Source organism: Phaseolus vulgaris, chromosome 1 (genome assembly GCF_000499845.2).
Source record: "Phaseolus vulgaris cultivar G19833 chromosome 1, P. vulgaris v2.0, whole genome shotgun sequence".
NCBI lineage: Eukaryota > Viridiplantae > Streptophyta > Magnoliopsida > Fabales > Fabaceae > Phaseolus > Phaseolus vulgaris.
Window position 1 is genome coordinate 11,695,987 of NC_023759.2, and position 72,089 is coordinate 11,768,075.

Below are 72,089 nucleotides of genomic sequence, written 5' to 3' on the forward strand. Positions count from 1 at the left end.
AATTAATAAAAAAAAACTAAAAATTGATCAAACAATTATTTTTTAATACTTTTGATTTACTTTTTTTTTATCAACCGAACCATTTGGTTAGGATTTTGGATTGAAAATAAAAAAATTGAACCACTTATATATTTAGAGTTAATTAGCCACTAACAAACATATATAATATCTACTAAAATTATTTTAAGATTTGATTGTATTTTACTTATAATATATTTATATTTACAAAAACATAATAACAAATTTATATTATAATTTTTAACTATAAGATATTATAATTTATTTATCAATATGAGAAAAAGCTAAATTATAAATATAATAATAAAAAAAAGTATGTCTTTTATTTGTTAATGTTTATTATGAAACATTTAACAATTTAAAAAATATATTTTAAATTTCTTGTTAAATTTTATATTAATAGAATCGTAAAAATCAATTCAAATTTATTCAGAAAACATACTTTAGTTTATTCAAATTCTATACTAAATTAAATTTGTACCAGTCCAAAGTCAAGTTTAACTTAATGTATTCACAAACACTATTACTAATCAAATTTAACTTTCTACCCAAATTTAATTTAATTTAATTGGATTACAGAAGTAATTCACGTAGTTTCTCATTTTTTTTATTCCAATTAAATTTGGAGTGTATTTTATTTTAGTTTATAATAATTTAAATCCATTGCTATAAATATTTATAATTTCTTATTATTAAAATTTTACTTAACCAATTTGATCATTATTATACATCTTATTTTCATTCAATTAACCATAGATAACATACGAAATTTCATACAATTAAATTACCCAACTATTCTTTCTTCTACTCGATTAATTTCATTCATAAATTATTTTTATTTATTAATTATAAAATATATTATATTTTTTAAGATAATACATCTTTTAATTATTTACTTTAATATTTGAAGTTATTAAACTAAAGTATTTATAAATCAAACATAGTGTCTACGAAAACAAAATTAAAAGCATAGAAAAATGTAGGTGGTGCCCAGTGCCAGCGAACGTGTGTAGAGCTTATTACTCTTCAACTCCCTTCATGGCTGCAAAATTTCCTCTTTCCGTCCCAATGACTTCTCCGCACGCGGTTATTATCGGGGAAAATGCGCTACATTTTCGGTTGCTTTGCTTTCTCCTCTGAAATTTCTCAGTAACAAAGAACCTCTTGAGGCCAATCTATGTAAGATTTCCTCTTATTCCTTTGTCTTCTGATTCATGAAATCAATTTTATATATATCCTTTTTCCTTCTCCCCTTTCAAGATCAAAGGAAGAAAACGTCGAAAATGCTGTGAGTTATATTAAGCACCGCAAGTTGAGTGTTAATTGATAATTCTCTGTGAGTTTTAGGAAAGTAAAATAAAAAGAAAAATTTGAGAAAAATAATCTTTTTGATTAAGTTAAAAGAAAATTCTTCTAAAATTACTTGAGAATTATAGGAATTGCATACGATAAATTAAAAATTAGATTTTTATTTTTATTTTTTACTATTACTGGTTGAAAAAAAATTGGTCGCAATGTATTATGCTTACTTGCTTGGTTGGGTATCTTAGTTTCTTTGTTCCCGTTCTTACAGTTTCAACAGATTTAGAGATTATTTGATTTATGCATCTAATTTGTACAGTGCCATCAGTGAGGAAGAAACTCTTTGCTTATAAACAATGTGGAACATTCGGTCATTAACGGGAGGTGATGAAGAGCAGGGAGAGAGTTTGTTGGGTGAGGATTCAGGTGGCCTCTGCTCCCTCTCAACAACACAGGTACTGTCAAAACTTTTTACGTTAATCTTGCTCTTTCAAATTTATCTAACAGTAACGGCTCTATGTTATATAATTTTTGGTTGTTGACTAAGCAGAGAATTTATGGATTTGCCGCATGTTTTGTTGCTGGTGTGGCCTGCATGTTACTGGTGAGCGACATTTGTGTCCCCTTTCTTATGTATTTATAATACGATTGTGACATACTTGTGATCTTGTGTTTAATTTAGATTTTGACTTGTAGAAGTTTAGAACAGAAAATGAACCTGAATGAATCCCTTGTAAATTAGTAATAAAATAGTTAGATTAGTGGCAAATATTTAGTTGAACGGAATGAAGTTCTTTTGTCTACATATTTTGGCCATTGGTGTTGCATTGTAGGAAGTTGATGGTGTTTCTTAGGAACCAGTTATGTCCCGTGCTTCACCCTGACAGCAAATGACTAAGTCTAAGATCAGATTTCTTCTGTAAGCATAAGAGTAGTTTTATACTTTTATTTTCCTGTTGCATTTTTCTCCATATTTTGACGTTCTCAGTTTCTCATCTTGGGTCCACAAAAAGATACCATATCTTGCAAGATTCAAGAGGGCTGGACCTTGCTATGTAGTGGGAAACCATAATCGGGCATTATCAATTGGGTGGATAAGGTACTACTAGCAGAATTTGTTGCATGAAATGGCTGAAATGCATTTGTGGAAAGATTTGAGTATCTTTGTCATTGTTAAAATTTCAGAAAGGGTGGAAAAGCGATAAATATCAATGATAATTAGATGTAGTGTTAATATAAAAAGGCTAACCTAAGGCTCTTATCTATACTAATAATCTGGGTATACATCTAGAGCAAGCCCAGTCCAGTAACACTCCAATCGTAACCAAGATTCCTAACAAACAACTAAAAATTGAGCAACTTCTCTGATCATGTAGATGATTAGCTATGATTCACTCCAACCTATTTTTTGGCATATGTTAAGGCTATATTCTTATTTTTGTTTTCTTTCTTCAGGTTGTTTTATATTATTTCTGTGTATGCATCATGCATGACTTTCATCATGTTTCCCTTTTCGGTTTTAGTTTTTCACTTATTGAGCATATGAATACTTACTGCCTATAATTATTTTTTATTTCTAAGTTTACTTAGACCCAAAAAGAAAGGGATGAGTCTAAAAAGTGCTTTTTGTTCTTTCAAAAATTAAGTTTCAAGAAGGCCATTTAGATCTAGCCGGTTTCTCGGTTTTCCTTTGTCTTCCTTTATCTGTAGTTATTGGGCGTTCTTTGTTCCCGTTAACTCTTCTGACTGATTCTTCAATTGGTCTTCTGTTCATATTTCAAACCATCACAGGCAAGATTCTATAAGCTTTTCCTCAATAGGTGTTACTTCTTACCTTTTCTTTGATACATTTATTAAACACTTAGCTTGTGCTCTTTTGGTGCTTTACAGCCCAAGTTTTTGGTAAAACTTTTCTTTAGTTACTTTTTATTTAAGTATTGATTTTTTAAAAACTAACATTTTTAAACACATCATTTTGACAACTATTCTAGGTTCAGGTTCCTTACATTTTTAGACAGTGATAAACGAGAAAAGAAATTAGACTTGGATTGACTGTAACTGTGCGTTTGAAATAGAACACAGGTCAGGAGGTTTAGTGAATAAGTCTGTCAAATGCTTACTAGTGTAAACGAAGCTTGTAATAATATTTCTATGTTTAATTTTCTCGTGTAATGACAATCAACTTTAATGTGCTTGGTCCTCTTATAGAAGAGAGTGACGTAATATGCAAAGTTGCTTGGTTGTCACATATGAGTCAACTGGGATGCTTTATCAAATTTGAGGTCCTTGAGGAGTTGCTTTAGCAATTTGAGTTTGCACACAAACAAAGCCATGATCCTATATTCTGCTACAGTACTTGATTTCGCCACAACCTTTTGCAGGATCTAGTATCAGATCATAATCTTGAAGGGGTTCAGAGTCATTAAGACGATGTCTTTCATATGCAGAACTATGTTTAAATCATTACACAAGTCTAAATCATTCAGTAGAAAGGCATAAAAGATAGTGATAAAGATGTAAAGATAAACATTTCTAAATATGATGGAAAGAAGTACTGATTTTTAAAGATAATAACATTTCTAGATATTCTCATTCAACACACATTTGGATCATAACAAACATAACCTTTTTGAGAATTAGAAAACCAAGAAAACGAACTTAACGTACTGAGCACCAAGTTTATGACATTCATGAGTAGGAAGTGTGACGCACAAGATTATATTGTCTATTAGTTTAATTTTAATAATTTTGAAATAATTAACTAACTAAATAATACTTCATTAATATTTTTCTAAGGAACCAATTGAATTTAAATAGAAGTTGTATAAAATTTTATTCAATTTTAAAACACATATCATCACTTATATAAATTTAAAGCAAATATGAATTAGTGATTGATAAAAACTTTAATTTTTTTTTATAAAATTTCAGGAAATAATTATTTATCATAAGACTTGAATAATTTCAAGTTTTAAAAAGAAGCCATATTATTCAACTGTAAATGACAAGTCTGAGAGAGATAAAGTTCATGAGTCAAGAAAACATTCATAGATATATGTAGATAGGTATAAATTGTGTCATATTTACATAATTAACAAAAGGAATATAATTTACATAACGGAAAAAATTGTTTATGTACATACAGGTTATTTCTTATTAAAAATAATTATGACAGCATATGGGACATTAACACCCAGCTGTCCATGTATTAGATGTTATCAAAGCCTATGAAGTTGCACTTGGGTTGAGTTTGGCTAAATCCAACTTCAAGAATCTCTATATATTGCATGGTTCATATTTAATTCTTGCAATCTTTAAAACTGTTTCTAAGACTATTGAAAAAAGTTCTGCTTTAATTCTATTAAGAGATAATTTCAATCTTCTCCGGTCACTTACCTATTATTTAAAACTCACGCAACTTTCTTTTCTTTTTTCTTGAATTCTAAGTAACTTGGCTCACATAAATGTTCTCTGGAAAATTTTTGAATATCATATACTGTGTAACATATAATACATGGTCTATTGTGTTATATTGATATTTTGTTGTCTATTAATTCTGAAATTTTAGAAACCTCAAGTAAATTGTCTTGTTAACTTAAACATACTTTGTTTATTTACACTTTTCTTTGTACTATGCAGTCAATGATTGTTTTTGTGAAACCCATGAAGTTTGCGGTGTTGTTCACCTTTGGCAACCTGTTAGCAGTTGGAAGGTAGATCTAATTTGCTCCTTGTTGATATGTAAGATTTAAAAGTAACTTCTCCCAAACTAAGTCCGAAGCCAACATAAATTTTGAGTTTATAGAACGAATTACTAGAATTGTGTGTTAGGAGCACACATAATTCTCTATTTATAAAGAATAAAATGATATTATAAAAACAAAATCTGACACCACCTCTTCAAACCAAAATCTCAAGATAATAAGTTTGTGAGTCTTTTTTATTTATATGTTTCCCTACTTGTTCACTTTTACACACTGTGAGACTTCAATTCATACTTAAACTTCAACAATCTCCCCTTCAAGTATGAGTTCCTTCTATATTAGTACCATTGACTTTGATACCACTTGTTGGTCAATCCTAAGAAGAGAAACTCTGAAGAGATCTTCACCAATGGGCCACGAGGTAACCCTGCAAGAGAACTTGACCCATCTTAAATCCAAAACTAAGACAATAGGTTTGTAGGCTTTTTTACATGTTGCTCAACTTGCTAATTTTTACACAATATGAAACACCAATTCACACTTCAACTTTAACACAATCCTGGTGTCACTTTAATCTTCAGATAAAAGTCTGCTACTTGGTGCATTCTTGATATAACTAATGATATGCATGACAACATCTCAATGACTATCACAAAGGGCATTGAGGAATTCATTTACCACATTGGCTGCAAAGGTAATGTCTATGATGTTCAAGCTTGACATTGGACTCCATTGGAGTGTTACTTAGACAATATTCAAGCATACTGCTAGAAATGGATTGACAGTGGTTTGCGATGATGCTTATGTGAAGAGGGCACACAACAAGGAAAAAGAAAAATAGAGGGAAGGGAGAGAGAACCTAAGCTTTCATACCATATGGAAAAGATTTAAAAGAAATTGTGTTATAAGCGTGAACATGATTCTTTATTTATAAGAATTTGAATTATATAATTAAAGAAAATTAAAGAAATATAAAATGTAATCCCTAATATATACAATATCATGGGGGAATGAATTCTCTTAATTCGAGGACAAAGATACCTCCTGAGTAAAGGATATATAGAGAATCAAAATTTATATTGTATTTATTTTTTAATATGTGTTATTATGCAATATGCAAGGTTGACTCACTTTTATTTGTCTTTTAATTTACTGGATTTAGTTCAATAAACTTTCTAAGTTCGGTTTGTGTCTAAACAGTACAGGTTTTCTTCTTGGACCTGCACAGCAATTGGGAATGATGTTTGACCCTGTTCGGGTTTTTGCTACAGCCATATACCTTGGATGCGTGGTTATAGCACTTATCTGTGCTCTTTGGGTAATCCCTACTCCTTTGATCGCGACAAGCTCCATATAGCAAGTACCTATTGTTTGAAATACCAATTACTTGCATTTTTTAATGCTCTCTTGAGTTACTAATCTTAAAAAGTGATATTAGTGAGAACATTTGAATAATAATCTTTTCCACCTTCTTTTACTTACCTACTCTGATAAGGCGCGCTAACATATTCTCGTTACACCATGAATCTTGTTCCTGTAATCAAGCTATCTGAATTTGTTCATCAAATTTGTGGCCTGTCGCTGCCTTTCTTAGAATCTGTTACGATGAATTTTCTCTATAAGAGAAGACAAAGAAAATAAGTTAAAACTAAATTGTGTGTAAGCTAATTTGTAAAATCTTTGTCGTTTTACTTCTCTAAAATTAGATTTTTAACTTGTACATAAACTAGTTTTAATTTATAAAAAAACTTATTTCACATTTTTATGTTTTTTTTCTAAAGTTTTGACGATGAAAATACCCAAACATGCCCTTAGTTGAATGGAAAACTGATTAATTTTTCATGTTTGTAGATTCATAGCAAAGTGCTGACCATAGTTGCTGTTATAGTTGAGATTGGTGCCCTGATCTGGTGAGTTTGCTTTTTCAACAGCGCTGTTTCTTGATGTAAATTTGTGACATGAAGAGTGAAAACCATTTCTCGGACAAAGGAAACCTTTAAGTAGCTTCCGATTATACCAAGAACGAGAACAACAATAGAGAATATGATAGAGAATTGAGAAAAGGAAACAAAATGAATATATTATTCATATCCCAGATAATAGTTTAATACTCTATTTATAGAGTACTAAAGACTACAAATGATAGAAATATATGATAGAATCTGCTAACTAAATCCCAATTAAAGAGATATATGATAGAAACTGCTAACTAAATCTCAACTAAAAGATAAATGATAAATGATAAAAACTACTAATTAAATCTCAACTAATTAAATCCCAATATCTACCAATTAAATCTTAACTACCCAACAATAATATTAATCAAATCCCATAACTTTAGTATATAACAACTCCTTTCCATAACATGTTTGCTTTGTACTTTTATGTAGATCTTTAATAATTCCACGTTGTTACAGGTATAGCCTCAGTTATATACCTTTTGCTCGAAGAATGGTTTCTGAGTTGATGATCAGATTATGTGATACAGAACTTTGAAAATCAAATAAAATCAAGCAAATCAAGGATGCTCGCTTTATGATTGACATGAAAGTGATGTGTTGTTGATTGTTAAGTTTTTGAATGCACAATCCTTTGAGGGAAGAAAATAAATGTATTGATTTTCTTGTAAAACTTCGGCTGGATTTCGGAGCCTGGTTTGTGGTTTGCATAGGCTTCTAACAAACATGCAAGGTTGCTGCTTGCTGATGTTACGAGGCAGCAATTTACCAAAAAGATTATTCAAGGATCAAATCTTCATTCAAAATCTAATTAGTTTCAAATATTTCTTGTCAAAACAAATGTTTTAAAGAATTAAAAACAGAGTTATCAGCAGCTCTCATCTTGTTTTTATCCGTTGTACACTTTACTTTTTGCCTTACATCACCTTCCACCAATCATTTTAACAATCTTGTTTAATTGCTTTTAAATTAAGAACTAAATAGTTCTCGAACATAGAAATTAAACACATCTCCTTCCAATTTTGTTTTATAATAAGCACAATTTGTATGTAGTATATGATTATAAGTGAACCAAAATAAAAATTAAAAAAAAAATCAATTTGTGTGTTCTTATCGATGCTGAATTGGAAGTGTCTGAGGTGGATTGAGAGAGACTTTGGGAAAATTGAGTTTTGGTCAAGTTAATTCTTGTTCAGAATGGTTGCTTAACTTTGTTAATGAAGAAGTGGAGATCGACTTAGAGAAGATTCTTCGTCACTTCAGTAAGTAAAGGCTAGATAAATATATCAAAGTATTGAGTGAGTAAGAATGAGATTTAGTGAGTATTCCTTGGAAAATAAAACTATATTAGTAGGATTTTGAATTTTTGTTAATATCCAAATACAAGTCGTTATTAGGTTATTTAGTCTTTTGTAACAAAAATCAATGTTCGAGTCAATCTGAGTTATTCATATTTGTAGTTGGTTTTTCCCAACTCTCATAAGCGGGTAATATAATCTTCTTAAATTTCAGTACTAGCTCGACATCCAATTTAAAAGATGATCTAGTTTTAATTTGAAGTAATTTAACTCATATGTCATTTTTCACCCATTTATGTTCAGAAACATAATTTTAGGTCTTCTTTTCACATCTAGTTTGTGGTCGAACTTTGTGACCACTCATAGAGTTGAGCTTAGTCTATTTTCTTTGTTATAACTTATTTGAAGTGGTACGAATCCTTATAATCATTAATGAGGGATTTTTATACTTAATGATGAATTTTAATGGTTTCGAGGTGTTATGTCACTTAAATGGTTGACGTTTAACTTAACTTGTCATGTTGTCCTAGGATGCGACGTTGCGTAGTCATGATGTTTCACTCTTAAAAAAGGCAAAGCATTTTTAAACGCTTTGTCTACCCTTCATTTTTAAGTATAAAAAAGCCTTTACTCCACTTATGCTTTCTTCATTGATGCTTTTAGTTAATGCGGGCATTTCATCTCTTTGCACTTCGTTCACTCATTTCCTCTAGGTATACTTCTAATGGCTTCTTCCTCTTCATTTTTTGATTCCTTTAATGGAGACAAAGGTTGTTCCCATTGGAGATGAAACTTCTTTGAGTCGTACTGACCCATTCTCGGTTGAAGGGGATTCAATGGAGGAAGTTTCTTCTCCACCCCCTAATACCATCGTTGCGGTTGTTTCTGTTGCGTTGGAGGGGAATAAAGTTATCGTTGTCCCAATGAGAAAATGTAAAGCTTCTTCCCGAGAGGCACCTGAAACATTAGGGTCAAATTTGGAAAAAAAGAAAAGGAAATATATGTTTTCTCAAATCACCGATCCCAAGTACTTCTAGGTACTTTGGGAAGTTGCCGCATATCCCTATGTGCTCACCTTGAGATAATCAATCAAGGAATTTGTATCCTCTTTTAGCGTATGTTTTGACTCAATGGCCGAGTTCATCTTGGCGGAAGCTTGTAATGACTTGGACAAAGTTTATATGAAACTCTTGCCAAACCACAAGGACTTTACCTTTGTGTATGAGTTCTTCTTCAAAGAACTCGACGTTTTATTTTCGTTATTCTCTTTCAAGAACAAAACGCTTACTACCATGAATATGGCTCTTAGCCAAATTCACTCAAATAGTTAGGCCTTTCTAAAAGTCTTTCAAGTATTGAGCCATTACCTTCATATAAGTCTGATTATAATCAAATTTATGTATTTTTATCAACTAAAACACGATTTTGAGATCAGTTGAATTTCATTGAACGAAGCTCAACATGGTCCTCTTTTTACCATGTATACTTCTTCTTTCAAAAATTTCAAAATCAAGGTTTTAAAGTTGAAATACTTTCCTTAATACCCTAAAAATGCCTTTTCTTTTACTCAAATTATACACTTAAATTTCATTTGTATTGGCAAAGGTTGGATAAATTTAAATTCAGGATTGAGTACCTCCTTTTGGTCGAGGAAAAATTATACACATAAGTCATAAAAAATCTCCTTCATCCTATTAACAGTAAATGTCTCCTTAGCATGCCCTTCGTGGAGAACTCTATTTTCTTTTTTTTTTTGGAAAAAGATTGCTTTCTTGCATTTTGTTGAATGTCACGTTAAATTGATTTCTAATTCCATCTTTGTTTTGTGCATATATCACGAGTAAGAATTTTGATTACAAGAAACTGTGTGCCAAGACCAAAGCTCCCCCACTACTTTCAAAATCCATAAAAAAAAGTGATACGAGAGAAAGATTCAAGATTTCATTAGTTGTTGTCCCAAATGTTCATCCTAAGAAAGTTTAACTTTAATTAAATGTGCAAAAATAATGTATTTTGTTAAAAAAAATGTTATTTTCCTCTAAAAATAAAACAAAATTTTATAAAATATTTGTTTTAAAATCAAGAAAATATTTATGAGATTATTTATTTGGACTGACAAGAATTAACATTGAACCTATATATTTTCATTCACAATGGAAAATTATAATTTATGTAATTCTTTGTTGTAAAAATGTTGTTAGTTGATATTTTTAATTGTTTTAAAGAGAAATTTTGTATTGAAAATTTTAACTGTCAAGTAGTTCGAGACTTAACAAGATAATTAATAATTTTTAAAATTATTACATAAAAAAAATTAATTATGAAATAAATGTGAGATTGAATATAATAATTAATAATTCTATAGAATTTTATTTTATTATCAAGTGAGTTAAGACTCAACATAATAATTAATAAATTTTAAAGCTTTATAAATAAAAGTTTTAATCATCAAGCATGATACTCATCATAATAATTAATAATTTTCAGAACTTTAAAAAAAATAAATTAACTATGAAGTGATTCTGAAACTCGATATAACAATTAACAATTTTCGAAATATTTTTTATATATAAAAATTTAGGATTATTTTTATTATGTGGACTGTCTAAACAACCTATTACATGAGAGGTAGAAAGCGGGTACACATGCACAAATCATTGATTGTTATGCATAGTTTCTTTTGAATCTCATACTCTTTAAAATATCAAAAATATCTTTTTTATTTTATTGATATAATTCAGAAAAAACTCTAGATCAGCATCGAGAAGATTTTTGGATTCGAAAATATTTTCCAATTCTATAATTTGGAATGGTTTCTTTATAAAAAATACATCATGAATTAAAGAATTGAAAAAGGTATTTTTAATTTTGAAAACTTCTTCTGAATTTTACAATCCAAAATACTTCCTTTTTAATTTTACAATCTAAAATATGTAAATTTGGAAAAATGCATTCCAGATTAAGAGAAAAATATAATTCAAAATATATATTTTTTTTTTAAAATATTTCAGATTATAGAATCCAAAAAGTATTTTCAAAAATACTTTCTAGATTTTAAATAGCAACAATACATTTTAAATTCTTTAATTTAAAATACAATTTTTAAAAATAAGATGATTTTTTCGCCGTTTGAGGAGAAACTACTGAGGTGAGAAAGAATCAACCCAAAAGGTTACACAAATGGACTCAGAAGTTGGCACGTAAAATGCACTATAGGGAAAAAATTGGTTTATCTGATCCAACTCCAAATGTAGTTTGATATGAACAATGATAATTGTTATATCATCCGTTTTGTTCTCAAGCTCCAACCATATCAACCTTTTTCTCTCTTTGAATTCTTTCATGTTCTGCACTCAATTCATTTAGTGTATGAAGATTGATCAGCGTTTTAAATATGTTCATTATTTTGAGTCATTCTTTATGTACTGGACAAATTGACTAATACTTCATCTTTCTTTGCTTTATTTTTAATTTTTTTTTTGCATAATTTTTCTTTTTTTTTTCTTCTTGTGTAGTTGTGGTTTGAATGTTTTGACATGCTTCTGGCTGATATTTGTACATATTATTCTTAATTTGCATGTCTTCTTATCTATGAATTCTATTATATTGTGACACTTATCAACTATTTCCAACTATGTAATATTAGTGTACTTTTGTGTTTTTTTTTTAAATTTTAATCGGTGTCATATAATTTTGACTCATTTTGATTTTGAAATCCATTACATGTTGTCTCAAGTCATGTGGATCCAAATTTATCTTCAATTTCATGTAGTACTTTTTTTTTTTACATTTTATTTTCTTGCTTTAATTGAGTCTCTTAGCATGCATTGATGTGTGCTGAAATTTGTGCACCTTTGAGTGTTTTTAAATAATGAATTTGAGTTCTATATTTGTTAATAAATCAATGACAAATTCTTATAGTTGGAATCTATATTAGCCAAATCTGAAAAGCCATATGCATCAAATTCAAACAACTTAGCTCAAATTGTATTCGCCCAACGCTCTGGGTCTGATTTTTGGATTTGTTATTTTTTGGTCCAGTTCTGTATTGACTTGAAATGAGTGGCAATTTACTCCTTGTGATCTTAATTTTAGAGGATTAAAATTTCAAAATCGGATCCTTTTTGGATAAAAAATATAAATTAGCTAAGTCACATTTCACAATTCCTTAGTTTGAAATCTACATTAGTTCCTTTCTTTAGGTTTCCAAAACTTGTGTGCCTACTTTGTTGCGTGTTTTAATTCTAGTTTGTCAAATTCTTCTAAACTTTTTGTGTATTGTCAATTTATAATCCATTTGTGTTGTCAAATTTCAAATTAAGCTTTTGATAGCCAAGGTGAGGAAGAGATAACTAAGGTTGAATTCCCTAAGGAGAGCAAGCAAGTGGACGACTTGGAAAGGAGAGACAAACACTTGGAAGATTAGAATAGGAAAATTTAATTGTAATTTCTGTTGTATTTCTGAGTTGTAAAAGTACTAAACTCTTAATTAGTGGATTAATCATTCGTGTAGATGGGGAGTGTGTCTCAAAGGTCCAAAGGTGCCAATGACCCTCATCTAGTTTAAATTTTTTGCAAGCTTAATTTCTAGTGTGTTTTTGAAGTTTCTTTTATTTTTTTTAGGAAACATCCTACTTGTGTTTAAAGCAATTTTTCTTTAGAAAGAAATTTGTGAAGTGCACTTGAATAGGATTTGGCTAGGAAAGGCTTGGTACTTAAGTCATCCATAGTGATTCACCTCTCTTTCCTAGGAACCTACCTTATGTGCTAAGCTTAGCTTCTTTCTTAAGAAAATTCTTGTAACACAATTTCTTAAAGATGTTTAAGCATATTTCTTTTAATAAAAGGAAAAATAAATTTTTGAAAGAACGAGATGCCAAACTTGCCATTCTTGAGAAGAAATTTAGAATCTTACAACTTAGAGAAAAAATAAAAGAGCTTGTAAAAATATGAAGAAAATTTATAACAGGAGAAAAAAAGAATATACAAGAAGAGAGACATAATTTAGAGAAAATTACAAGCTAAAAAGAAAGAACAATGTCAATCTAAAGAAGATTCACATGAGGAAATTCAAACTATAGAGAAAGAAATAATAGAACCACCTAAGAACCTAGTAAAAGAAAGAGAAAAGAAAAAGAGAGAAAAGAAATTTTGAACTCCTCTTCTTTAAATAAATCTTGTGCTGAGTTGCCAAAAAAAAACAAGAAATTTCAAGAAAAATGGCAACCTCATAAGATAGAAAAATAAAAATAAATAAAAATGCTTATGAAGACGTGTACTTATGTCAGAAGTATATGGCTTTTAGAAGCCAAAAGTTTCTTAGTTATTCCTTGAAGAACAGTTTCTTAGTTATTCCTTGAAGAACTTTGTTCTGCTTGAAAAATTTTGTAAATATACCAATTGATCTGTTTGGTGTTTATTTTATATGGGTATTTGATCCTGGAGGATAAACATAAACTCCATGCAATAATAAGGTTGTTGTCTAAAACCAAACTTGTAGATATGAGGATAGATCCTCTTAAGTGGGAGAGGATGATGGAAACCGTCCAACCACAAACAAACCTAAAATAAAGAGGAGGAAGACCTAGAGTCTGTGTATGGACTTACTTGCAAATATGAGCCTAATTGGGCTTTTATTTATCTTTGTAGGCCTAATCAAGAGGAAAAATTTAGGATGAATGAATGTACACATCATATTAAAGAAGACCTCTAAGTCATCAAAACATTAACTAGAGTTTTGGTAAGAAGAACACAAAAATACTATGTTTCGACTTAATTCAAAAGAGACTAATCAACATTATTTTTGGGTCAAACTTTAGCTTAAATAATTATATAAAGTAGTTTCGGATTTTGTGGGTCATGTATTGGTCCTAGTAGCATAAAATAATTGAGCCAAGTAGTGTAGTTTTGGGCCTTGTATTTCGGTCAAAAGTAGAACAAGGTAGCATGAGTTATCTAGGGTTACATTTGAGCTTCCTTAAGCTCAATGTAAACCCTAGAATATCCAAGAGGAAGCAAGAGGCACACCAAGGAGCTAGCTACACACACAAGACACATTTAACATGTGCTACACATGGGAGAAAGCATGGAGAGTGTGACTAGCCACATGCACACTCTCATGGGCTCTTCTAGATCTAGGGTTTATTTTGAATTTGAATTATTTTAAATTTAGCTCCCTTTTTGGCTTACCCTAGTTGATGGCGAACCATCCTCACCTCTCAAGCCATCATATGCTCAGTTTGTACAAATTGTAAAAAGTATATTAGACTTTTATTTAGGCCATGTATTTCTAGGCCATTTCTAAAATAGGTTGAAAATAACTCAAAGGAACTATATAAACCTTCACTTGGCACTCAAGCAAAGGTTTCAAGAGCACCTTCTTGAACTTGGATGATCACTTGCAAGGTTTAACCTTCATCATAGTTAAATTAGCTTAACCAAGTTGAAGGTAACCTAAGGGACACACCATTGCCTTCTTAAGAGCCTATAAATAAGTGGCTCATGCATTGTAAACTCATATTTGGATGTTAATGAATTGTGTTTCTAAATTTTCAGCATATTTCTCTTCCAAACTCTTTTTTCTAGATGCTCTTAAAGCCTAGTGAAACTTCAAGGAAGTTGACCTAACCTCTTACTTGAAACTTGCACCAAACAATATGCTTATTATCATATTTTCCACTTCCAATTTAAGTGCAATTCTTCATCAATTCTTTCTCTTCCTTCAATCATCTTCCAACCATAAGCAAGAAAACATTTCATCACCAACATTATAAATAAGTGTGCTAGCTTATTGTAAAATCAGATTATGAAACTTAGTGTTATGCTGCCAATTTACTCGGCCAAACACTTGTCTTACTCTCTCTAGGGTAAACATCTTCTAATCTCATTCTTCCACCTTCTAAAGTGAGTTGGCCTATCCTCTCACTATCCATAGTTCATCACTTCCACTTCAAGTCACTGTGAGCTCTTATAAAGCTTTCAATTGTTTTCGCTACAACATCTCCATGACTCTTACATCTCCATCCAACAAAATTTTGCACAACATATAAGGCTTAATGTTATCACTTTCGTCCATACCCTTTATTGACATAAATATTTCTTCATCCATTGCTCAAATTTACACAACATAAACAAAATATTGCTATCCTATGCTCATAATAAAGACTTTTATAGTTATTATACCTATAGGACACCCCACCCCTTTGTTTATGATGCTTAAAAAAGGGGAGAACTCTTAGAAAAAATTTATTACGAAGAGAAGAAAAATGGTAAAGCAAGGAGAACCCATGCTGAGAAAAATATGAAGACATCATGAAACAATATCCATATAAGGGGGAGACACTAAGAAGAAGAAATGAAAGTTTTCCAAGAGAAGCTTTCAAGAATTGAAAAGAAGAAGACCCAAATAATGAGTCTTGAAGAATGAACAAGACGCATAAGCTAAGGTGGAGCAACCCACAAGCTTCAACCAATGATCAAGTACTGAACTAATATCATATTAGATGTTCCTCAATAGAAATTAAAGACCAATCAGACCAATCCTTCTTGGCACAATTTGTTCATCTAATGTTGTAATATGCTCATGTTCACATGTATTATTTTAACGACCATTAAAATTGGAAGATTGTTAAAGCAAAAAGTACAACATCTTCATTGTTTTGATTATGTGTTTAAACATAACAAGTTGAGAGCTTGAAATACATGAAACAATTGTGTTTGATAGAAGTTGATCGGATCATCAATAAATATGCTACGTCTGATAGAAGATGAGCATTATGCTAAGTTTCACTTCATCTGATAAGTTAAATGAAGATCATTCAGACGATAAAGTACAAATTAAGACTTTAAAATTAGATACATGAAGAATATTCCAAAGCTTGAGTCTAAAGGAAAATAAAATGTCTTCTATTTTTATCCCAAGAAGATTCACACCAAACAACAACATTCAAAACCTCCTGGATAGGAGTTAAAGTTGCAATGAACACCAACTTCTCTGACATAACTATTTCCAACTCTAACTTAGTTGATATCTTGTACGGTGTGCAAATTTATCTATTATTTGATGTAAACGGATATGCTATCAAGACATATAAGTATTGGCATGAATTAATGCTACATGCCATGAATTTAATGTTTCTCAACAAAAGATCTCATCAGGCGATAACAGAAGAAGAAATGAGATTTCAAATCTATTCAACAACCAAAAAAGGAAATGCAACAACTACATTTTTCAAGCCTTTGAAGAGAAAAACAAGTGAGTCATAATTTTGCAAGTTGGTGGACATTGCAACTTTAACTCAAATCGCAAGAGATATTTGAATAAAGCTTATACTTGGCAAAAATATCTTTGGTGATAGATGGTAAAGACATTATCTGCATCACAGACTTAAGCTTAAAAAATATCATGATCATCATCTATCTTCTACCAGACGGAGTGAGTAGTATGCTTAGTGCTTTTATTATTTCTCACACAAAACACTTGCATGATCTGATCTTTTCGTTTAGCACTTATCAAATGCAACTTCATGCTTTTTTGGTTTAAGAACTTAGTAATACTTTAACAAAAGACTTCACAACATTCTATCATTTGTCACATGAAACACTTGTATCTTACATGATCTATTGTTTCTATATTATTACCGTCTTACAGACGAAGTGCAATCAGATTTTACATTTAGTTGTTTTAAACCACTAATTAAAACCTTGTAATATTGGACTTTTTCCTAACATAACTGTTTTTTAAACAAATAATTGATTAAAAGTGTTTGTCTCAATTTTAACTAATGTCTTCGAATCATGATAAATAAAACTTTTCACTCACTCTTTCAAGAGAATAATCACTAATTGAAAAGAGCATTTTTAAGTAATAAACCGAGAATTTTATATACTCATTTTGAGTCATCAAAATTTTAAGAAAATCAACTATTTGATAAAGGTTGTGTTGTTGTTCCCTTGAGTGTTATCTTTGTTGGGTTGTTCCAATGGTGTTTTGTAATTTTTGTCCTTGTTGGAGTGTTTCCAATATTTTATTTGAGATTGTCTTTCTGGAGTGTTTCTGGTGTTTGTTGTTAGTTGTTATTGCAAGAGTTGATAAGGAAAATATCTTCTTGGGTGATTAAAGAGTGGATAAGGCTATGATCCTCTTGATGTGGTTCAAATATGGATAGGGCATAAGATCCTCTTTAATATCCATAGTTGATTGAAGTCGATAGTCTCTTGGTGTTTGTAATTGTTGTGTTGCTTTGTACAAATTGATTGATAGTGGAACCAATTTTTCAAAGGTTGAAAAATTGAAAATTGGGTGTAGGATTCGTTTAATCTGAACGAGTATAAACTTGTGGTATGATCTATTACGAAGTGGACTTTAAGCCTAACTCAACCCCATAAAACCGGCTCATAGGGTTGAGGTTTGCACCCACTTATATACAATGAAAGGCTCTAATCTCTAGTCGATGTGGGATCTCCAACACACTCCCCTCACGCCGAGACTACCAACTCGTGCGTGGGACTATATATTATGGGTGGTCCGATAGCGGCCCGATAGCGGGTGGCACGATAGGCCCAACAAATACTCGCTAGAATAGGCTCGAAATGGCTCTGATACCATATTACGAAGTGGACTTTAAGCCTAACTCAACCCCATAAAACCGGCTCATAGGGTTGAGGTTTGCACCCACTCATATACAATGAAAGGCTCTAATCTCTAGTCGATGTGGGATCTCCAACATGATCTTTCTCTTGCTTTATCATTCTCTTTGTATTGTTATCTAATTCTTGTATCAATTAGATTCTCAAAATAATTGCATTATTTAAAAAAAAAACTTAAAGAGTAAATATCTTTTGTCCTACAACCCATTCTTGTATCAAACTTGCTTCCACAAATAATTACATTCAATTTTTCTACCTTAAATAAGTTTTAAAAGAATTCCAAGAAAGAAAACTTTTGTGAAAAATATTTTCAAACCAATTCAACCTCACTCCCCTCTTTGTTTACCTTAGTCATTCCCTTTTTCTAACAATGGGGCACAAAACCGGTTTTTGAAAGATACTTAGACAAAGATCCTTATTTTCTGGTATGGCTTTGCAAAGTCAAAGTTTTTGAGAAAGTTCTGATATCAACATACCTCCATTGTTTTGTGGTAAAAATTATCCTTTTTAAAAAACAAGAAATCAAATATTCTTAGAATCAATTGGTAAATGAATGTGGTATGATGTGATGAATGCTCCATACATTCATCATATGTACCATTAAAAATATGCAAGTTGAGAAATTTTTTATTATGCATGATATAAATATCAATGCATAGTTTATTATTTATTTATAAAATAAATTACATTGATTATTTCCCAGATTTCAATTTTTTTAATATTCATTATAACTTATTTATTACAGGGAACACATTTTAATGTTTTCAAACAATTAAAAAGGTTAATATAATATATAACTGATGTAAATATAATATTTATTTTAAACTATTAAAGAAGATTTATAAAAAAAAATAAAAAAAATGATACATTTGTATAAGTATTTTGATTACATTTAATTATAAAAGAATATAAAAATGTTTACCTATAAGCATAACAGTTCCAAATAATATATATATATGTGTGTGTTTTTCTCTTTTTCTAGACTTGGTAGTTAAAAAGTTTGAAGCAGGTTTTGGAAAAGAAAATGAAGGTAGAGGATCTTTCAAGGGTAATTGAAGGTGCAGGTTCACTTCTGGATGATGATGGCAAGCCCAAAAGAACAGGTTTCTTTCTCAATCCAAAATTTTTTTGTTGCAGTTTTCTTGATCTTCATTAAGGAAAAGTAGAAACATGTTTTTGCTGTTCCTTGTCCAAATTATCAAAATCTGATTATTGTCTCAGAAATTGTTGTTGGCTTCAGCTTTTCCTTTTAAAGCTCTTTTAATTTTGAAAAAAGTAATATCATTGTACATACTAAAAATTAAGATTAAGAGTTCATTCTCCTTGCTTTAGATTTTGCTAAATTGGTTCACAATTAGAGACTTTCAAAGTTATTCTACTTTGAATAATCACATTTTTTATTGTAGAAAAACTACCCAAATAACTAATAATTATTCTGATAATATCATAAAAGTTCATTTTTTAAGACTTCAACAAAAGTTTTAATAATAATTTTTTATTTGAATAATTATTATAACATCTAGGTTTTTAGTTTTTATAATCATAAAAAGGTGATACACGGGCTTTTTCAATCTTTGTTTCTACTTTTATTATTATAATAAGACTAATCTTCTGTAAAATAAATTAGAAACATTCTTGGTAAGAAAAAGAAAAATTAATTTAAAATAAGACTTTTTTACGATTAAAAAATTCTTTTAAAAATTAAGTCAAAACCAAATTAAGTCTATATTCAAAGCCATGTCAATTGAAAAAAGTAGAGTTAACGTTGTAGTAAATAATAAGTCTGTTTCGTTTTTATAATATTTATTTTAAAAAATTATATTATCATAATATTTATTGATAAAATAAACTGTTTTACACTAATAATATTACATCTAACTTAAACGTTACCTATAGTTTTATGATTTTTAGTTTTTATAGAAAATTTAAATATTATTTTATATCTTTAAAATGTCAAATGTTTTACTTTATTGTCAACGCTCTCATGAAATATTAAAAAAATAAGGAATATGACCAGATGTAACATTATTAAATTTTTTTATATAATATATTAAATATTTCAATTAATTAAGACATTTACAATAATTTTTTTCTCATAAATATAATTTAAAAAGGTTAACCCAAAATATGTTTTTGTAGTTTAATAAAACCTTACACATTATTCCTCTATCCTAAAAATGAACAATGGTTTCAACTATATATCATTAAAAAACTTTTTTTACTCTGTCATCATTACTTTTTTTATTTTGAAATTTCATATGAAATAATGTTAAAGATCAGTTATTTTGTAAAGTAATAAATTATTTTACAACATAGGAAATATTAAATTATTACTTCCTTGGTTACTTTAAAATTATCGCTTTACTAATAATTTATTTTTAAAATTTTAAGATTACATAATTTTTTAATTATACTCTTATTATTTTTATCATGGAATAAAAATTGTTTAAACATTAAACAGGAAGACTGAAAAAAATAAAAAAAAATTAAATATTTTTCTTCATATTTACTCAACAGGTGAAAGTAAGTAAATTAGGCTCTAACTCCTGCAATTATAATTTGAAATTATATTAATGACATTTAATTCACATTAAATATACAAAAAATCCTTTTTTTCACATCTTACTACAATAAATTAACCTAAATGAGTTTTTTTTTTTATTATCTTTGACTATTGAAACTTTGAGTCTTAGTTTTGAAAGTTTGACTTTGAATTAGTGTGTGGTGCAGGAGAATCAGTGTCACTAATAAAGGTTCTTAAAAACCTCATTTGTGATTAAATATTTTTATTCTATCCATCTTCATTTACAGACAGAGATGATTTATCTGTGATTTTGGAAAGCACCTCTTTAATAAAATAAATAAATAAATTTCTGCTTACTTTTTTATGTTTTCATTTAATATGTTCATTTTAAAAATAAAAAAATTTCTGTTTATTTTTAATAAGCAAATCCTATGCATTTTTTAATTAAGTGATTACTTTTAAAATTACTTATTTCAAAAACACTTTTTTTTAAAATGAACTATTTCCAAGCACTTTTTTTAAAATAAGTGTATTTAAATTACAAAACATTGATGATTTAATTAATAAAGTTGACTAATTTTAATTAATAACATCATATCTTTATATTTTATTTTAAAATATATTTAATAATTAAATCATTTATGAGATCACTATATTTAAAAATATTTATAGTAATTTAAGAGATAATTTCTTCAACTAATAAATATGGCTTATATTGTTAATAGCTTTATACTCAACTCCTACAAAAAGACAAATGAATGTTTAATAATATACTTCATAATAAATTAAAGATACAAAACAAAATTTGTAATTGATGTATTTGAAAGTAGTATTGTTCATACAAGGGTAAGACAAAATCGTAAAATAATTACATGATTTCTTTGTTGATAAGTAATGTTTGAAAGTTTTCTGTCTTCTATGATAGCTTTAGTCTTTTATGATAATTCTCGTTCTCCTATAACAATTTCTTATTTCGATCAGTCCAAGAGTTGTGGTGTGCCTACTCAAGTCAATATTTAGGAATCATAATTAATGCATTGAAAATGAACAATAGTAGTATAGTAATAAATACCTTGAAGTACTCTATTTGTATTGTTTTTAGTGAACATTTATCTACATGTGCCTTTGGGAATGGTCTATATTATTCTTAATATTGGTCTAATTGTTGCTTACACATTATGATTAGTTTAAACGTTTATTATAATTTAATTGATTACATAATTATTGTATATTGATATATTGAGACCTTCTTAACATTGCTAGTATATCTTAGTTAGATTGAATCCTCTCGATTCCATGAATCTGTTCAACATGTCGTCAATTTAGACATTCTCAATTTATGAGTTTGTACTATACGTTGATCTGAACCTTCTTGGTTTATGAGGTTATACATTACATGACCCTCTTATGCTTGACTATATTATGATAAGTCAAAAAGAAAATTTTATTTATATGTTCAGATGTTATCACATATGTGTGGTAGATTGGTTCCTTGAGCTTGAGTAAGTAATTGTTACAAAAAGTCTAGAGTGTTCTAGGAGTGCCTTAGAAGACGTGTACATATAATGCGCTTGATTATGTATTGGGACCACCTTTCTTGAGTATTTGTTTGAGAGTTGTTCATTTTGAGGTGTTTTGTGAGGTCTCAATCCTTTGTTAGAGGTAAATGTTGTCTTCATTTTCTTCTAATAACGGTTTATCTAGTCTTGAGTGAGGTCTCAACGCTTCCCCTTGGTTTAATTTGAGGTTTTGCATTCGAAGCACAAAGACTACTCTATTCTCATATTTCTTGGGTCCTCGAGTACTATGTTTGCCAACTACCTTTTTTATTTGATGATCTGTCAACATCCAATGTCTATACGTCATTTTCCTTGTTCACTCCTTAAAGCTTATTAATAAAGTCAACAAGACATTAAGACTTAATCGATCCTCTCAACTATTTGATGGAACTCTAAGAACTCTATTGGTCATGGAATCATGCTTCCGACCAATTTTGGTTCATGAGAACCTTAGATATAGGAAATCAATTTTGACAAGAATTTGGTGACTTTGAACTTACGATTTCAACCATCTTATTAAGTTAACAAGAGATAAGGAAACTTTCTCTTGCAATTGGTACTTATCTTGTTGTCCTATAACACTCAGCTGATGCGATTGATAGATTTTTGTTCCTTTACCAAATCTTAGATTTAAGTTAAGCTAATAGCTTCATCCAATATCAAAATGTACAAAAGGATTGATTTTTCAAGGGATTGGCTTACTTAGAATATATGGTGAAGAAATGAAGGTTTTGAGATTTGAGAAAGTTTTGTCACACTCATCTCCTCACTTGAAGGTTTCAATTTTTCTCATAAATTATAATATTGGTTTTGTTTTATCAACCAATTTAGGAAGAAAATGAGAAGCGAAAAGGACCTTCCAACAAGCCTTTGGACTTTCTTGATGTTTTTTTAATTTCTCAAGGCCAAAATGTTCTTATAAGTGTTATAATTAGAAGAGTGAAAAGCTAGGAAGAGTCAATCAATTGAAAATTCTGTTCAACCAAAAAAAATTTGTTTTATGTTTGATTCCAGAAAATCAACTAGTTGTTTTCACGAAACAACCGATTGTTTATACCAACAAAATGAAAAACAATGTTAAAACAGTGTATGAGTGTAGGGATAGAGAGAATCACACAAGATGTTTATACTAGTTCACTCTTAACCAAGAGCTACATCCAGTCCTCATCTAACCATTGAGAATTCTCTATGTAATCAAACCTAGATTACAAAACACACACCAAAAGTGATGATCTTGAACCCCTCAAGAACACACACCACTCTTTGGCACCACATAGTTTCCAAAACACACCTTTCTTGAAATTGCCTTACACTCCAATACAAAAATACAATATTTGAAGAAGAAGAAGAGGAATAGAATACACCTAGGTAAATCAAAGCTTAAGTTTCAGAAGTACAAACCTCAATCCTATTCCACACACTTGAGATGATCCAAAGCTTTTGAAATCTTGAAAACGTCTTTCATGAATCTCTCTTTCTTATTTAATGCAAAGGAGCATAAAACAACCTTTATATGACCTTAATCAAGTGGTCAAAGCAGGTAAATAAAAAACAATTTTTTTTTAAAATCATTTAAAACATATTAAAACCTCTTAACATAATTATGTTAAGGTTTTCACAAGAACAACTAATTGAATTATCGAAACAACCGGTTGATTCTGTTTGACAGGAAAGCCAAAATAAAGCTAAGTTTTTCCAAAACCATTTTAAAAACCTCTAAATGTCAAACAACAGGTTGATTCGACATTTCAACAGGTTGAAATTTCACACCCTTTTAGAAAACTCATCTTTTCAAGAAGGTAAAGATTCAATTGAGTTTGGATCATCTTAAGGAGTGAATTAACAAGTTTCAAACAACTAAACAAAACACACACACACATCAACAGGGTCTTCAAGCTTTCCACTTGAATTTGGAGACATCAAAGCATCTTGTTCAACAATAAGGTTAAGAAGACTCTTGTAAAACCATGCGATCTCTTTGTTGATTAGTCTTAAGGTGCCTAGAAGTCTTTGGTCTTCAATAACAATTCTCGATCTTTTATGATAGTTGTTCTTAGTCTTAATTGATCCAAGATGGGTGAGGTGCTTATAAAGACATTTTGACGCCTAAGTTAGTACTAAGGGAACATAATCAGTATGTAGTAGTATTAATGATAAATATCTTCTAGTAGTTTTTTTTATACTATTCTTAATGGGGATTAGCCCATTAGTCATTTTTAATCTTGATTTAGTTGTTATTTAAATATAATAATTAGTTCTAGGTGATTATTATAATTTAATTAATTATGTAAGCATTATATATGGTCATGTCGGGACCCTCTCGACCTTACTGGGACTAAACTGAAATCTCTCTATTTTATTAATATTAACTTAAACTTTCTTGATTTATGCAATACATTATCTTAATTTTTCTTAATCAATTAAATTGTATATTCATAAATAATAAATTATTTTATCCTTCTCCACACATACACCACTCTTTCTCTCTATATAAAATAAAAAAATATAAATTATATTTAAGAGCTGAGAGGGAAGGGGAGGTATTTGTGTGTGAGATAATAGTTTATTATTTACGGTAGCATTTTATAAATAATATATATATATATATATATAATACTAATTAATAAAACTTTAAATTTATATAATATTAATAATTTTAGAATAAATAAGAATTTATTTATAACAAATTTAATTATAAACAAAATGAACCGTGCATGATAAATAAAAAGGGGTTGAGAATTTAATCACAAAAAAATCATTAAATAAAAATTAATTTTAAAAATAAAAAATAATTAGTTTTTATATTAATTAAATTAGATACTATTTTATATACTAAAAAAATTATTAGTATCTAAATTAGTTTTTATTATTAATAAATAATTTTTAAATTGGTATCTAATTAACTATCAATTATTTAGATTTTAAAGTTGATAGTAGTGAACCTTTAAACACAACAATTTAGATTTATTTTATTAGAGATTACTACAAGTGACTTAACTTTATTACAAATTAAATACCATTACATCTTACCTCAAATATAAAAAATTAAATACCATTACATCTTACCTCAAATATAAAAAAAATATTAATTTCAAACTGATTAAAAATATTAGATAAATTTATTTTTCATGTTTTTTATTTCATAAAGTAAAAAAAAAAAAATTTTTGAAATTATCAGTCTATTTATTATAGATGATGTTAAAAGTTAAAGATAATAATATTTTTAAATAGTGAAATAAAATTAAGGTATGGAATTTTTTATATTTAAATTTACTAAACATTATATTTTGTTTGTTTACACTTGATTTAGAGTATAACAACTACTGATGGATACGGAAAATAGGCAAACTATTTTTGGTTATGTGACAATTAAAGACATAAATTTGATTAATTCAAAGTTTCATAGATGTTAAGTATTCATACAAACTTTTTCAAGAAAGAATTAGAGCTTAATTAAATTAAGGATGACCTAACCTCAAGAACCTCAATAATACAATCAAATTGTCTATTGTTTTGTCTAAACCTGCTATTGTGCAATATAAATATGTGATTGTTCAAACTAAAAAAGCGAATGACGTAAAAAAAAACATAATTTTGTGGTAGAGGTACATGTACTTGTTCGTAATGTAGGGATGGTGGAAGTTGAGGGAGATGTTATTGATTTTGATACTCTTGTGAAAGTTGTTGTTGGTCAAGAGGATTGAGTTAGACTTAAATTCCACTTCTTAATATGATATCAGAGTCATTTAGAACCTATCATAGCAAGACTTTGTTGGGCTTATCAGGCCACCCGTTATCAGGCCGCTATTGAATCACCCATAAATATATAATCTCGCGCACGAGTTGACAGATTGGAGATGCCACATCGACTAGAGATAATGTCATTTAATAGTATATAAGTGGGTGCAAACCTCATCTTATAAGCTGATTTTATAAGGTTGAATTAGGGTTAAAATTCACTTCTTAAAATATTGGTCAAAAGTTTAAGATATCTATTGAAGATATAAGGGTTGATTCAGGATCTAAGGATGATATTTTTTTTATATGTCCTCTTTGAAGAATGTCCATGAATCTAATGATTTGCTGCAGAAAGAAGGACTCCTTATCTCCTGAAAATTCTAGTCTTTTAGAAGGATTCTATCATCTCAAATTTGCAACTAATTTAACAAGTTCTAAATTAGTTGATGTCAAATGGGCTACTAAATGTGTTTCTCAAGATTTAGTGTTGCAAAATTATTTTGAATCTATTTCAAATGATGAACAAGAGGATTAAGAGTCATATTCGGCCATCTTGACAGCGAATATAGTTGAATCTATCTCAACTAGTATTTCCTTAGAGCTTAATTTGGTCTCTAAAGTTATGGGCTAAAAAGATGGATAAAAATGAATCATTAAGTGAATATGGGAAACTAGTTCAAACCTCCAAGAAATCGGGACGTCTTCCTAAAGTTAGAGTGAAAGCCAATAAGATGAACTCAAAATCAAGTCAACCCAAGAAAAAGTAATGGTAGTAACGTACATCAATATTATAGAATTTTATTACCGCTGCTAAATGCAAATGAGGATCAATCTGATTGAATTTCTTGGATTCAATAGTTTCTCTTTGTTGTTTTTATGGAAGTTACGTTTAGAGAATGTTCTTTTGTTTCCTTTTTTTCTTTATTTAATTTATTTTCACTTTTTTGTTTAAACTCTTTATGTAGTTGCTTAAGTTATTATTGAGAGTTATTTTTTGTTTTTTTTTTTTGCATGGAATGTAGTCTTCCATGTTTTTGTTTTCTTTTTTGATTTTATATTGTTTTTCATATGATTACAGTTATTGCCTAACACGAGTTCTATGACAAAGAAAATTAAGAATAACTTAGTCTAACCTTATCATGAATATTTTCTTAAGGTTATGTTCTTCTTTCACTTAACACTAATTTCATACGGATCTTTTAAGGTTAAAAATAACTAGATATTGTGCAATACAAACACAGAACCACTGATTGTAGTTAATTTATTTTTTATATGTTAAATTGTTAAATATTAATATGAATGAATGGTTAAGATTTTGTTCTATTACCTGTAAGGTTGATGAGATTTGAAGGTGTGTTTCCAGATTGATTTGTAAATATTTTTTAAACCTTAGCTTTATGTAAGCTCCAATAAAGAATAAATTAGGATTCCCTTACACATTGCTAATATGGTTATTAAGGAAATGACGTAACTAAGTGTGTTTAGAATACCTATATGAATTTTAAATATGATAATAGCAATGGTTCAAGAATTATAGGTTTGAAATAACTCTATTCTAAGAAATAACTCTGTTAAAATAGGGATCAGAGAAGAAAGCTTTAAATAAAAAGACAAAGAAGAAAGCTTATTTTTTGTTAACCTTTCTTTTGTATCTATTAGGTATGAAAATACATTGTGTTATTTCAAGATTTTATGTATATGGTTGTTATTGCATATAGTGACACTTTAAGTTTGATTGAGAATAAGCAGGGACAACATGGACAGCAAGTGCACATATATTAACAGCAGTGATTGGTGCTGGAGTGCTATCTATAGCTTGGGCCATGGCTCAATTGGGATGGATTATGGGCATATTCTCAATCTTGGTCTTTGCAATTGTCAACCTCTTTACTTCATGTCTTCTAGCAGATTGTTATAGATCACCAGATCCTGTCACTGGCAAGAGGAATCATGTTTACATGGATGCTGTGAGAAACATCTTAGGAGGTTTGTCTACCTTGTAATTGTCATATCTCATCATAATTAATTTCCAAACCTCAATTCTAATTGCAATTTATTTGTCAAACAATTAGGTAGTAAAATACCTATGATATGTGCAATCATGCAGTACAGCAACCTTCTTGGAGCAGGGATTGGTTACACAATAACTACAGCCATAAGTATGATGTAAGTTCTCTGTTTTTTTCAGGTTACTTTAGTGGCTTGTAGAATAAAACAGTAGTAAATAAAACAGTAGAATGCTAGAAAACAGTAGAATGCATAATATGTTAAAAGTTAAAGGAGTAGTAAATAACATTGATTTAAATAAAAAGTGTCATTTTGTTTTAATTTTTGTCTCTCAATAGCTATTTTGACCTCAACTCACTTAAATCAAAATCTAGTAATGTGACTATTTGAAGTGTGTTATAAAATCTATTGAGAGGGTTGTGAATGAAAAAACCTCACTTTTCAAGATAGCAAATGTGAAAAAGGGGTGAAAAAACCATTGCATTTATAGAAATTAAAAACACAAGTTGTTATATTTTACCAAAGTCTGGAAAGCACAATAGACCTGTCTATAATTACTTTGATAGAAGTAATACATGTCCGTAAGTAAAAAAGTAACGAAGATTAATGAGAGAAGATCATGTGGTTGAAGATACTTTACTTCATACTGGTGAAAGTGCCTTTGGACTCAAGAATTACAAAAAAAGAAAATACAACAAAGACAACCACAAAAACATGTGTTTTTCTTTCTTGTCCCTATTATAAGAAAAATAATCATCAACACTTGTGTTGGTAGAAGATAAATCCAAAATGTCAAAAATGTGGTCAATTGGGTTGGGACCATGTAGAAAAGATATGCTACTCCCAACATTTTCATGAAGATGCCAAGATTGTAGAGGATCAATCGGAAGATGAACTACTTCTTGCAACATCATGTATTATAACCAACAATTTTATAAAAAAAGGTTGGTTTATAGATAGTGGTTGTACATACCACATGACTCATGATCAGAAACTTTTCAAAGAGATCAACAAATTAGATGTTTCTAAAGTAAAAATTGGGAGTGGAGAATAAATTGTTGTGAAAGGCAAGTGTCAAATTAGATAAATGTTACAAGGCTTCCTTTGAAAATAGACATTATGTGATTAAAGATGCAAGTAACTTAGAAGTATTCGAAGTTCATATGAAAGACAAAATATTTGCTTTGGATTTGATGATAAATGATTTGGCTACAAAATAAAAAAGATATAAATGAATTATCAAAATTAATAGAAGATAGATGTTTGATAAAGAAGCTTGAAGTCCAAGAGGAGAAAGTAGATGAAGAATCGCGTTCTAACATCCATCAAAGGTCAAATGTCACTACCATAGAATCAATACTACCATAGAATCAATAATAGACAAAGAAAATGGGGTTGATAAAAGAAGAAATATAATGAAGAATATCAAATTAAAGGAATATGTGATCCTATGGAAGAAAGAGAAAGACAAGAACTACAAGAAAAAAAAGAAGGAAGAAATCAAGCACTAAAAGAAGAAAAAAAATTTAAAATTCAAATAAATAAATATTTAAAATTCAAATAAATAAATATTTAAAATTCAAATAAATAAATATTAAGACAAGGAGAAATGTTAAGATATTTGCTTAATATATTTTATTTAAACTAGTTTTTAGGAATTTGTTCTATTTTTTTACAATATCTTTTACACAAGATAAAAATACATTTATTTATTATTAAAATGTAAGATATTAAGATTAAAACATTATAGATATTTAATATTATGTTTGTTGGAGATCCCACATCGATTAGAGATTAAAGCCTTTCATAGTATATAAGTGGGTGCAAATCTCAACCTCACGAGTCGGTTTTATGGGGTTGAGTTATACTTAAAATCCACTTCGTAATAATGTTAATTTAACTCTAGGTATAAAGTACATAAATAAAATAAAAGAACAAATCCCTCCATATAACACATCTCTTATATTTTCAAAATCCCAATATGAATTAGATGTTTTAGTTCCCCAATCTTTACCAAGGATACAATTATAGCAAGAAAAAAGCCAAAATACTAGATAAAAAAGAAGTGAGTTTGTTAAAACATATTAAATTGAAAGAGAAGATCAGAATATAAAGATCATTATAAAGAGAAATATGAGGGACTGAAACCACAACATACCAGAAATTAGGTATGGAGTGTTGAGCATTTGGAAGATGATGTATGTTTAGTAGGTCTTGAGTTGAATATAGATGAAATGGTAATACCATGGTTGATTTGTGAGTTTAATTATTGGTGCATATATTTCAGGACAATACGAAAAATCATCTGTTTCCACAAGAATGGAATTGGAGGATCGTGTCGGTTTTTGAGTAATCCATACATGATTGGTTTTGGAATTGTAGAAATATTTTTGTCTCAAATCCCACACTTTCACAAGCTGTCTTGGCTCTCTATCATAGCCGCACTCACGTCTTTTGGTTATGCATTGATTGGTTCTGGACTCTCTCTTGCTTTGGTTTTCACAGGTTACTTTCCCTCCTTCTTATTCACTTTTTCTCATCTTTTTTATTCTCATTCATTTACTCAATTTCAAGCTTTGTCATATAGAATGCTATAATTCAAAACTAGACTATTCAATCTCATGTATGACGAGTTACATTCGAATGGAAGAAAGAATACACTTTTATCATGTACCATCCTCCATAACCACTGAAAAACAGGTTTTGTTTAAATAAATATAATTACAATTTTAGCTTCATTAGCTTATGGAACGAGGCCATTTATTATTGTTATTTTTTTTATTGATTATGGTTATAATAATAATAAAAATATTATCATTATTATTCTTATTGATCAATTGTAAACTTGACATGGGAAAACAAAAAATTGGACAATATCAAGAAAGTCGCATAAAAAAATTACAAAAAATTGTTAAAATAATATTTGTAGAATAAATCACCTCATTTGAGACATTGTTTTAAAATTTGGAATTCATGATTTTGATCTTACAAGGTGTCTACGAGGATAAATGGATGATGTGTATTTTTTTTTTTTTACTTTGATTTCTAAACAATATGTGACTATTGAGTGTATTAGAGCAAGCCTCATAGTCAAGGTCTAAGGTTTGAACTATTTTTTTCATTCAATTGAACGTTAAGGGGAAGAAAATTCGTCTTTGAAACCAAATTTTCAATTCTCACATACGACACTAATGGTTTGACCTCAATCATGCTATCTTAACATACTTGAAATCATTTGTCTGTGGGAATGGAAAAAGTGGTTCTAAAGATGAACGTTCCTTCCTCCATAAACTTCGATTTGAAGGCTTGTTCTGGTACGCATAATGTACAACATCACTTAGGAGTCGATGTCAAGTATAATTTAAATACACACTCATCTCTTAACTCTTTAAAGTGTTTTTTAAGAATAAAATTATGATGAATCTCTGAGTATATAATACCTTAAATGTAATGATTGATCTAACGATATTATCTCAACATATTTAATATAAAAAATATATAATTAATTGTATCTCTTATTTTATTATTATTATTTAACTTTTTTAAATATGTAATCTCAACCATTTTGTTGTTCTTTATTATTCGTCAAACATTTTCCATGGTTTCACTCTTAACACACATATACCACACTTGTTGTAAGAATTTTAAGGTGATAGATAAATTAAAAAAAATCTTATATAAGTTGTTTATGGTAAATAGTAGTATAAATATCGACATATTTTGTTTTTAAGTAAAATAAGTAAAAAATACTATGATAACTTTAATTATATTAGTTTATTTAAATTTTATTGGAGATTAATATAATTGAGTATGTGTTTGATCTTTACTAATTCTCACATATGTTTATTAAAAAAATCAAGTGATAAAATGTTACTTCAAGATTAATTGCATATAAGGATGGAAAATGATTATAAACTAGTAGTTTTAACTTTTGTGAACGTATTAAAATTGATCTTTGAAAATTTCTATAGGGTAGAAATTTGTATTGTTGGCATTTTTGGCAAAGTTCTTAATGGCTTGCCTTAGTTGTTAAATTCTGCATTATTATTTTGTTTTGCAATGGTGTATGAGGATTAACATGTGGGTAAACATGGATTGAAGCAGGGAAAGGAAAGAGTACCTCTTTAATGTGGGGCAGCAAGACACAAAGTCCAACATCCAACTTATTGAATATTCTCATTGCACTTGGAAACCTTGCAGTTGCTAATAGTTATTCTCAAATTCTTATAGATATTCAGGTATGGTTACCCTACAAATATTGTCCCCACTATAAACTCATGTCTTCTAAGTTCAATATACATGGGTTTATCTAAACTAAAAATTAATTCAAATATACAAATTTTAATTTATTTGAAGGACTAACTTCAAACCATCATACATTTTTGGGGGTTAAATAGGTCGTTTTATTAGGTTGAAGAGAAGGCAACAAACACCTTCTAGAAACAATATTTCATAGTTTTTTTCCTTCTTGCATTACACTTGAAAATGATTGATACTGATCTAGACATGAAAAACAGGATTCTTTGAAATCATCACCACCTGAAAATAAAGTGATGAAGAAGGCAAATAAGATAGGTATATCCACAATGACAATTTTGTTCCTGATATGTGGATGTTCTGGTTATGCTGCATTTGGTTCAGACACCCCTGGCAACATCCTTCTCAGCTCTGGGTTTAAAGAGCCTTTTTGGCTAATTCTCTTAGCCAATGTCTTCATTGTTGTGCACCTGGTTGGAGCATACCAGGTTTGATATATCCCTATTCAAAATATTTTGTTGATGAAGTTCATAGTGTGTTTGGAAATCTATTTGTCTGAGATGGGGGGTTCTTTTCCAATGCATAAACATACATGAATGAGTATTGAAATGGGTTGAACATGATTTGATCTTTCTTGTTTGTTATTGATTCTTTCTCTTTATCAATTTCAATTCCTTGTTTCAATGTACTGATCTTGAATGAATAATTCTGGCAGGTTGTTATCCAACCCATTTTTACTGTAGTAGAAACATGTGCTAGCGAAAGGTGGGCAAGGTCAAGTTTTGTTAATAGGGAATACCCTATGAGCATTGGGAAAGTGAAGTTGAGGCTTAACTTCTTTAGGGTAGTTTGGAGGAGCATACTTGTGGTGGTATTGACTGTTATGGCCATGGCAATGCCCTTTTTCAATGAGATGCTTGCCCTTTTGGGGGCCCTTGGGTTCTGGCCATTAGCAGTATATTTTCCAGTGGAGATGTACATTGCAAGAAAAAAGATCAAAAAGGGAATCAAGTGGTTTGGACTTAAAACCTTGAGCTTTTTTTTCATGCTTCTGTCTCTGGCTATAGCATGTGCCGCCATTCAAGGCATTGGTCATGCTCTTCACAAGTACAAGCCCTTCATGTATAAAGAGTAGCTAGCTAGTAAGTTGTTTGTGACTATGATGTCAAAACTTTCACAGTATGCTCATAAGTAGAATGAACAAAATCTAAGGCTATGAAAAAAAATATTTGCCAATTTTGTTATTTTTTAGTTTAAAAGAATATTTGTAGTATCCTATTCATATTTGATGTAACAAATATCAATGGATCTTATGTTTTAAATGATCTTATAGTTATTATCTACGTTATTTCTTATAGTAAAAGTATTATCAAACCATTCAGACTAAAGAGAATTGTTTAAAAGAGAATATTTAGAAAATAGTAAGGTGAAAGAGAAATTGATAATTATTTTATTTTATTTTATAAGTTCAGTCATTCACTTATTTAAAACTAGTGTTTTAACTTGACAATCTTATATATGTGAAAAATATTTATTTTTGTATAATTAAAATTTATGATAAAAATATTCTTAAATAGATTAAATATATTTTGATTTCACAGCTAATCATTGAAATTGATTTGACAATTTTTAAAAAATTAATATTTAGATAAAGAAAATGATAAATTGTATCAAATGAATTATTTGTAGTGGGTACAATCCTCAACCCTATGAGCCAGTTTTATGGGGTTGAGTTAGGCTTAAAGTCCACTTCGTAACATGATATCAAAGTCATTTCGAGCCTATCCTAGCGAGTATTTGTTGGGTTTATCAGGCCACCACCCATAATATGTTATCTCACGCACGAGCTCCTATCTATCACTCTCGGCATGAGGGAGGTGTGTTGGAGATCCCACATCGACTAGAGATGAGGACATTTCATTGTATATAAGTGGGTGCAAACCTCAACCTCATGAGCCGGTTTTATGGGGTTGAGTTAGGCTTAAAGTCCACTTTTTAACATTATTAGTGGAATTACTATAAAAAAATATCAAATTAACTTTTAAATATTATTGTCGACCAAATTATGACGCTATTAACCCTAATGACTTGAGAGATTAATTTTTTCTTAAAAAATGAGTAAAATTATTTTTAATTTTTTTTATTAAATAAATATATGTGTTAATATCGAACTGACTTCATTTAGCCTACACTAATAGAGTTCGTTTGGATGCTAATAGAGTTTACTTAGTCGACTCTAATGCAATATTTTTATAATAAATATTTGTGTTAATGTATAGATCGACCCTAATAGAGTTTGTTTGGATGCTAATAGAGTTAGCTTAATTAACTCTAATGTGACATTTTTATAATAAATATTTGTGTTAATGTCTAGGTTGGCACTAATTTAATGTTAAACATTACTATAGTTGACATAGCTAACTCTATGACTGTGCTAACTATTTTTTAATCTTTTTAATAAGTAAAAATACTATATTACTGTCAAATTAGCATTAGCTTAGCCTACCCAAAATAAAATAAATATTAAAGATAAATAAGGTTAGTGTAGGCCTAGTTAACACTAATTTTATTCATATTTATTATATGTTTATTTAAGTTAGCATCAGCTAAGTCAACACTAATTAATATGCATGAATCCATGCGCCTTTCTGACAAAGAATAAGAACAAATCTCTTCACTCATAATTTTTCTCTCTTATTTTTTATATAAATCTTTTTACACTCATCTTTTTTCATTTACACTCATCTTCTTCATGTACACTTATCTTTTTCATTCACACTCATCTCCTTCACCCACACTTATCTCTTTCATTCATACACATCTCTTTCATCCACACATTTCTCCTTCATTCACACACATCACCTTCATCCACACACGTCTCCTCATCTCCTTCATTCACATTTATCTACTTCACTCACATTCATCTCCTTCATTCACATTTATCTACTTCACTCACATTCATCTCCTTCATTCCCTACATTTTTTTCTTCTATTTTCGCATTTATATTTATTTTATTGAAGATGGAAGATTTTTTTTTTCAAAATTATTGTTATTAGTGTTGGTCAGACCGACATAATTTAAATTAATATTAAAATATATTTTTTTAGTTAACACTAAATTAAATAAATTTTAAAATAAAGGCTAATGCTAAATTGCTTTAATTAAAAATTTAATTTAAAAAAATTAGTGACGAATTAGTGTCGATTTAGCTGATGTTACTTATAGCCGACCTTAAAAAGTAGATGCTAATGAATTACCTTTAATAATTTTAGAGTTGCAAATACGTGTGACAAATCCGACATTATTGACTAATTAGCATCGACTTTTAATTATTAGTATCAACTTTTGACTAACACTAAATATTTATTTTCTTGTAGTAAATGGATGGAGCTTTTGGAAATTACAAAATAACCCTTCAAATTTTATTTATTTAATTGTTATTCATAGAAAGCTTTTATAGTTAGTTGTGGGTATAATGTGAAAACTTTAAAATAAATATTCCTAAGAATATTTAGATAGCTGTGAAAAAGTGCTTCAAGATTCTTTCCAAGATTTCCTTGGTGTTTCTTGTGGTTTTGGGGTGCTTCCCTAGGGTGTTGGTGGTGGTTCTCTTCATTCCCTTTCTTATCTTATGTATTCCAAGCTTGTGGTTGATGGAATGATTGGAGTGGTAGCGGAAATGGAGTGAAGATGAGGCATCAAAGTTGAGAGAAGAAGAGAAAATTCGGAAAAGTTGAAGGTGCAAGGGAAAAAGGTTTGACTAACTTTCCTTATGTTCACTAGGTCAATTAGGTTCACTAACAAGAAAGATCTGGGAGAGAATGAGGTTTCAAGTTTTGAACTCTTCATTCAATATTTGCAAATCTAGATACATGAGTGAGTTTTAGGGTTTTATAGATTAAGGTAGCTTGCTCCTTAAACTACCATAACCTTAGTTAAGTGAACTTAACTAAGGTGAGGTGTGGTGGCTTAAGGAGGTTGTGTATGCTCCTTAAGATACTCTAGGAACCCTTACTTGTGTGACAAGTTAGGGTTTCTAGAGTGTGTTTGTTTCATCTACATAGTACTCTTGAAAAGAAACCAAAATACAGTTCCTATACAAATTTGTTCTAGTATTTATACAAATAGTTCATCTGTCTTTTATTCTTGTGTATGGTGGCTTGGATGATCCTCCATCAGGCTGCCCCCTTCAAAAGGATTTATGCTCAGATCTAGTGAAAGTGCCACCTTTATTTGTAATGAGTGAAGTCAAAATTCACCTGGTTCGTAGATCCACCTGAAAAAGATAGTAAACATAAGTAGAATGGAAATTACTAAATTTTGATTGTTATAAAAATATAAAACAAACAAAGTAGGTTGTGTGGGATTCGTATAGAGAAATACCACACGAAATGGAGAAAACAATGTAGAAAAGAAGAAATAGAATAGGAATTTAAAAGACAAGTTTATATAAATAAATTGGGCTCACTTTTGGGGGGATCCAAATAGAAGAATAAGCTAAAGTAGGGTGTGCTTAGTAATTTAAGTAAGGTGTGCTTGTTGTAGAATTATATGAGTATACTTCTTTCGAAAAATTGGTTTACCAAGCCATCAAGGTTGAATCACAAGTTTTGAAGAGAAATTCTTTTAAAAATACTCATAATGATGACTTTTACAAATCATCTTGGAAGGACAAACACAAATTTCAAAACTAAGACTCTCCCTTCCAATTTTTCAAAAGAAACCACCCCACATCATAAAATTTATAAAGATAAACCTTCTACTCCTAAATCACCCATCAAAACCTCAAATAAAAAATGTTTTAAAGGTATAGGTTTTGAGCACATTGTTGCTAATTGCCCAAGTAAAAGAACAATGATGGTTAAAGGGAGAATAGTCGTTAGTGACCATAGTTCCCAATCATCTAGAGCTAACTCCCCTTCCTCTTCAAAAACCCCAAGTGAGGACGAGTGTGAAATACCATGTGAAAGTGATTTGTTAGTAGTAAGGCGCATGTTAGGGCAACTTCAAAAACCTTTTGATGAGAGTCAAAGGAAAAATATTTTGCATACTTGGTGCCTTATTAATAACAAATTATGTTCCTTGATAATTGATGGGGTAGTTATACAAATGTAGCAAGTACAAGAGTGGTGGACAAACTTGGATTACCCACCATTTCTCATACATAGCCCTACAAATTGCAATGGCTAAGTGAAGAGGGTGAAATAATTGTTAATAAACAAGTCCTCGTATCTTTTTAAATTGGCAAATATAAAGATGAGGTGTTATGTGATGTTGTGCCCATGGAAACAACCCATATTATTTTAGGAAGGCCATAACATTATGATAGGAAAACTTTACATGATGGCCTAACTAACAAGATTTCTTTTCACTTCCAAGGCCATAAGATCATATTGAAACCTCTATCTCCAAAAGAGGTAAATAAAGACCAAATAAAAATGAAACAAAAAGAAAATCTGAAAAAGATTATGAAAATAACAATACAGGGTTCATCACCTCACCAAACATGGTCAAAACCGCAATGTTGATCCATCCAAAAATAAATATTGTCGGCTCACTTCACTACTCTCCTTCCCTGACTTGTGTATTTATTCATAGCTCTAATTACATGCAACATTTGTTAGAGAAATGTGGGAATATTTTTCAAAATCCTTCTAAAGGTTTACACCTTATAAGAAGCTTTTCACACAAAATTCCCTTTGATCCTACACATTCTTTACAAACATTCATGTAACTAGAACCACTCAACCAAAACTCCTAAAATTAAATGAACATAAGTTTGCTTCACAACTCACATATATAAATCAAGTGAACGAACTAACTACGTTATTTGCAGGAGTCCTAAATTTGAGGTCGAATTTTTTCCAACTTTTGGGGCATGATACAAACCATCTCGACAAATAGATGACAAAGGACACAACAGAAACTTCACAATTAAGTCAGTCATCTTAGCATCCAAGACAAGGACCCACCAAACTTCAAAAGGACCTCAACATAAGAAAAATTGGACATAGTCCAGAGCATCAAATGTTCTTTCTTTTGGTCTTTGTAAAAGACAAGTTTATATAAATAAATTGGGCTCACATAAGGGGTCCAAATAGAAGAATAATCTAGAGTAGGGTGTGCTTAGTAATTTGAGTAGGGTGTGCTTAGTAAATTAGGCTTGTGTCAAGCCCACCTTTCATAACATGTGCACCTAAGTTTAAAGTTTATTTGACCTACCTTCTAGAAGGTTTCTCACAAATGACACCCCTACCCCTGCCACTCTTGCTCTCCAAGACACACTCTCCTATATAAAGTGTGTCTTGCCTCATGTATTTTTACAATTGAAATTGAATAGAAAAAAAACTTTGTCTGAGTGATTAGTGAGTTTGTCTCCTAAAGTTATTGGGTCTTATCTTGAGTGTAGTGCACCTCAAGTGGCGGCTGCTCACCACTCATCTTGGAACCATCCATCATTCTAAGTGGCGTGATTCTTTGCTCCATTTTCCCTAAGCTTTCTTCATTTCTTCATATTTTTCCTTTCTTATTTGCGCCATTTCCATTCCTTTTTATGTCCTTGGGTTCTTCCATCTTGTTTCTTTCCATTATATGTTTTTATTTTCGCACCTCATCATCATCAAGACCATATAATTGTGTTTTTCTCTTTTCCCTCTAGAAGTGAACATTCACACTTACTTAACCACTTGGTTAAGTTCGTCTCCAATGTGAATCTTCTTTGGGTTTCTCACCAAAATCCTAAACAAAGTGCAACCCATTAAATGTGCAATCCTAAATCAACTCACATCACTTCCTCCACCAAGTAAGCTTCACAAATAGAGTCTTCCATCCTATCTTTATTTTTTACTTTCTTTTTTAGGGAGTGTAAGAACCTAAAAAAAAGAATATGGACATGGACATTTAAAATATTGAATAAATAAATAACAAATGGTAAAAAAGTGATTAGTAATTTCATACCTCTCAAATGGATACATTCAACGATATTGGACTAGACCACCAACTTTTGCATCATAAGGTAGATGATAGAAGATGTTCCATGGAATCAAAGAAGCTTGGTGAAAATATTTGTTCTAATTTATACAATAGCACATGTATATTTTCTTCCATAACTCTTAGATGTTCAACATTCATTATCAGTGAGTGATGATAATAAGGAAGAAAGCTTACATAAAAGTAAAGGAAGTGAAAACAAACAAACAACCATATATATTGTGACAAGTTGACAAACCTTAACACTTAGTACAAATTGTGAATCAAAATGTTTTTTAAACATGACAATAAACAAGGAAATAAATTGTTTAAATAGAGAAAAATGACATTTCAACTATTTAACCAATACAATACTTCTAAAAATTGATAAAATAGAAGTATGAACTTATGAAGATGTTGAGTAAGGTTTTCTTAGAATTGAGAACACGAGGATTAAGATAAGGATGAATCAGAAGCACACTAATCACTCTAATCACTTTAATGGAACAATGCCCTTAACTACGAGAACAAAATGCATTCAAAACGGAAAAGTTCAAAGATACCGACAAAATCACAAGTAATAATAAAAAAACGCAAAAGCTTGAAAGCTCAGCGTGCCCTAAGCACCAAAGATTGAACTCATGCCTCTAAAATCAAGAGTTGAAAATCCCTTTCTAAGCTCGAGAAGCTCTTCGTGAAAGCAAGCATGCCAGGTTCAACTGAGACTCAATTGTTAAAAATTAGGTCAGATGATATGGATATTTTGAAAAAGTTGGAAAGTAAATGTCAAGTTGGAAAAATCAAGAACATTTTTCACAACCAAAACATATTGAGTTGCTAATCATCCATTTAATTAAATCGCCAATTTAGTAGTTGAAAATAATAATTTTATTTAATAATCAAAAACAAATTAATAGTTGAAAAACAAAGAACTTATTTACTCATAACATATCAAATGAAAAAGTTTTTGATGTATTTGTATCAAAAGCAAAATCTTGAAGTCATTAATTAAATGATATTTGTAAAAATAAAATATTAAAAATTATTTAAATTACAATTCAATCCTCATTTATTATAGTTTTTTATTTTCCACAAATTTATTATCATAACTTCAGCTGATTAATATTAATTAAAAATAAAAATTAATAAAAAGATTTAGTGTGGTAATAAATTTTTTTTCTCTTAAATCTTGAATTTTAAAAAATAAAAATTACCATAAAAAAGATTTATTCTTGTCTCCTTCCTTGGGTAGGTCGATGTTCCGATTATACTACATCCCTGAAACCAGGAACAGACATTTGGTGGGAACTCCACTCCTAAATGCTTCTCCGTTTCTCCCACTTTCTCTGCCACCGTCCACCTCTGCACGCCATGGCGCGTGTCGTCACGTGCGCAACTCAGCCTCCTCATCTCTCTCCCGCAACCAACAGCGCCATCTCTAGCCGCGTCTCTCTGTTCTTGAAATCCCCGGGTTTTGGCCGCAGTTTTCATGCGCTCACCCGGTGCCGCAGCGAAGGGAGGCACCGCCTCGTGGCAGTAGTTCGCTCCGAAGGGAAGGAGTATCGGAAGGTGAGGCGAAGAGCATCCAAGAACAAAGAGAAAGAGTTGCAACTCAGCGTGCAAATTTGCCTCGAAGAAGATTTGCCTGACGATCCCGAAATCTTGGTGCTCATTACCAAACTCAATATTTAGTTTGCTAGAGATTTCTAATAGAAGAAAATAAAAGTTATTTAGGATAACAATTTGTTTTTGAAAAAAACTAATATCCAAACACTCTTAGTTCAGTTTGTTTTTTTGTTAATTTTGTCTGACTGATAATTTTATTTCATTTCTTCTTCGGATTTTCTTGTTCTAAAAGTATTCATGCAGAAATTTTATTCATGATTCCTGATCATGCTTTATTTGTTGCTTTGGGCTCTGTTTGCGAATGGGAAACTTTGAGGTGCGGTGTGGTTTTTTCAGCTTTTAGGTCTCCGTTTGAGAAGTACTAGAGAGTAACAAAGGGAATGAGTTATACGAAGGATAACTAATATGAAGCTTGAGATAAAGTAGCAACATACATGATTACTTTTACCAATTGAAGTCTTGTGAACTTGCTTGTGAATTTTGGACTTAGGCACTTATTCAACAGGTTTTATGATTAAAAAACAAATAATGTGAGAGAATATGTTTTATGATGCATTTCATGTCTTAGATGATCTTAATATTGGAGTAAAAAGTTGTTAGAAGTTTATAAATTTGACGTAGTATGGTAGGAGCCGTTTAAAGTAATATTAGAGATGCTTTTAGAATGTTACGAGACACCTTGTTGGAGATTCCACTTTGTAATACACCTCATGAAACACTTGCATAAGTACTTACATGATAAGTTCAAATAAACTCCATATAAACTCTTACAATCATATCTTCTAAAACTTTTTTTTATGTGAAAGAAAAGAGATATTTGTATTTGAGTTCTGCATTATTCTTTCTTATGCTGCCTCTTTGTTTTTAATTGGTACAGAGCATTGCGGAGTTGCTTCGGCTAAATGTTCCAATGGCGATGAAACTGGCTTTTGATGGTTTGAAAGGTTCCGGTTATAAAACACGAGACACTGCTATAAGTGATGTTGGTGGGTTTGATAGTGTTGAGGTATCGATACTTCTTTGCAATGATGAGTTTATTCGAAAACTTAATAAGGAATGGAGAGATGAAGACCATGCCACAGATGTTCTCTCAATGTCAAGTCATATACCTGAGCTCAAGATTCCTATTGTAAGAATTGAATTGTCTAGCTGATTATATTGGGTGTTGTTGACAATAAATAAAATTTAAAACATACATGTTGGATGCTAACTACGTGATGAATTGTTTGCAGCTCATGTTGGGTGATATTGTAATTTCTGTTGAGACAGCTGCAAGACAAGCAGAGGAAAGAGGGCACACTCTTCTTGATGAGATCCGAATCCTCATGGTTGGTTTCATAATATTCTGACTATTTCCTGTCTGGTACTGAACTTTATTGTGTTAGATTATGGTAGCTGTCTTCTGCCATCAGCATAAGTGAAAAGTAAGCTGAAGTGTCATTCTCTTCTCAGTGTGGGTGTGTAGCTCAAACATATAATACAATGAACAGTTGGAATTTTATCTTCTAATACTATGCCTATGTTGTGTGAACTGAAAGACGAGCTTGAGAATATCATTTACTTCATCTTTTTGCAGGTTCATGGCTTGTTACATCTTTTGGGATTTGATCATGAAATAAGTGAAGAGGCTGAAGTAGAAATGGAGAGAGAGGAGGAAATCCTTTTAAAGAGTCTTGATTGGAAAGGAAAAGGGCTAATAAAAAGTGCATGTGATGCTGAAACAAATTCAAATTTAAGTTTTCATCAAAACAATTCAGATGGTAATTGTATTTTTTACTAAAACACCTCAGCAATCCTCATACATAATTTGCTGGTTTTATATACCTTCCCCTCTAATTGAAGTATTTATTTGCATAAAATGTATATGGGGAAATAATCTTATAGATGAATTGTCAAAAGACAGGAAGAAAGAAGGAAGTCTTAGATTTTACAAACCAAAGTTCAGATATATCTTCTGTGATATGGATGGTATGCTTGCAGTGAAAATACACTTTAGATATTCCTTCATCTTTTGTCTGGATTTGAATAGATTTCTGTATTGTACAAAGGAACATTGCTGAACAGCAAAAGTCAAATTTCTTCGACAACTGTCAATGCTTTGAGAGAGGCATCTTCAAGAGGGGTGAAAGTTGTGATAGCTACCGGAAAAGTAAGATTAATATATCCATGATTTGTCAGGGTAGCATGTTAATATAGATTATTTATTCTGTATTGGATAATGGAGATCAATTTTTTTGGTTTCTGCTAATCCATGTATAGCTTGGTATATTTTCTTATTTTCATATGGTTGAAATTTTTTCTGATCATTACTTTTGAAATTTGGGAAATAGGCTCGTCCAGCTGTGTTAGACATTTTTAAAATGGTTGATTTAGCTGGAAAGGATGGCATTGTTTCAGAATTTTCTCCTGGGGTTTTCTTACAGGTAATTTTTCTGTAATTTTTTAATGTTCACGATACTTCTTGATTTAGAAATGCTGTCCTTATATGTAGCTGAAAGTATTAGTTATAATCCCTTGTCTTACATATTCATACGTTTTGTTTTTGTGTTACAATTTAACATACATGTACCGCCTATGTGATATGCTCTATCAAAATTTACTGTAAATAGTTTTGCTACCTAAACTTGCTGAAGACATTAACAAAATGTTCTCTAACATCTTCCACAACTTAAGAAATGCATGCAGTTGACACACTTGGTATTGAAGAACATTGGTCCTGGTACTCAAACTTGTACTTCAAAAATTCTTGGTACTTTTCATAAAAAAAATTGATTTTGATTTTGATTTTTTAGATTTAGGCATATGAGTAGCTTTATTTGGAAAGCCATGCAAGGAATAAAATTTTCTTGGGATGTGCACTCCTACCATAATGTGCTCCTCATATGTTTTAACCTCCTCTTCCACGATGGACTGTCAGTGCAAAAGTTTCAATAACTTCAGTGGAAAGAAATAGATGAAATATATTTCTGAGTTGTCTTACAAATGTGATTACAGTCTCTATTTATAGATTGTTTTACAACCTAATTAAAGAAAGAAATAATAGGCAATGAAAGCCAGAAATAATGAGTGTTTAAAGCTGTACAAATCAAATAAAATAAAATCACTAACAAATCTGTCCTAATAAATATAAAATGGAATCTGCACTTAATTATAACATAATTCTCCTGATTATGCAACACTCCCCCTCAAGTTGGTGAATGTATATCTATCATTCCCAACTTGCAAGTAAGATCTTCGAATTGTTTTGTGGGAAGTCCCTTAGTAAACATATCTGCCAATTGGAGTCTTGAAGGGATGTACTCAGTGGCTATAAGACCATCATCCAACTTCTCTTTAATAAAGTGTCGGTCTATCTCTACGTGCTTTGTTCGATCATGTTGAACCGGATTGTGTGCAATACTGATAGCGGACTTATTATCACATGCCAAACCCATAGGAGCTTCATATTTTATTTTTAGGTCATCAAGTATGATCTTCATCCATAAGAGTTCACACACCCCTTGAGCCATGGCTCTAAATTCTGCCTCTGCACTTGATCTTGCAACTACATTTTGCTTCTTGCTCCTCCATGTCACCAGATTTCCACCCAAGAACATGCAGTAGCCTGTGGTGGATCTCCTATCAACAATCGATCCTGCATAGTCAGCATCAGTATATACTTTCATGGATAAGTTTTCCCCCTTTTTGAATAACAATCCTTTTCTTGGAGAGGCTTTTAAGTACTGAATAATTTTATATACTGCTTGCAAGTGTCTTTCTCTTGGATCATGCATAAATTGACTAACCACACTAACTGCATAGGCTATATCTGGCCTAGTGTGTGAAAGATAAATGAGTTTTCCCACAAGTCTTTGATATTGTGTCTTCTCCACTTTTGGGTTTTCCTCATCATTCCCAATCCTATGATTTTGCTCTATTGGCACTCCAGTGGGCTTACAACCCAACTTACCAATCTCTTTGAGAAGATCAAGGATGTATTTCCTTTGAGAAATAAAGATGCCCTGTCTCGAGTAAGCAACCTCTATCCCAAGGAAGTACTTCAACTTCTCAAGATCCTTCATTTCAAATTGAGCAGCTAGTCTCTCCCTCAAATTTTGTTTTTCAATCTCATCATCACCTGTAATAATCATATCATCTACACAGACCAAAAGTAGAGTGAGTTTACCATTCTGAGAATGTTTTATAAACAGAGTATGGTCACCTTGGCTTTGTCGGTACCCCAAAGATACCATAGCTTGAGTAAACCTTCCAAACCAAGCACGAGGTGATTGTTTAAGACCATATAGGGCCTTCTTAAGTCTGCACGCCTTATTCCCTTCATTAACAATACCATAACCAGGTGGAATCTCCATGTATACTTCTTCCTCCAAGCTTCCATGCAAGAAGGCATTTTTAACATCAAATTGATGCATTGCCCAACCAAAGTGTGCTGCCAGGGAGAGAATAATCCTGACGGTATTCATTTTTGCCACTGGAGCAAAAGTCTCCTCATAATCGATCCCATAGGTTTGAGTGTACCCTTTTGCAACCAACCTTGCTTTATACCGATCCAGTGTGCGATCAGACTTATACTTAACTGTGTATATCCACCTACAACCCACTGCTTTCTTATCTTTTGGTCTCTCTACAATCTCCCAAGTCTCATTCCTTTCTAACGCGCTCATTTCTTCATTCATGGCTCGAATCCAGTTCTCATCTTTTAAGGCTTCTTGTACCGATGTAGGGATTTTGATAGAATCAATAGCTGAAAGAAAACTCTGGTGCTGCATAGAAAGTTTTTCTGTAGACACAAATTGGGATATAGGATATTTGACACAAGATCTTTTTTCTTTTCTCAAGGCAATAGGTAAATCATTTAGGTTAGGTTCAAAAGCAGTATTTAAGGTGTCCTCAAGAGTTTCACTGGTATGAGTTCTTACCTCCGGTTCAGACAATTGAAGTTGTTGTTCGACCAGGACAGGTTCTTGTTGCCTTCGCTGGTATTGTTTTCCAAAATATTTGTCTTCATTATTCTTCTCTGGTAATGATGTTGGTGCAGGGTCTTTGTCTTCCTCCCTAAGAACGAAATCCTGCAACAAAGGAAAAGGTGGCAACTCAAGGTCCTCAGCTTCTTGAATACTCTCCCCCTGAAGCTGAGAACTAGGAAAGAAAGACTTTGTTTCATGGAAGGTGACATCTTAGGAAATATAAACTTTACGACTTTGAGGATGATAACATTTGTACCCCTTTTTGTTAGGGGCATAACCGATGAAGACACATTTGATGGCACGAGGATCTAACTTACCCCGATAAGGACTATGAACATGGACAAAAGCAGGACAACCAAAGACACGATTCTGAAGACTATTCAACATGGGAATAGAAGGATAGAATGTGGTCATAACCTGAATATGAGTAACATCCTCTAGAACCCGAGAGGGTAATCTATTAATCAAATAAGTGGCAGTCAGGATTGCTTCCCCCAGTAAGATCTAGGAACAGATGTTTGGAAAAGTAAAGCTTGAGTAAACTCAAGGAGATGACGATTTTTCCTTTCAGCAACCCCATTTTGTTGAGGAGTGTCCACACAGGTTAATTCATGAACAACTCCATTTTCCTCAAGGAACTTGGAAAGGTTTTGGTTCACATATTCTCTTCCATTATCAGAACGCAATCTCTTAATTGGACTTTCAAATTGTGTTTGAATCATTCTGTAAAACTTTACAAACAAGTGAAAAACTTCAGACTTATCTTTCATGAGGAATATCCAAGTAACCCGAGTACAATCATCAATAAATGAAACAAACCATTTTGCACCCGAGATATTAGGAATAGGTGAAGGTCCCCATACACCTGAATGAATAAGATCAAAAGGTTTAGAACTTTTATTACCATTGGGAGGAAAAGTTGTCCGATGGTGTTTAGCAAACTGACAAACATCACAATGAAATGACTCAGCAGACACTTTTGTAAATAAAACAGGAAATAAGGACTTTAGGGTACTAAATGGAGGATGACCAAGACGTCTGTGTTGAAGCCATATCTGAGAGGATGACCAAGATTCACGACCTTGCTGAAGATTAGAAGTGTGTGCCTGTAGTCTAGCACCCTTTTTACTTTCTTCATGCTGTAAATAATATAGCCCGCCCTGCTCTTTAGCAATTCCAATAGTCTTCCCCGTGGCAAGATCCTGAAAAACACAATGGGAAGGGAAAAATACCACTGCACAATTTAAATCTTGGGTAATCTTTTGAATAGACAAGAGGTTATTGGATAGTTTGGGAACATGAAGCACATTTTTTAAAGGAAATGAAGGTTGAAGGTGAATGTTACCACGACCATTAATGGGGGTAGTGGAACCATTAGCAATAGTAATATATGGCTTACCGGATAAAGTAGTGTAGGATGAAAAAGAAGAGGAATGAGGTGTCATATGATCAGTAGCACCAGAGTCTATAATCCAGATATTTTCAGTACTTGAAGCATTAAAGGATAAAAACCTAGAACTCTTACCACTCATAGTAAAGGAACAATAGCTAGATGGCTTACTAAGGGAGTCCATGAGAGTTCAAAACCAACTGAGTTTTTCAGATTGGCAAAATTTGATCCTGTTCACACACAAAAAAAAAATCCGCCGGAAAAATTTTCCGGGGGCGGTTTCCGGCAGCCGGCGGCGGTTTCCTGCGAGCAGTGGCAGTTCCGGCGAGCGGTGCAGTTTTCGGCGAGCGACGGCAGTGGTGGTCAGTGGTGGTGGTCGGCGGTGGTCAATGGCGGTGGCAGTAACGGTCAATGGTGCAAGGTGGTGGTGGTGGTCAATGGAGAAAGGATAAGGAAAATAGAAAGTTACAGCAATGAAGGCTGTCAAGGAAAATGATTACAGCAATGAAGGCTAAAAAAAAAAAATTGCGGAAGCAGAGTCTCCTAGATCCGGAGCTCTGATACCAAGTGGAAAGAAATAGATGAAATATATTTATGAGTTGTCTTACAAATGTGATTACAGTCTCTATTTATAGACTGTTTTACAACCTAATTAAAGAAAGAAATAATAGGCAATGAAAGCCAAAAATAATGAGTGTTTAAAGCTGTACAAATAAAATAAAATCAAATCACTAACAAATCTGTCCTAATAAATATAAAATGGAATCTGCACTTAATTATAACATAATTCTCCTGATTATGCAACAACTTCAATTTGTTTGTCATCTTTTATTGTTAGGCACACTGACGAGTCTAGTAACTAAACTGTCCATAGAAGGGATTTGATCACAAGTTAGAATTTGATAACGAACATTATCAAAATCTTAAAGTAGGCTTCTTAGAATCAAGGCCATATAATATCTATCAAGTTTCTTGTTGAGTTCCTCTAATGAGTCTACCTATAGAAATCTTCAAACTTATATTACAATGCTAGCTTTTGTCGTATGTGAGACCATATAATTGTTGGTTTGTTTGAGAGAAGTTACTCTTTGAGTTGTATCGAAGAGATTCAATATAATTAGCAAAAATGTCTTCTGCATTTTTCCAAAAAAGAAACATATTTTGAAGGATTTGAGCATCTTTGAAACATCAGGCTCAATTGACTGCCACAAAACAATACGAAGTTGAAAGTTAGTCTTTTGTGTTTGCATTAGAAATAGAGATGACTTCAATTTCTAAATGGTCATATCATTGACCATGGAACCATAACCCCACAGAGGTAGACTAAGATAAATAATTCTTCCAGTTGACTTCTGCCTTTGCAATGGTTGGAGTAGTAGAAAAGTAAAGAGCAAAACCTACTAAAATCATGTTAAAGATGAAGAACAACAACCAGTGAAACAAGGACAAAAATGGAGGCAAAAGATGTTGGTCGGCGAGAGACTAAATACCAACTTGAATAAATAAGATGGAGAAAATTTGTGTATTCTTCCCACACTGATGTGCTTGCATTGATGCATATATGAGTTACAAAACAAGGTAAGGCACTTACCTTAAACCCTTGCTCTAAAGCTAGGTACATACAAAAGGAAGTAATAAGAAAATAAGATTTCATTTTAACATTTGCAAAAAGTAATCTATTTATTAACAATCCAATTTAATTACAACAAATCTCACTATACTTTATAAGATTTCTAAAACTAAATCATTATAATGCAAATTTGTAAAATCAAATATTTATTTGCTTGCTAGTATTCTAAATGAAAGATTTGATATATAAACCAAATCATATCCATTTTTAGCATTTCAAATACACTGAATGAGGTGAACTTCCTTTCAGTTGCAATGAAAGGATATCAAGTATGGACAAACATATCAATGCTCACTATTGAAGATCTCACATTGACTAGGGACATAACCTAATTATAGTGTATAAGTGGGTACAGACTTCAACATACTAAGTCGGTTTTGTGAGATTGAGTTAGGTTTAAATTCCACTTTCTTAAGATGGTATCAGAGTCATTTAGAGCCTATCCTAGTAAGTTTGTTGAGTTTATTAAGATGGTATCAGAGTCACCTGCTATTGGGTTTGTCCTTAGTCCCATGCTCTAGTTGTCCAATTCTCGATATGAGAGGGTGTATTAGAGATCCCACATTAATTAGTGATATGTAAGTGAAATTTAAGTTTAACTTCATATCACAAAATCGGTTTTAAGAAAGTGAAATATAGGCCCAACAAACTTCTCAAATCTGTTTTGGTAAGGTGAGATTTGCACATATTTATATATTATAATGTTGTTATGATGATTTGGCAAACGACTATGGTTTGTTGCTTTTGAGAAATTGAAGTCATCTCTATTTCTTCTGTGCAATGTAATTGTTTTAAGAAAGTGAAATATAGGCCCAACAAACTTCTCAAATCTGTTTTGGTAAGGTGAGATTTGCACATATTTATATATTATAATGTTGTCACATTTCTAGTCTATGTGAGATCTCAAATTCTAATTATTTAATTAAAGAACACGGTGGTCATTAGAATAGCTAGAGTAACAAGTAAAATATTTAGTAGTACTTTTGATGTTTTAACTCTAGAGCATGGTTGTCATTTAAATGTGAACTGTTTTATGCATGGATATTTAATTAAAAAGTTGTTCCTACTAAATATATTGCTTCTTTGATGGAAGCTCAAGTTTTAGTCACCAAAACTACACCCCCAGTGATTTTAAAGCCCTGCTGCAGAAATTTGAAAGGTACACGTGGCCTAAATTGATAAAACCAATTAATTGATGACTTTAGCACTAGATTATTTAACTGAATACCACCATGAAGATTCTGACTATAATTTTGTACACAGTGTTTCCTTTTCAATAGTTTCTTTTATTTTACTGTGCCTTATATTCCATACCACATGATGTCAGGGATTGCTTGTTTATGGCAGACAAGGTCAGGAAATATTTAGGAGCAACTTAGATCTAAATGTCTGTAGAGAGGTAACATTTTCTGCTTATGTAACTCAGTGACCAACTTATATTTCTCAGAATTTAAGTTTCTTTTTTTTTTCTTCTTTTACTCTAATGAGAAAAAGAAAACGTTTTTGATCCATCTCACTTTCTTATGCCAGTTTTCTACATAACAATAAGATTGAGGATTCCAAAATTCAAATAATTTGATTACTAATTCAGGTCATTCATTCCTGTCATTGAATGAAAGAAATAATTGTGTTCTTTAACATATAGGCATGTCTTTACTCTTTGGAGAATAAGGTACCGCTAATTGCATTTTGTGAAGGGCGTTGCTTAACCCTATTTCATGATCCGCTTGTTGATTCATTGCATACAATATACCATGAACCGAAGGTACCTCGTTTCTAGAATTTTATATGCTTTATCACATTCAATTTTGCCATTTATTGTGTCTTACCTAGAAATACTTCACAGGCTGAGGTCATGCCATCTGTTGAACATCTATTGGCTTCTTCCGAGATACAGGTATTCATTAAGGCAAACCCTTGCTCTTTTGTTTCATCTTCTGATTAATGTATTTATGGATGTTGAATGATAACATTATCATATGAAGCCAATTTTTATTGTACACTAAAGGTATCCCAAGCCAATAGTGGAGGAAAGGTGTAAAAGATGTGATTTGATCTTAGTAATTAGAGAATTATGTACAATTGATAATTAGGGATATTCTCCATTATTTGCTATTATTAGGATTTTCTGTATTACACTTTGAATGATGGTAAATAAACGATTTGCATATGTGATTAAATACACAATTTTGTAACAGCTGAGAAACTCTTTTTGGTATTAGATCCTTAAGAATGTTGAGGAAGAGGGTTTGTCTGATGTCCAAACTTTAATCTGAGAGCCATTTGCATGAGTAACAAAAGGCAGGGAGTCCAAAAAGGTAAAGGAGGAAAAATAAGATTGGTTACAACTATATGGTTTGAGGCACCAAAATCAAGTATCCAAGGTCCAAAGGAGGAGGACTAAAAAAAAGGCTATAGGATTACTAGATTGAGCCATAACTGAAACAAGTGATGTAGGTTGGTTGACTGCTTGGAGCTTGTGAAGTGCATGATACTCATTGACAAAAGTTCCAATGGTGAATGGAGGATCATAGTAGTCTTGTGAAATATGGATGAAATAGTGAGTGTGAATAGTACATTGTTGTAAAAAAGAGGCAAAATGTGCATTGTTGTCTAGCACTTGTAGTTGCTTCTATTCAACCTCCACTTCCCACACACTGCTGACAAACACGGGCACAATCAGAAGTGTCACCCGGTGATCCTTCGATTTCTTCCCATCTCGATTTGAGCAACGAAACGCCCTTGCTTGTTCTTCAAGTGTAGTAGCCGATCTTTTAAAAAAATCGAGTAACCTTTCTTTGTGAGTTGCCCCATACTCAAAATGTTGATCTTGAGGTCTGGTACGTAATAAACATCTTGGAGTGACCCAATTAAGCCATCTTTTTGTAAGTAGCAAACCATACCTCGGCCTTTGACCTCCACCTTTGATGCATCTCCAAATGACAACATGACCATCTTCAATCTTTTGCATCTCTTTGAATAGGTACTCGTGACTGCACATATGGTTGCTTGCCCCAAGTTGAGGTACCACAGAGTGTCATTGTTAATATTGACTTCAGTTTGAGCCATCAAGAGAAAACCTTCATTCGTTTCGTCTTCCAAGGCTAGGTTGGTTGTTTCTTCTATCTTTATATGGGCTCGACAATCTTTTGCATAATGCCCTACTTTACAACAATTATAACATTTGTCGGAGTTGCAATCCTTCGCATAGTGACCATATTTGTGACATTTGTAGCATTCGATGTTGGAATAATCGGTCGGTAGACAAAAGACCATATGTGGCAGATAGTCTTTCCAAAGTTGACAAAAGGTGCATTAGTATGCTTGTTGGCATAGGACAACTTTAGTGCGCCCTTCAAGAGATCTTCGATATAAACAAGAGCTTTACGAGATCTTCTTGCTAGACATGAAGATGAAAACATTCTTTGCAACACATAATAAGCTTATAAAGAATTTTGTGAACATTAGTTTAAAATTGTGTGTGTATTGTCTGACTAAGACTTCGCTTATCAAACAAAGCAAGAGAACACAATGTGCTTCAAACCAAATTAGAAATGTTCAAACAAAATGTAGTCCAGTTTACAAAATTCAGTATATCTGTCTCAACTTTACAAAGTTATTAAAAATAGAAGAAAAATCCAAATCTTGCAAATCATTTATGAAAACTAAATCCTTGCAAATGAAGAATCCAATAAACCTCGAATCAGTGAAAAATAATATCTACAAAAGAAGTTATGTCCGAAAGAGTAGACAAATGTGATATTAGTTAAAGATAATGAGTTAAAATCAATTTATTACTAATGACAAGAAAAGGTATAAATGTAGACAATAAGGTATGTGAAAGCACTTTGATGATATTATAAAACTATAAATGTGAATACAAAATGTGTAATGAGTAGCCTATCCCATGTAGTAAGAAATGGCTTGGTGGTTGTAGCTCACGTTCATTTTTCAAATGTAGATATTGCTGACATTTACATTTTGATTCTACAGAAAATGATTTTCTTAGACACAGCCGAGAAGGTGGCTGATACCTTGCGGCCATACTGGTCAGATGCAACAAAAGGTCGTGCCACTGTTGTTCAAGCTGTGCCTGACATGCTAGAAATTGTACCCTTGGGAACATCAAAAGGGAATGGAGTAAAAGTGCTGCTAGATCATTTGGGGGTTACTGCTAAGGAGGTATCACAAATATGAGTTCTTCTTTGACATTGATTGCATTGTGTCTCTCAGACTCTGATAGTAACATTTTTCACTCCCATCTGGAAAGGGTGGTAATATTCAACTTAAAATAATATAGTAGTTGAATGACGTTGCATAACATTTTTCCCGATCTAATTTAATTAAAACTGTTAGATTCTAGCCAAAATTTTCATGAAAGATTTAGTGATTGCTTTTGGCTTACAGTGGCACACATCTTTGGAATTTTATTTATCATCCTTTGAGTCAGGGGACAAAACATTAACTGATAATTTTTGGGGTCAATCTTACAATTTATTTGTGCGTATTCTCTGTCTTGATATTTGCCCCAATTATATTGAACACAGATAATGGCTATTGGTGATGGGGAAAATGATATGGAGATGCTTGATCTGGCTTCTCTAGGCATCGCACTTAGTAATGGATCAGAAAAGACCAAAGCTGTGGCTAACGTAATTGGTTTAAGCAATGATGAAGACGGTGTGGCAGATGCCATCTATAGATATGCATTCTGAGCCAAGGAAGGCTACAATGAACATTTCATTTAAATTCTTTAGGGGTTTAAGCTATCACCCCTGATTAATTATTTTTTCCCATTTATTTTCTTTCACAAAATGTTGAAGCTGAGGAAAGTATACCATGTCATCGTTTATCTCAATCATCACAATAATTTGCACTAATATTTCTTTTATGAAGGTTTCACAGGGTTTATGCCCAAAGGAATGTCATCTTTGCTTCCTCTGGTACAATAGGAATTATGATGAAAAATCCAGTTTGTTACTGCGAACAATTTGATGAATCTTATTTGGGTTATATATATGCATTTGCCATGAAATAATAAATTGTGTGGGTCGTGGCATTTTTGTTGAGAGCTTCCAAGGCTAAACTAGTGTTGATGTTCCAAATGTACCCATGCAGACTTCATTTATCTCTGTTTACGTACTTTCTAGCTTTTTTTTATTGCCACTAGTATCCTCCTTCTTTTTAGCTTATGTGAAGCTGTTACCTTACTATTATTTACAATTGAAACTAGTACATTTTAATATTAAGGATATTTTTGAAAGGAAGCTTTGTCAAATATTAAGGATATATTTGAAATGAAGCTTTGAGCAATGAAATTGACAAGAGTTTTTGAAACTCTTGATCACGTGTTATTCTTTGTTGATTTGAGAAGATTTCTTTAAATACAAAGTTGGGAAAAAACTCGTTGTAAATTTTTTTTCTTGTGGAGAGTCTTCATTTCAAATTTTCCTTTTTACTGTTTAGTCTGTTTTGAACATAGAAATACATTGGATGCGTTCCATGGAATATTTGCATTTATTCCATGCAACATTAAATGTATTTACTTTTTAAGCAACATTTTCATAGATGACATAACTTATAGGTCTGGGTTATAGAATTTTCAACAAGGCAATTACTTCCTCCGTCCAATCAATTGCTTCCTTCATTCAACGAACTTTTTAAAATTTCATTATGCTTATGTCTTCTTTATTTTGAAAAACAGTGTACGGTGCAAGAAACTTGTTTTTCCTCTTTGGTGGTGGTTTGAGTTGTAGAGGAGGTGGTTTTAGTGTGGTGGTGGAAGATCCGTTTGCACTATAAGGTTCGCCGGTTGACATTGCTCTGAGGTAAGAAGACATTTAAGCTGGTTTTTCATATTTTTTTTGAGCTGAGGTGGTCACGGATATCAATATCCAGAAGCCTGATTTTAACCTTATGGATGCAAGCGTCCAGAAATCATTGTTAAACACTCCGGATATAAACATCCGTAAGCAATTAACATTTGCAGTTGAAGCTCTCGGACGCTTATGTCCGCAGTAGAGAAATGCATTAAGGACATCATTATCCAGAATTGGGTTTTGTATTCCGGATGTACATATCTGGAATTGGGTTTTGAATTCTGGATGTACATATCCAGAATAGTGATTTTTTTCCAGCATTCTCAATGGATACAACTGTCTTAGAGGAGAAATGCGAACGGAAGAATGGCAAGACGACGCTACCCGTTGTGTTCTGTGTGAAAACGAAGGTGATAGTGGCGGTGGCGATTGCTGTGCGAAAGCGAAGGGGTGTTGTGATTGGGTGCAGATCTCTCCCTTAACCTAATTTCAATTTCATTAAGGGTATTTTGGTATTTTCACAAACATGATTGGGTGCCAATTTAAATTGATTGGGTGCAGGGAGAATCATCCTTCAACTAAATTGAAGAAAAACGTAGGACCATACAAGATGGGTAGTTCTTCTAGAGTTGACATAGGGTGCATCAGAATGTAGGCAACTTCTACTTACATCTCTACAAATTTCTTCCTGCACCCTATCATTTTCAGAGAAGAATGTTTTATCCCCTTTAAAAAATGAATTTCTGATTGTTCTTTCCAAAAAATTTTCGGAACATCATTTTTGGAACATGTTTTATGAATTCCAGATTTATCAATCCGAAAATAAAAAAAAATGTGTTTTGGAAAAGGTGTTTTGGAATGATATTTTGTCTTCCAGATTTTTTATTCTGGAAATACCCTTTGCTTATGAAACTACTATTCTGAAAACACTTAAAACTGTAAAGGGTAATATTTTTGAAGAATGAAGGGGTGCATGAAGAAAAATATAGAGGTACAGGAAGAAATTGATCAGAATGTATGGTGTGAAGCAATTCTAGCACATTCTTCAAGGGATATTTGACCTTGACTTAGGCTTTATGAGACTTTTTTTGGTAGATGTGAAAATGAGAACATTCTTCACAACACAATAAATTCACAAAATTCATAGGTACAATGTTAGCTTTAAAACACTATGTGCATGCATATCGTTTTATGCATCTTTTACTTATCAAACAAATGAAACATATCGTTTTATGCATCTTTTACTTATCAAACAAATGAAAGAGAAGATATGTATTGTAGTGTCGGTTAAAATAAGCATATTGAGTCTTGTATGATTTGTTGTATAAAGATCTTTTGTCTTATAGATAAAGTGTATTCATGTTTAATATATATATATATATATATATATATATATATATATTGTTTAATAGCACTCAATCAAAATAAAAACATTATGATGATGTTTTCTCTAACACATCTACCGGTAAAAAAATATTTCTAGAAAAGGTGATTATGAATTAATAAAGTACTGGTAAACAACAAGTTACAATTGAATTAAGGCGCATAAAAAATACTATAAAGTATAATGTAAGAGAAAGTTGAACAATGTCAATAACTACTAAAGGAATAACATATTGATTAAGTAACACAAGATGAAGAATGAACAACATGAGTACTAGCATCTGAATCAATGATTCATCTACCTTTAAACAAATAATTGATAGAAATAGTAGGAAAAACTTAAACCATTGAAAATTTGACTAACATCTAGAAAAGAGATAATGTTCTCGAACGGGGTTGGAACCAAGAGAACAATTTGAACACTCCTTCGGTCGGTCTCCACCTCGCTCCTTCCTCTCGGATAAACTTTCACCTTCTCGTTCTTCCACTCCTCGCTCGTTCCGGACTCGGATGGTACCTACAAAAGGTACTCTGACACGCAAGTCAGATTTCAGCACTCGACACTTGGTGTTTAGGATTAGATGATTGCGTACCTGATCCATTGGGATTTGAGCTAATTTATACAATTATTATGGTCCCATTGTGGTTAATGGGCATAATAAAAGGATATTAACAAACGATTGGTCATTAATCAGCCTTGTTGTTGGTTATGTCGTCGATCCGGACCCAGGGATGGACCGGGTGTCGAGTCAGAGTCTTAGTCGTGTGGGCTCTACCGGTACACTTGCCCCCAAACTCGAGGATGGTTAATTCGAAAAGTGTTTATCTGAGGTCGAAGTGATGGTTGAGCTTCCCGAGGTGGGATGTGACGTTGGTGGCGCCAAATGCGTGACGTGACGCGTAATTATGACGAGATTTTTTGGCGCCATTTGTCATGGATCTTTAAATCGAGGGAGATCCAACGATTGAGATGAGAGTGAAGCTTCGTCTTCCATTCTCTCCAAAGGCTATAAATAGTGGTCTCTCACTCTTTCGAGTCACTGTTTCCCTACTTCGACATTCGAAACTGACACTTATTCGTTCTGGAGCACTGCTTTCCATACACCTCGAGAGGTTAGTCATGTCATCTTTCAAATCTTTGTCTTCTTCCCCGTCCTTTTCTCTTTCTTCGTCTTCTTCTTCCCTCGACTTCTCCACGACCGAGCCCTTGTAGGTCGAGGCAATTCAGACGTTGCCCCTTATGGAGAGGTTTCTGTAAGGGTTGATGACCCGGAAGGTGTCGACCGGTCAGATCCCCTTGAAGATTCGTTCCATCTTTCAGGGCTTGACTGGGTAGACCCCAGGGTGATCAGGTTTGCCTCTGTATTTCTAGACGAGCCTTCCATTTCTTTCTTTATAGGAAAAAATACTATCTTAAAATCGGATGTTAGTGATGGTATTTTGGCCATTGAATATTGTCGACCGAATGATACCATATGTATGGGTTGGTCTCCCTCAGAGGGTCCTTTCTTTTTTGTTTATGCTTTTCTTTTTTTCGACATGCATGTCACTCCCACCTTTGATGACTTCACCATGGGTGTCCTCCAAACGTTTAATGTGGCTCCTTCAGAACTCCTCCCAAAACATATGGGCCTCCCTTCAAGCTTTTCGCCTTATCTGCGACATGTTTTGCCTCTCCCCCACTCCTTCCAATTTTTTAAGTTATTACACCTCCCACCCGACCGATCTCGTTAGCTGGCTTTCACTTGTTAGTTGGCGGGGTAATACTCTCTTTGTTGAAGAAGAGCTTTAATGACTCCAAACCTCCATGGATTGCTTGAAGGCTGATTGTAGCTTAGTTGGGTGTGTTCTGGTGTAGTTTGAATTTGTTAATTCACTCTTAGTTTGAATCCAAATTTAGTTTAATTCAAATCTTTTGGCAGAAGCAGAACAATAATTGAAGTGATTCCAATGGGATTCATTTGAAAATTAATTGATTATGTGAATGTGAGGTTTTAGATTATCATAACGTCGTTCAGTTTCTTTAGATTTTGTGCTTCTACTATCTATGGAATCCATTTCACTACTAATTGATTCTGCTATGGATTTGTCTTTGTAACAGTGCACATGTGTTCACAGTTGTCACGTACTTATGGGCTTGTTTATGTTATCACAATCTCATACACTGCAACTACGAGCTTCCTTTTATTTTCTCTTTTGGATTTTTTAGTTTTCTTCCTCTTCTACGAGGAAACTACGAGTTTTGTATATGAGTGAGTTTTGCATGACACGGATCAGGTCACACGCCAAAGCTGGACACATAAGAGAAAATTAAATCTGGTGCCTACACGTGTGCTTCAAAGTTGGATTATACAAGTAAAACGTGGACGAGTATGATTTCTTCCACAACCCAAGTATGGCCTCTTTGCATCTTTTTGCCAAAAATTAACCTTTATAAGTATTATGCAATTAGTTTTCCCATTGATGAATAAGGGTGAACCAACGTCTAATTAATTTTCCTTACTTCTATGTATGTTTCTAATTGTCCTAGTACTTTTTTTTTTCATATTTGTTTGAGGTAAATCTAATTTTTTATTTTATTTATGACTACATGTTTTTTTACTATCCATGCCACATCATTGTTTTAAGTGGATTTTGAAGTACAAAGTGTTTCTTAGGTTGTTTTTGGTGTATGTTGTCCATGCCTTAAACAATGTTTTTTTTTTCATGATTATTTAAATTTGCAATTTGCAAAAACGCTGTTTTATTTTGTTGTAAGTAGGTGATGCTTCTATTATTTCATAGACGCCATATTTCATTGAAAGTGAATATGGAAGTCTTGGTTGGTGTACCCTCTTCAGATTATATATGATTTAAAGGATTATAAGTACTGTGTTTACAATCCTAAAAATGTTATAATGTTGTTTTCAGTCCTTAAAACTTTATTATAATATTGTTTTCATTTATTTTTTAAAAATAAAAAATTAACTATAAACATATTTTAATTTATTCAGGCACTGGAGAGATTGGAAGAAGGTTGGAAGTGATGCTCCATCACCAAACCAGAATATTATTGGATCAAGTGGAGGCAGGAAGATAAATTAGAATTAGGACTATGACTTTAGTTGTAATATGTTCAAATATGAAACAAATTTAATTTACTTGTTATTTGTATTAGTTTGACATTATCAACTTTGTTCTCTCAATGAATGAATGAAGTCATCTTTTGATTATTATATTTATAAATTTTAATTATATTATGAAGTATAATTATATTATGAAATTAGTTTATGTTATAATTTAATTATATTATGAAAATATGAAATTAAATAATATTATAAAATCAAATTATAAAATATAATTAAATAAATATTAAAAATATTAAAAATTAAATTAAATATTTAATATTCGAATTAAGATATTAAGTGGCGGTTAAAACTGCCACTATTTACGTTAGAATTGATTTACCCAGTTTTAAAATTACGACATTTATAACTGACGTTAATTACACACTTAAAACCGCCATTTTATACAATGCATAATATGGCGTCTGCTACAACGGTTCTCAATTGACCGCCACATTAAACTTTGTGGCGGCAAGAATTCTGGCGGTACGCGGTACCGCCACAGACGTATAATGCGACGGTTAAAAATGCCAGTTTTTATGAAAATAACCGTCACATTATACACGTTTTTTTGTAGTGGGTGTCGGGAGGGAATATCAATTAAGGTATCATCCTTGGCCGAATCGAGTCTTTAGCTATCGGGAGGGAATATCGGTTAAGGTTTCATCCTTAACCGACCCGTGCTGCGAAAGAAATTGATACACAAACTTGTAAAGAAATGCCTCATTAAAACATTTCCGATCAAAAACCTCAGGAAAAAAATTGTCGAGTAAGGAAAGAATGCATGATTTTATTAATTTTTAACTATAATAAAATTTGAATGCGTGGCATTCCACATCCTCGGTACAACTTTTCCCGACAACCACTATAGGTGGTATGCCCCCCCAGCTGCAACATCCCGGACACGAAAGGGGCCTTCTTGTTGGACGAGAACTTGTCGTCCGTCTTCCTAGCCTCACTTCGCAATTTCCAAGCGAGGTCTCCCTTCTGAAAGCTTCTCGGTCAGACCTTCTTATTGTACCGCCTGCCCCCCCAGAGCTTGCATGCAGATTTGCGAATCTTACTCTTGTCTCAAAGCTCATTTAATAGGTCGAGTTCGACCGATAGACTCTCCTAATTCAGGGACAAGTCAAATAGTTGCCTGACTCGACTAGAATCATGGCCTCGGTGCCGTAAGTTAGGCTATAGGGTGTCTCCTGCATCGAAGCTTGGGACGTGCAGTGATACACCCATAACACTTATACCAACTCTTCAGTCCACCATCCTTTCGCCGTGTCGAGCCGCTTCTTCAACTCGATAAAGATGACCTTATTCGCTACTTCGGGCTTCCCATTGGTCCAAGGATGGTCGACCGAGCTTGTTATTGATTTTATGTCAAGATCCTCGTAAAAGGATTGAAGTCCTCGGTTAATGAATTACCGACCGTTATTAGTTATAATGGTGTGGGGAAATCTGAGCCAACATACAATGCTTCTTCATACGAAATTTTGGATGTTCTTGGACGAGATGAAGGCAAGGGGCTCAACCTTAATCCTTTTGGTGAAATAATCCACTTTGACCAAGAGGAATTTTGTTTGCCCTTTTCCTGGGCTGAAGGGCCTGGTGATGTCCATTCCCCAAATGGCGAATGACCATGGAGACACCATGTTATGGAGTGTCTCGGGGTTGAGATGAGACAGGGGTCATACTCTTTACACTTAGTGCATTTCTTTACATATTCTGCACAATCTCTTTGGACGATCAACCATAAGTACCCGACCTTGAGGACCTTGGCGACCATCGTTCGTGCACCTAAGTGGTTCCCACATGCCCCCTCATGGATCTCTCCGAGGACATATTCTACCTGCTCCTTGGTGACACATTTCAGTAACGACCTAGAGTACCCTCTTTTGTAGAGGTCCTGGTCGATTAGGCATACCTAGCACACTGCTGCCTCATCGTCTTTTCCTTCTCCGTCTTGCACATGTTGAGCTCTAGGTATTGAATGATCAGAGTCATCCAAGTGTCGGCCTCAGTTATGGTCAGACATTCGACCTCTCCAAGAGAACGATTCAAACACTCATTCGATCGGTTGGTCGATTTGCAACTCACTCCTTCCTCTCAGCTGAACTCTCACCTTCTCGTTCTTCCACTCCTCCTCGCTCGCTCTGAACTCGGATGGTACCTGCAAAAGGTACTCCGACGCTCAAGTCAGATTTCAGCACTTAACACTTAGTGTTTAGGGTTAAATGATTACGTATCTGATCCTTTAGTATCTGTGTTAATTTATACAATTATTTTGGGCCCATTATGGTTAATAGGCCTAATAAAAGGAGATTAAGAAATGTTGGATCATTAATCAGCCTTGTTGTTGGTTATGTTGATCGATCCGGAACGGGGTCCGGACTGGGTGCCAAGTTAGAGTGTCAGTCGTGCGAACCCTACCGGTACAAATAATCATACCATTAGGAGCAGTCAATCGTGAGACATTAGAGATTTCATCCATGACATTAGAAATTTTACTAGGATGAATGCAAAAAAATACTTTTGATACTACATGAAAGGAGTGAAATTTAACTTAACTCAACCTCAAAAAAATTAGTTTCGTAAGATAAGGTTTACACTCACTTATATTATAATTTGATATATCTCTAGTTGATATGGATTTCCAATACACTCTCACGTTGAGGACATTGAGCGTTCACACCAATGAAAGTAGTGGAGTTTAAAGCCTAACTAAATACACAAAATCAGCTTCGTAAGATGAGGTTTACTTATATATTATAATTTGGTTATATCTCTAATTGATATGAAATTTCCAACATACCCCCTCACGTCGAGAATAACGAACACTCACATAAAGGATATCAAACATGAGAATGAATGGGTTCAAGAGCAAGTGACATGATAAATCCAACTACTTCTTAACTAAGATAGATTATTAACGAGATCCTAATACCATAATAAGAATGACTCTGATACCATATCAAAAGAGAAATAAATAAAATAACTTATTTAATTAAAATGTGTACTATTTACATAAAAGAGAGAACTATGTATACTATAATCATATTAACAAGCTAAATAGAAAAGTAAAGAAAAGAAAATAATTAATTACATAATATATCTATTTTTTTTTATTTTAATAAGAAATTATTTTAAAATTTTAAAATAATTTAATGAACACAACATATGACATAAAAAAAAACTAAAATTGTTTCAAAATTTTGATAAGACAACAATATTATTCGTATTACACAAGAAAGGATTTAGACAATATTTTCATAAAAGAAAGAAACTATAAATAGTAGCCTCTACAAAAACTAGAACATAAAGAATATTAAAAAATGTAATTCAAATTCTCAATATCCAACAATATCATCACTGCATATCATACCTCTAAAAAGGAGGAGCCCACTCACATTCTACTAGTTAGTGTTTGGAATAATACCCAACACTAACTTATTTTTCCAAAACCACTTAAATAGAAACAAATAAGCAGAAGCTAATACATTCAAATGAATCCAAACATGCCATAAGTCAATTTTGATGACTAGGTTTTGTTGGCTCTTTGATTAGGATCTTGCGATGAAAGAACCACACAATATTGTATGGAAATGGGCTATGAATTATACTTGCAGAGATCATCAAATCCCATATACTCGTGATTTTCAATCTTTTTTACCATTGCTGCAATGCCAACTCCACCTAACAAATAAACCAAAAATGTTTCATAATTGAAGTTCATCATAAGAGTTATTTTAGTATATGTTTCATTAAATATATATAATTTTAGTTTATGTAAATTAGATAATAATTCCTTTTAGTCTCTAAAAAATTAACTGTCTTTCGATCCATTAATGGAAACATGGTATATATTTAGTCTTTATTTACGTAAAGAGAACAATTTTTTAAGAGACTGAAAAGTAAAAAACTAATTTTATGCAGATTACAAAAGACTAACAATATATATTTAATATCTATAATAGTATAGGTTAAATATTTTAATTTAATTTGTGATAAGCTGTTTTGCGGTTTTCTAAAGCTAAAATAAGTTTTTTTTTTTAATTTTGCAATTTGAAAAAATAAATTATTATAGCGTGTCGCAATTACTATGAATGTGTGTTTCAAAAAAAAAAATGTTATCATGAGTGAGTTGTTATATAACCTACTGATCTATTGATTATGTAAACAAAGTTTCTAACAACGTTTTCTACATAAGAATTAAAATAAACTTCTTAAAACTATAAAAACTAAAGATTATTTTAAATTTGATAAACTAATAGTAAAATTATTTTAAATTTAAATGATCAACTAAAAACTATCACTACAACAAAATCATAAAATAAAAATCAATTTTAAATTGACAAAATTAGATATTATTTTATAAACTAAAAATATTATTGGTATATAAATTAGTTTTTATTATTGATAAATAATTTCAACTTTAGTAACCAAAGTTTTAGTTAGAATCTAAATAATTGATAACTGAAATCTCAACTAATCATATATACTAATATAAAGACTGTTTATCAATAATAAAAATTAATTTAGATATCAATAATTTTTTAGTTTTTTTAAATAATATTTAATTTAGTTAATATAAGAATTAATTATTTTTTTTCTTTAAAATTGGTTTGTTTTAGTGGGTGATGTATAAATATAAGTAAAGTTAAGAGAAAATGAGAATGGGTTACCTAGTGAAACAGCACTAACAAATATTGTGAAGGCTAGAACAAAGATGATAAGAGAAGCTCTCCCAAGTAGTTGGATCAACTTTCTGACAATATGTTGTCCTACAATTGCTGAAATAGCAGCTGCTACAATGAAGTATAGAGCTGTGCAACAATGCATCATGGGTTAGATCATATCAATGTAAAATCCAAAGCCACAAAACAGTTATTATACATGAAACACAAACCATAAGGAACTGGAAAACGTTTCAGCAGGTAGTATTCTACAACAGACATGGATGAGGAAAACAACATCGCAAAGGTGGCTGTGGCACTTGCAACCTGAACACATCACATCAAACAATTAATACAACAATTCAAACTCATTCAGATATGCCACACTAGGCAGAGAAATAAAACTAAAAAGTTTATCACAGAAACCACACTCATACAAACTTGTTAAAAACTAGGAAATGACAACATTGAATTGTGATTGAATTTAAGAAAATATAAATATTTTCAAATTAGAAATAAAGTTGGCATGTGAATAATTTTATTATACTAATAGCAATTAAAAAGAATTTTAAATTAGCATAACTACTCATCAATGACAAATAATAACAATAAAACTGTAATTTTCTTATTATAAGAGAGGTGCTGAACGAAGAAAGTATGCACATCAAAATTATTTTAGATAAACAGTGGTAGAAATTGAGAGAAGAGGTTGAAGATAAATAAAGAAAAGGAGTAGGTATTTGATCACTTCAAATATTGGAAATAAGACAAAGGAAGTCTTTTATAGAGTCTATTATTTTCGTAAGGGAATTTTTTTATGAAGTTTATTATTTTTGTAAGGGAAGTTGTCTTTTATGTAGATTTATTTTATTTTATTAAAATTGTAAGAGAAGTTTGTCTGTAACTTATTATTTTTATGATTGTTTTAAGAAAAGTATTTTGAGAGCATGTGATGTGAGTATTTTTAAGATTGATACAAATATAAGGGAAGATTAATTTATTATTATTTTTTTATAATTATGTTATGGTCATGGTTAGAATTAGAGAAAAGAAAATATTGTTACTTTTGTTTTGTTTTGAAGGAGAAAGGTATTTTGACAATAATAAGTAATCATTAGTTGTTTAAATATTGACATGGAACTACAAGGAAGGTTAACGTAAGAGGGACTTTTCGATTGATGTTTTGTGGTATTAAGAAAGATATGATTTAGAAGTTTAGAAGAAAAAAATATTACAATGTTGGATAAGTTAGAAAAGAAATACAATTTTGATAAAAAATAAATATTTGGTTATTAAAGTTAACATTTAGTTAATAATGATATTCTTAAAATTATTCAGATGGTTATTTGATTTATGGTGTAGAAATTCCTGGAATGGAATGAATATATTCTGATTTTGATAAACTAAATTATATATATGGTTAAGTTTATTAGAATTTGATTTTAATTAGATATGAAATCATGATATTTTGAGGAAGATTTTTTTATATATAAAAGTTATAATGTTAAGTATCACTATGAAACTTAATATCCTAGCTAAGTTAATATTTTAACTTTCAACAACCATCTACCACCACATAAAAAAATATTATTAAAAAAAAAGAAAATATGGAGGGATTCGATCAAAATTCATAGGAGAAAACCTAAGAAAATCGATATTTAGGTAATTTATACCTATTAGTAAAGAATTCTAAGAATATATTAGATGAAAGTCTATTATACCAATGAAATTGTTCCATATTAATAAAACATAAGTTAGCGAATTTGTCAGCACAAACATTGTCTTTACGAAAAATGTGAGAAATCCTAAATCTGATTTCCCCACAAAGATTAGTCCTAGCAGTAAAAACAACACAAAGCAAGATAAAATCACATTTAAGCCATGAACTAAAAACAATAATCTTTTTAGCTTATAATTCTATAACACTCAGCAACCAAAGCATCTTGAATATCAAGGAAAGCAGAGAAACCATCAATGCACTCCCCTATACTTCCACGAAAAATATCATCACAAGCATCTAGACCACCCTAGCAACATCATCATTATTAATTTTAACCCAACCAGAAAAAAGAAAACTCCTATCCAAGGAAGAGGATGAAGAATATATGACTTGGTATAGAAAAATATGGAGTAAGAAATGAAGAAAAATATGATAATGGTGTAATTTTAGAACGAAATTATTTGGAGAGAAAATATTTGTAAAATATGCATTAAATCTGTTTATTATATATTTTAGTTATTATTTGTAGAGTTTTTTTTTATATTAAATATTTATTTTTTATTTTGAATTAAAAAATAATTAAATGCATTTCATGTTTGATTCGGTTGTAATTTATTTTATGACACCCAAAAACAAAAGAATCATGCTATTTATTTTGTTTAAATGTTCTTCTTGTTGGTTGTATTTTATTATTATTATAAATCTATTATTTGAATTTCTTGTTGCTGTTAATGTGAATTTATTGTTGCTGCCAGGGCAAACTTATTGTTGTTGTGGTTAATTTATATATATTTTTTATAATAGATATTATTATATATAAAATTTTAGAAGGTGATATTTTAAGTATGAAAATGTTATTATTAGAGAAAGTTCATAATTTTTATGTGAGAACAACATACACGACTTTGAGAAAGATTGTCTGGAATATCTCTCAATGCGAAATACTTCTAGTCACATAAGAAGTAAAATGAATAAATTTAAATATAACATTTTACTCAAAATTTTGGTTTTTTTTAAATTGATGAATTAATTAATTTATTAAATAGTTATCCTGATTGGAAAATTTATGTATATGATGTTTTTTTTATAAGTAGTTATATTTATTGTTTTTTATTTTTGACTTACCCTTATTTTCATTGTTGTTGATGGCTGTAATGATCCCTTAAATTAAGTTACATCACAAATATATGGAGAATAAAATTTACAATTCGAAAAATATATTTTTAAGTTTTGAAGAATTTTTTATTATAAAGTATTGTGTTAATTTATATAGAGGGCCATAAGCTTATAGAATATCATTTTGGATGTTTGAATTTCAATAATTTTAAAGAACATAATTTGGATTATGTTCCATAGATAAACTAATTTATTGACAATATAGATTTAAAAAGATGTACATTTTCATAAATATTTTTAACAACTTTTGTCTAATAATGACAAGAGGTGTACCCTCATCTCATAGCAATTATGATCACATAGATATATTTAAAAGATTGTTTCATCCTCAACTATTTTATATTTTAGTCTAACGAGTCAATCGCACATAGATTTTTGTAATTCAATTGATTCACTTGATTAACATATTTGTATGTTTACATTACTAAGTGGTTAAATCATAGTTATTGTATTTGACCAATCAATACAAATGCATATCAAATACTTAGTTTTAAACATAATTTGATAAAAACACTTTGATTCGTATTATCACAATAACTCCCCTTCTTGGCTTAGTGTAGATAATAATATTATGTAAAATAAAGGAGATAAGAAAGCGAGAAAATACTCAAAAAATTTATATTGGTTCATCTCTCACAAGAAACTATATCTAGTTCTTGACCAATAAACTAAGTTCAACTAGGTAGATTAATGCTGCAAAGTACATTAGAGTATTATTTGGGCTCGTAGTTGCTCTTGGTTACCTCAAGTATTCTTTCCCAAGCCACTTCTGGATCAATGAGTATTTTTTCCCAAGTCATTCATGGTTCAACAAGTATTATTTCCCAAATCACTCCTGGCTCAATGAGTATTGTTTGCCAAATAGTCACTCCTTGCTAAAATATGAAAGTTAGGTGTTTCTATGATCAATAGATTATCAGGTCTAATCACTATGGAGGATTTTTCATATGACCACGAGTAAAAGATTTATGTTTTCTTTCTTAGTTCATATGTTCTTTCACTTTAGGAAGGGGTTGTGTCTTTTGATGTGTACAATGGATAAACACTCTCTCTCCTAAGTGTTTAACTGAACACTTTTAGTGTTCTTCTTAAAATCTCTTTTTATCCATATGATAGTAGTGTTCCTGCCTTGGGACTTTAGAATCATTTTTTTGAGGCTTTGAGGAATTCTATTTATCTTACTAGTAATTTTATATGGTATCTCCTTTGCTCATTCTATTATTTTGATGATTTTTCTTCGTTAGTCAAGCTTAAAAATACTTGGTGTGTTTAATGTATTTTGTTCTTCAACAACATCCTTGATAACTAATAAATGCAAAGCAAGAATATAATTGTTTTAGAAAGATATCTTGAGTTATTGCACAAATTTATTTGGTCGACAAGAACTGTGTTTATCACTGGAAAAAAAAGTATAATCTAGTCATTGAAGAAGATTACATAAAATGGACATGTGTTAGATTTCTCACCCACATAGATTTATTTGGTCATACAAGAATTGAATCTATCAATGGAAAAACTATGGTCTAGCCACTGTAAAACACTACATAAGATGGACATGGGTTAGATTTCTCACCCCTATCACTATTTTTCAACTCCATGAACACCACAATAAAATAATGTAGTAGGAAGGAAACATAGATCATTGCAAGAAATGATTAAAACTATATTGAATTTTAATTTAATCTCCAAGCACTTTCGGAAAGAGGAAGTAAACACAATCTATTATTTACAAATTAGATCTTACCTAAGGTCAATCCTAAAGAAAATGAATTGTGGAGGGGTAGAAAATCCCACATTTCATACTTCCATCCTGTTTTAGTTAAGTGTTTTATTTTAAACAACAAGGATAACCTAGTAAGCTGACTCCAAGTGTGATGAAGAAACCATGTTTGGATATTTTAAAATATCAAAGGTCTACAAAGTTTTCAACTCAAGGACTATGTTTGTGGAAGAAGTCATTCATTTAAGATGATGTATTCCCTAACTTGCATATTAATGAAAGGAAGATGAAAAAAAGTATGTATACATCAAGGAAATACACGACTGAAAATGCGTGTACTTTATGATCAAACAATGTTGAAAGTGCATCTAACTTGTCATCAGATGACCAATTTGGAAGGCAAGAGCCAAAAAATAAAAACACTTAGTTGAAGAGAGGCCATGTGCTTAAAGTTATTCTTAGTGATCTAGTTGAGAGAGTTTGAACAAGGTCAATGTTAGAGAAAAGATCCACAAACCTGACTTTACCCTACGTAATTTTATCTAGTGATTTTACAACAAAGTATTGAAAACATGAAAATATCTTTTGATGTCAGATCTCAATAAATGTAAGTGTTTTGTCATTATAGCACCTTGTAATCTTATCTTCATTTAATGAACTTGAGCTTGAAGACAGAAGATAAGATATTTGCTTTAACATTTCATAGTACATTCCTAACTTATAATTGTGTGCACTATGTTTTGCACATAATGTTTTTTTTTTCTGACCACAAAAGGGTGTCACAAGAGTTAACATCAAAGACATCTCAAAGAGTGTGTCCAAGATGTTTTACACCAAAAACTTCTTTGAAAGGATAGTTTGTCACCTCGGCACATAGTCCATCAATCTCATGCGATCCTAATTTTTTCTCAAAAAGACTTAAGAGATATGCGACCATAACATGATAAATTATGCTAAGTATCATAAAGTTTCTTCAAGTAGAAGTTTTCATTAAATTTTGCATGAAGATAGCATTTAATGTAATCCTCAATGTCTATGAGGACAAATGAAGATAACCGAAGAAGGAAGAACGAATCGAATCTCACAATGGTTAGAAAAATATTTACAATGGTTATCTTCCCAAACTCTCTATAAATAGGAGTAACCTTTTAAGAAGGAAGAACTTTTGCAATAATAAATTTTGTCCACAAACAATCCTAAGGACACTTAAGTAAAACCTATAAATCTAGCATGTTAAAACAACACTAAAGTGTTCTTTAGCAGCCTAAAATATTATTTTCTTGTATCCATCTTGGGACGTAACATCTCTTTTAGTTTGCAAAATTTGTGATCATTTTGATCATATTCTTTTGTAAATAAAGTATTTTGGCCAGGAGAAGTTGTTGTTCCAAATAGTTCTCAGTCTTAGGCATGAGTTATTGTTGTTCAAAACAATACTCAATTATTTAGCTAGGAGTGGCTAAGGTCCAATATCATAATCAATTTGTATTTTTTGTAGTGATGGTGTGCATAGTAAAACTTGATCATGTTGATCAAGAAATGAACGTACTCTTTATTAATAGACGAACCAATATAAAAATAAAGAGAGTAAATCCTTGTTATCTTTAACTCTTTTAGTTAAATATTATTGAACTACCATTTAACGTAAAAAAAATGAGTTATCTTTAAACAAGATTTGTGATTTTTTTTTTGAAAGTGAATCTATCAAACAAAATTACACCTAATCATTTGATAAGATGCTATCCTTACAAATTATTATGATTTTTTAACACACAATTCAACCTTATCTTCTTGTACATTTGACATATTTTCTCAATCAACGTGTCAAGAAGACCTAATGTTCATATCTCAAATGGAATCCAACAAGGTCTATGGAGCGTCAGGCGATTAGAGCTATCTCCAAGCCAAGTAATAGAGTTAGACCAATTCTAGAAGAATGGTCTCTAGAATTTAATATTGACAAAAATGTCGTTAGAGTAAAATGAATCTTCTACAACAAGCTTAATAAAAAAAAGGTAATGTCGCGAGGAAAAAAGCTAGATTAGTGGTCAAAGGGTACTCACAATAAAAAGGCACAAACTACACAAAATCTTATGTGTTAGTAGCTAAACATAAGGTCATAAGCATCTTATTGTCATTTGTTGTCCATAGTGATATGAGTTTTTTCAAATAAGAGTGTTTTCCTCAATCATGACATTAAGAAAGAAGAGTATGTCAAACAAATCCCAAGGTTTGAGAGTACGACTTTTCCTCATCGTATTTTAAAAATAAATAAGGCTTGTCTGGTTTAGAAGATCTAAAAGTAGGGTATGAAAAACTTAACTCTTTTCTTTTAGAAATACAATTCTTACTAGGGTAAAGTTGATAAAACGTTTTTTTACAAAGACTTCAAGTCTAACTTTCTTATAGTTCAAATATACATTACATTGGTGATATTATTTTGATACTACTAATTATTTATATAATTCTCATAATTCTTCATATAATTCTTATACTAATTATTTTGATATTATTTATGATATTATTTATATAATTCTCATAATTCAATTGGTGATATTATTTTGATACTACTAATGAACCTCTTTGTGAGATTTTTTCTAAAATGTAGAAAGAGTCAAGGATTGTAGTTCTTTTATCAAACCAAGTATGTGAAGGAGCTTTTCAAGAAGCTTAAGTTGGACGATTCCAAGAAGATGAAGACTTACATTCATCCAACCACTTCACTTTGGTTGGACTAAATAAAGAGTCAAGGAAAATGGACAATGTCATCTATCACCCAATGATTGGTTCACCCCTTTATCTTACAACATTTAAACTAGATATAATGTGTGTTGCATGCTTATGAGCTCATTTCCAGTATAATCCCCTGGAAATTCATCTAACCATTGTTAAAATAATCTTTCGTTATCTCACTATACTGACTAACCTTGGTCTTTGCTTTAAGTGCAAATATTCTTTCAAATTAGAAGGTTTTGTGATGCACACTATATCGGAGATAAAATTGAAAGACAGAGTACAAGTGGAGGATGTCACTTCATAAGAGACAATCTCAACTTTTGGGCAAGCAAGAAGTAGGGGATGATAACTCTTTCCACTATCAAAGAAAAATACATTAGTTGCCTGTTAATGCTCCCTGCAACCTCTATGGATTGAGAATCAACTAAAAAACAACAAAATTTAAGAAAGTAAAATTCATATCTATTGATGATAACAATGTTGTCATTAGTCTCTCTAAGAATCCAAATAATGATGGATCGAACCGAACCAGGTAGGTTGTGTCTAATTAGGACAAATTCACATTATACTTAGTCTAGTGGAGACGAACCCATGTTAAGCTAGTAGTTGACTCTAACTTAGTCCAATACAAATCATATCAATTCAAATTTAAATTTAAGTCATATACAAATTAAATTAAATTAAAGTAAAAAAAAGTAATTTAATTTAAATCAATTAAAATAATATTAAATTTTAAATCGGTTAAATTTAATTAGATATTAATTTTTACAAGAAAAAGATTTATTTGACACCCAAAAATTAAAACACATATATTTGATAACTCATTATAATAATATTTTAAATTAAAAAATAACTTAAATATAATTAAAATATTAATTTGTTGTTTAAAAAATTGTAATAGTAGAATTTGAAAGTGACCTGAGGTGGTACTCCGAGCTCCAAAAAGAGAGGCCCCATAACGAATCCTCCACCTATTCCGAGCAAGCCACCAACTATGCCAGCCGATATTCCGAAGGTAGAGTATAGAGCTAGCTGCGGAATACTAAAACTTTTCCCCGAATCTCCCACTGAAGAAATTGTTCTCCTTCCTTTATACAACGAAACTGCTTCATATCCACATACCCCAACTGAAACTGGAATCTGCATGCATCAACCACATGCTTTAAAC

The 72,089-nt window shown here is 31.3% G+C and overlaps 4 protein-coding genes across 9 annotated transcripts in view; 3 read left to right on the plus strand and 1 right to left on the minus strand.

The window, feature by feature from the left end:
• Positions 1-975: 975 nt before the first annotated feature.
• On the plus strand, positions 976-7,767 carry LOC137813577 (uncharacterized). The gene is made up of 7 exons (XM_068615912.1): positions 976-1,197; positions 1,640-1,775; positions 1,871-1,924; positions 4,960-5,033; positions 6,225-6,342; positions 6,876-6,934; positions 7,442-7,767. The coding sequence occupies exons 2-7, from the start codon at positions 1,677-1,679 to the stop codon at positions 7,518-7,520; spliced, it is 483 nt and encodes a 160-aa protein (XP_068472013.1). The 5' UTR covers positions 976-1,197; positions 1,640-1,676; the 3' UTR covers positions 7,521-7,767.
• An 11,185-nt stretch (positions 7,768-18,952) lies between these two features.
• On the plus strand, positions 18,953-33,239 carry LOC137815449 (amino acid permease 3-like). The gene is made up of 7 exons (XM_068618578.1): positions 18,953-19,031; positions 27,499-27,735; positions 27,822-27,915; positions 30,044-30,261; positions 31,861-31,994; positions 32,274-32,501; positions 32,729-33,239. The coding sequence occupies exons 1-7, from the start codon at positions 18,953-18,955 to the stop codon at positions 33,146-33,148; spliced, it is 1,410 nt and encodes a 469-aa protein (XP_068474679.1). The 3' UTR covers positions 33,149-33,239.
• Positions 33,240-40,195: 6,956 nt separating this feature from the next.
• LOC137813578 (endoribonuclease YBEY, chloroplastic) lies at positions 40,196-53,638 on the plus strand. Of its 2 annotated transcripts, none has more exons than XM_068615913.1 (12): positions 40,196-40,648; positions 41,487-41,738; positions 41,842-41,937; positions 42,186-42,369; positions 42,494-42,577; positions 42,658-42,758; positions 42,940-43,032; positions 49,924-49,995; positions 50,242-50,361; positions 50,443-50,493; positions 52,590-52,778; positions 53,144-53,638. In XM_068615913.1, exons 1-12 carry the CDS (start codon positions 40,304-40,306, stop codon positions 53,309-53,311), a joined length of 1,755 nt encoding a protein of 584 aa, XP_068472014.1. In that variant the 5' UTR covers positions 40,196-40,303; the 3' UTR covers positions 53,312-53,638. The 2 variants fall into 2 exon arrangements, with proteins under 2 accessions (XP_068472014.1, XP_068472015.1); XM_068615914.1 differs by having other exon boundaries at positions 40,218-40,648; positions 42,509-42,577.
• Positions 53,639-62,212: 8,574 nt separating this feature from the next.
• Positions 62,213-72,089, minus strand: part of LOC137813580 (sulfite exporter TauE/SafE family protein 3-like) — a 16,063-nt gene continuing 6,186 nt past the window's right edge. For all 5 annotated transcript variants that reach the window (XM_068615918.1, XM_068615919.1, XM_068615915.1 and 2 more), the window contains exons 9-12: positions 71,840-72,061; positions 63,803-63,896; positions 63,579-63,719; positions 62,213-62,589 (exon numbers count right to left, since the gene is read on the minus strand). In XM_068615918.1, coding sequence (XP_068472019.1) covers positions 62,504-62,589; positions 63,579-63,719; positions 63,803-63,896; positions 71,840-72,061 — 543 coding nt within the window. In that variant the 3' untranslated portion in view covers positions 62,213-62,503. The remainder of the gene's footprint in view (positions 62,590-63,578; positions 63,720-63,802; positions 63,897-71,839; positions 72,062-72,089) is intronic.

What these genes read in the sequence shown, in the direction of transcription:
- LOC137813577 (XM_068615912.1), top strand. Translation starts at nt 1,677, where the DNA reads ATGTGGAACATTCGGTCATTAACGGGAGGTGATGAAGAGCAGGGAGAG. An exon ending in GTGTGGCCTGCATGTTACTG is followed by an intron (nt 1,925 to 4,959) that starts GTGAGCGACATT and finishes TGTACTATGCAG; the next exon opens with TCAATGATTGTTTTTGTGAA. An exon ending in GAGATTGGTGCCCTGATCTG is followed by an intron (nt 6,935 to 7,441) that starts GTGAGTTTGCTT and finishes ACGTTGTTACAG; the next exon opens with GTATAGCCTCAGTTATATAC.
- LOC137815449 (XM_068618578.1), top strand. Translation starts at nt 18,953, where the DNA reads ATGAAGGTAGAGGATCTTTCAAGGGTAATTGAAGGTGCAGGTTCACTT. An exon ending in TCTTGCTTTGGTTTTCACAG is followed by an intron (nt 30,262 to 31,860) that starts GTTACTTTCCCT and finishes GGATTGAAGCAG; the next exon opens with GGAAAGGAAAGAGTACCTCT. An exon ending in ACCTGGTTGGAGCATACCAG is followed by an intron (nt 32,502 to 32,728) that starts GTTTGATATATC and finishes TAATTCTGGCAG; the next exon opens with GTTGTTATCCAACCCATTTT.
- LOC137813578 (XM_068615913.1), top strand. Translation starts at nt 40,304, where the DNA reads ATGCTTCTCCGTTTCTCCCACTTTCTCTGCCACCGTCCACCTCTGCAC. An exon ending in CTGAGCTCAAGATTCCTATT is followed by an intron (nt 41,739 to 41,841) that starts GTAAGAATTGAA and finishes AATTGTTTGCAG; the next exon opens with CTCATGTTGGGTGATATTGT. An exon ending in CTCCTGGGGTTTTCTTACAG is followed by an intron (nt 43,033 to 49,923) that starts GTAATTTTTCTG and finishes ACATGATGTCAG; the next exon opens with GGATTGCTTGTTTATGGCAG.